This window comes from Lathyrus oleraceus, chromosome 5 (genome assembly GCF_024323335.1).
Source record: "Lathyrus oleraceus cultivar Zhongwan6 chromosome 5, CAAS_Psat_ZW6_1.0, whole genome shotgun sequence".
Classification (NCBI taxonomy): Eukaryota; Viridiplantae; Streptophyta; class Magnoliopsida; order Fabales; family Fabaceae; genus Lathyrus; species Lathyrus oleraceus.
The window spans coordinates 321380557-321436116 of record NC_066583.1 but is presented as its reverse complement, the minus strand read 5'-3'; the positions used below and the strand labels follow the sequence as shown (position 1 = coordinate 321436116).

At 37.0% G+C, this 55560-nt stretch overlaps 3 protein-coding genes across 3 annotated transcripts; 2 read left to right on the top strand and 1 right to left on the bottom strand.

Moving 5' to 3' along the window:
* Nucleotides 1-5126: 5126 nt before the first annotated feature.
* LOC127088309 (exocyst complex component SEC3A) lies at nt 5127-10150 on the top strand. The gene is made up of 10 exons (XM_051029244.1): nt 5127-5307; nt 5489-5659; nt 5746-5822; nt 7808-7889; nt 8194-8291; nt 8414-8522; nt 8619-8690; nt 9566-9631; nt 9704-9793; nt 9973-10150. The coding sequence occupies exons 1-10, from the start codon at nt 5248-5250 to the stop codon at nt 10081-10083; spliced, it is 936 nt and encodes a 311-aa protein (XP_050885201.1). The 5' UTR covers nt 5127-5247; the 3' UTR covers nt 10084-10150.
* Nucleotides 10151-38190: 28040 nt separating this feature from the next.
* On the top strand, nt 38191-40303 carry LOC127084323 (octanoyltransferase LIP2p, chloroplastic). Its single transcript, XM_051024746.1, has 3 exons — nt 38191-38766; nt 38852-39002; nt 39699-40303. Exons 1-3 carry the CDS (start codon nt 38377-38379, stop codon nt 40049-40051), a joined length of 894 nt encoding a protein of 297 aa, XP_050880703.1. The 5' UTR covers nt 38191-38376; the 3' UTR covers nt 40052-40303.
* Nucleotides 40304-41607: 1304 nt separating this feature from the next.
* Nucleotides 41608-44099, bottom strand: LOC127084322 (uncharacterized). Its single transcript, XM_051024745.1, has 4 exons — nt 43828-44099; nt 43396-43737; nt 42137-42477; nt 41608-41986 (listed from the first exon to the last, which is right to left on the bottom strand). The coding sequence occupies exons 1-4, from the start codon at nt 43994-43996 to the stop codon at nt 41768-41770; spliced, it is 1071 nt and encodes a 356-aa protein (XP_050880702.1). The 5' UTR covers nt 43997-44099; the 3' UTR covers nt 41608-41767.
* Nucleotides 44100-55560: the final 11461 nt, after the last annotated feature.

The window sequence follows — 55560 nt, the reverse complement described above, 5'->3', positions numbered from 1 at the left end:
TTTGAAATTACAAGCAAAGAAGATTTTTAAAAAGGGGAAGAGATTTTTAAATTGAAGAAGTGGGAGAAGATGAAAAGACTAATCCTAAGCATAAAATTAAAAGTTAAGAGTTGAAAAGATCTGACCAATGGGATGCAATCCAACAGACAAGAATGTCATATATAAAAACCCTTTCCCTTTGGACTTTGAATCAAGCAATTATCAACAAGCAATTAGCAATATCAGACATCATGAAGATCAATGCATTAAATAAAGATGGCCACATCCAAGCAAGCAAATCTCATAGCTAGCAGTCTTCTTTGTCTTCTCATGTATCAGATAAAATACTCCTTGATCAACTCAGAATAAAGCATTAGACAATGTAGCAGATGAGTTCAAATAAATCCCAAGACTTGCATCAAATGAAGGCTCAGTTCACAATAACTTGGTCTTAGAATGTTGACATTGGCCAAGTCCTTTTTGCGTAGGGAATGTTGCCTAATCCTAAGTCCAAAAGTTCAGATCAAAATCAACAGTCCACCAAATATTTTTTAGGATTTTTGTTGTTTATTAAGTGTTTTAAGGTCCTAAGACCACAAACAAAAATAAAAAATACACAAACAAATATGTACAATCATGAGATATGACTCAAATGAGTAAAGTAAAAATGGCATAAACATAAACAAGTTTAATAAAGTGTAAATGACAATGAATGATAAATGACTAGAAATTAAATTGCATAAAGTAAATGACTTGAAAGTAAAACAATATTAACAAGAGTTAGTCAAATGTTAGTCAAGATTAATTGAATGTTAGTGGTGTTTTGCTTTTCAATTGATTAAGCCATTCTTTGGAGAATACTCAACCATCTATTCACAATCATGGATCCTTGAACCAAGACATTTTCCATAGGAAGGAAAAAATGTCAAGTTTCCACACAATACCATGAAAGATGGGAGACTTACAATCTCATTCACTAGAATGTTATGCCTTTAGGGTCAAATTTAGCTCTATGTTAAGCAATCGTAATTGGACTTATGTAGACGTCACAACTATCTGAGGTCGGGCAATAAAAATTTAGGTGTTAGAGATTTGGTATGATGAACCAAACTCCTAAAATATACCACACATTAAAAGAAAAGATCAAAAGGGATGAACCTATCTCATCCATACTTGTATTGGTTCATCTGACACAAGGTCATTGATGAACCAATTAGCCTTAGGATTTTTGAGATTTCATTGGTCAATGAAAGGAATGGGAAATAATAGGGATGAAGATTAAGGGGGAGGGAATGAGAGAAACACAAATTGGTCATGGGAGGAATTTTGTCAAATTAAAATCATTCATTCATTTTGGGAGATGAAATGTACATTTCATCAATCCCCTAAATACAATGATTTTAATCCAACAAAATTCAAATCAACCTTGACCAAGGCCCAAACAAATAGTCAAACATCACAAGACCATAAAAATGGCTCAACATAATTTTTACACAATCAATCAATTAAAAATCAAAATAAAAATGCATTAAAATACAATTTAATTTGGTCAAAACCTAAAATCACTTCAAAACACCAAATAAATGGCCAAGAGATTTATCCTAGGTCAAACAAGGTCAAAGGATCTTACACAAAAAATTTCATCATTTTTGAAAAGTCAGAAGTATTTTTAAACAATTAAAAATATGCACAAAAACATTTAATTTATGAAAAATATCAAAATTAATCCAAAAAATAATTTTAATTCAGAAAATAAAATAAAAAAATATTTATTTTTTTTTTGATGAAAGTCCCATATTTTTTGGATTAAAAATGAAATTATTATAAATTAAACAAAATAAATGGAATAAACATAAATTGAGAAATTAAAAAGAAAATAAAAAAAACAAGGGTCATCAGATCTCCCTCATTAATTGAGTTGGCAGATCTGATGGCCACACGCGTGCATTCCACCATGCACCTTGTTCAATGCAATGTACGCGTGGTAATCACAATGGGAGGTTGAGATTAAAACGTCTGAACATGATCTGATGGTCAGGAGGCATGCCAATACACCACCTGAGCCCTAACTCCGATCATCTTCTCCGGTGATCACCACCAGACTGGTCCAACCTCAACTTCATGAAAAATGAAAAGCAAGGACACTATTTTAAAGAGAAAATGCTCAGGAAATCGAATCTGACCTCAATTTTCTCCAATTCCAAGTATATAAAAAGATACAGAAATTTGAATTTCGAGGATCATGAACTGAGTTGCTTTCATTTGACCTCAAAGCAACTCAATTTTGTTGCCTACATTGGTAGGACTTCAGCCAACCAAAAATCACAAAGAATAGTGAAGAATTGAGAGAGAATCGAAGGGGTGAAGTTTCTGAAATTTTACCTTTGAGTAGCTTCAAATCAGCTTGATCTTGATCTGGATTTGGTTGATTCTTCCTCCTCTTGCTTGCAGTAATCAATTGAGATGGAAAAGGCAATGAATTCTTGGAGTTTAAACTTCAAAACAGAAAGTGAAATTAAAATTCGATTTCAAAGAAATCATCAAGAAATCCTATGGTGTGAGGATCTAAGTTCTCTTGGCAAAATTTGGGCAAGGTGTTGATGTGATTTCTGAAGCCATGAGCTTGTTTAAATAGGCAAGGGAATTAATCTTTGCACCACTTGAAATTTTGCCAAAATTGGAAACCAAGTTGCATGAATGCATGGGCAATGGTTTGGGCCTAAAGAATGATGTAATCCATCTCCAATTCGTGCACAAAGAGTACTGAAGTCATCACATGGAAGCATGCAAGGAGAAATGATCATTTGAATCCAAATCTTGTCAAAACAAATCCCACAAAGGAGGCATGCGCAATTCCCTCAATTTTGATCCAAATGAAATGATCTTGAACTTTTTGGAAAGGTAAGATCAAGGGGAACAACTTTCATGTTGAATACTTTTCCATTTGAAGCTTGGATCATGAGAATTTAAAGGTGGAAGTTTGGAAAATCAAACATATTTGAAAATTTTCTAAGTACCAAGTCAAATGTTCACTTCTTCCACCTTGAATAACTTTTTCTATGGACTTCAAATGGAAAAAGTTCCTTCATCAACGTTGTAACTCTTTCAAACCTCTTCAATTTGGTCACAAATTTGACCTCATTTGGATTTGGCATGAAGGAGTTATGCATTTTAGAAGTTGAGGAAAATCACTTGTTCAATGGTAATGGCAAAAAATGACCTATAATGGTTCCTCTTGGCACATGCATTTGCAAGTTGAATTTGAACTTCTTCCAGGAATCAAAGTTGGAGAGGACATCTTGGATTTGATCGTGGAACTTGAATGACTTTGATCTCATAAACATTGAGCAAGTTATGGTCTTTGGAAGTTAACCACCTAACTAGGGTTCAGACAAAATGACCTATAATCTTTCACCATAAAAAATGACTTTCCAAGCAAAACTAGCTCTTGACTTCAACATATGAAAGTTGTTTGGAATGTCATAAGGAGTAAGTTTGCTCTTGAAATCATTTTCATATGACAAAAATTGTAGGAGATAGGGTCTAGGGAACCCTAGTTTTGACCAGTTGACTTTCTCTGGTCAACCACCATGAACCAACTTGCAAACTTGACAATCTCTTGATATTTGAGACTCATGGAGGATCATATATGTGTAAGATGATGTAATATGAAATATCCCTTGAAATATTTGATCAAATGATGAATAAACTTGTTGAGGAAGTCACACAAGATACCCAGATGAATTAGGGCTTCCAAGGCAAACAAGATTCAAACTCTTGATGAATTCTTGATCAAAATGATAGATGAAGAACATGGGGATCCATATATGATGTCTAGAGTCAATGTGAACCATCTCTTGATTGATCACCTTGCATTGAGGATTTTAAACCCTAGATATGAGCTTGATGGAGCATGGGTGAACACACACACTACCTACAAAAGTAACAAACTATATACATTGACATATTTTTGGAATTTTGGTTAGTAAATAATAAAAAACAAAGTATGATACAATCAAATGTGTTTGGTGATCTCTCCCAATGCAAACCCAATGAATTAGGGGTAAGGAGGATGCCAATGTGTGATCCCGATGGCAATGCATATGATGAGATAACATGAGGGATCTTAGGGTCAAAATTGGGGTCTTACAATATGATATGAATATTTTGGAAGAAACGGATTTGTGAATGCTAAACCAGCTGAGGCTCCTATGAATCCAAGTGTCAAACTCCTACCCAATCAGGGGAGCCTTTATCTGACTCAGGAAGGTATAAGAAATTGGTTGGAAAATTGAATTATCTCAGAATCACTTGCCCAGACATTTCTTTTGCAGTTAGTGTGGTAAGTCAGTTCTTAAATTCTCCTTGCCAAGAACACATTGATGTTGTCCGGATTCTGAGATACATCAAATGTGTTCCAGGAAAAGGCCTCGTGTATGAAGATAAAGGATATACTCAGATAGTTGGATACTCCGATGCTGATTGGACACGGTCACCCATTAATAGACGATCCACCTCTGGGTATTGTGTATTTGTTGGAGGAAACCTTATACCATGGAAAAGTACGAAACAAAATGTAGTTGCAAGATTCAAGCGCCAAGGCAAAGTATAGAGTCATGACAATAACTAATGTGAACTCATTTGGTTAAAACAGTTGTTCAAAGAACTTCAAATTGAATAAGCAAGACCAATGACACTTGTTTGTGATAATAAAGCTACATTGCACATTGCTTCAAATTCAGTCTTCCATGAGAGGATCAAACGTATTGAGATAGACTGTCATTTGTCAAAGAGAAGATTGAATCAGGCGACGTCGCCATAAGCTTTTTCAACTCTAATGATGAATTGGCATATGTGTTTACAAAATCTCTGCGAAGTTCCGTAACAAATTATATATGTGGCAAACTTAGTGCATTTGACTTATATGCTCAAATTTGAGAGGGAGTGTTGATATTTGTAAATATATAGTGTTAAGAATATTTGTATATAGAGTAGTCCCACATCGTTTATATCATGTAATTATCTGTAATTTCTATATATATATAATATAATCTCCGTAGTATTTTTAAAATAGATTATTTATTCAAATATCTCTTAATCTCTTGTATTTCAACAATAGTGATGATAATTGGAATGTGTATTCTTAAAAGAGTGAAAAAGTAGAATGATTAAGTTGTTGCTTGGTTTGTTTGGAACGGGGGCTGTTTAGCAGTTTAACAGGAGTTGTGATAGTGATCGGCCTTTGTTAAATCTTTGTAACTATGTGTAATGAGAAACTCCCTGGAAGGAGAATCTCCTAGTTGTTACAATACAGACACAAGTTTTTCCGTATTTCTCTTCTCTTCCAATTCATTCTCTCTTCCTCACTTGTTATTATGTTTCCCCTTCATATTATGTTTCAGTGGAACCTAAAAATAAGTTAAAAAGACAGCGTTACTATAAAGCTGCTTTATAATTTATATAGTTTCAAGAAGACTTCTATGCTGCTTTACAATTTATATAATTTCAGGAAGACTTCTATGCTGTTGTGGAGTGGGCATGCAAGATTGATCCTTTATGCTGCATATCAATGCACGGAATAACAGAACGCTATCTCTCTGGTCAAAAAGCTGATGCAGCAAGATTTGTCCGCCTTTTGCTTGGTGACCTTGAGTCTCGGATATCTACGATGTTTGCTCGTGTATGTGACTAGCTTTACATAGAATTTCCCCTTACATTTAAAAGATTGCTATATTAACTCAATTCATCTAATGGGAAATCTTTTAGTTTGTTGATGACGCTTGCCATCAGATTGAAAGAAGTGAACGCAATGTTCGCCAAAGTGTCCTACCCTACATTCCCAGGTAAAATGGCTATTTCCCCCAAAAAATCGACATGTTTTAGAATGATAGCTCAGTGTCCACTTTTTAGTTTTTTCCTGTTATACAAAATTTAGAATGTTGACAAAACTAGAATATCCTGTCTACTACATGCAGTGAAAAATTCTCTGTAACCATTGAATATTGTTAAACAGGAGTCATTATCTTCTGTTGTGAACCTCATTAATTTCAAATTAGGTTATTCTGGGTTAGTCTAAATTAGATGAAACTAAATATGCTATCTAAAGTTGCTGATTTGTCTGGAAAGATACTGACATGGCATACAAATAGATGAAAGAGAAAGGTTGATGATGATGTCGTCTAATTAGCATGTTTGCTTGATTATATGCATATCAAGAATATGTTTAATTGTTTAAATTATCAACTTTATTGAATGCTATCACTTATATTCATGTGAAAACCCAGTGGGTGCTTAATGTTAAAGAAAATAGTAAATTGGATAATGCTTCTAATTAAGCCTTGTCTCTTAATAACCCGTACATTTAAAAAAAATCTAAAAAGAGTTATTAATTATTCATTCTGTCTCATAAAAAGTATCTTATTTAAGCAATACACAATTTTTAAAAAAATGATTAGATGTGTTGATTTTAATGATAAAACTAATATCATTTATCAGAATATCCTTATTAATTATATTTAGTAGAGTAGTTGAATACAATGAAAGTTAAAAAATAGAGGTATAGTAGTGGAAAAATAATAATAAATACTGCATTGTTATTGTAAAAGGATATTTATTTTGAGACAGAAAAAAAATACAAATGAGACGTATTTTATGAGACAGAGAGAGTAATACTAAAATTATTATTTTTTATTCTGTATTTATGATAAAGAAAATATATTAATTGTTAATAAGGATAATTTAAAAAATCATCATTCTTTTTCTTTGAGTTATCACATTTTCTGAGATGGAGAGAGTAATATTTCTTTGATATTATATCAAATCAAAGATTCCCAATTTATGAGTGTACTTTGTTGATTTCCGCATTCATTGTGGTCCGCTCCTAGTAGCCTAATTGCGTCACTGACTTGCCTTTCATTGCAAACTCTAACATCTTCATTTTGTTGGGTTTGAAGGGGTGGATTTAGTCCGACATTGCTTAGAGATATAATATGTGTAGTGTTTATAAAGTTTTGACAACCCTCACTCTACAAGACGGTTTTGTAGGGATCAGTTATCTCCAACCCAAATTTTAAAATAGATTTATTTATTTTTTGAAAACTCGGTATCCGGCATTAGGACCGACTAAACTTGGTGACCAATCTCATGAATCGCTAGCACCTAGTAGAATTCGAAACTGAGACTACACTCTGAGGTCTCGGAGTCTTTACCAATAGGCCAACCTCATTTATAGAGGGCATATCAGCTGAAAACATAAAAGATGTTCATCTTGACCATATATGATTTTGGTCAATATTTGATCCTGTGCTCACTTGATCTATCCCTTATATATGTAGTTATATACGTGTGTATGAAAAGCTTAAAGAGAAATATTTCAAAACTACTGAAATTTCTTGAATGAAAAACTGAAAATCTTTTTAAAAGAATTGTCTTTCAGTCGTTGATCAGTATTTAAATGTTGATCAACTTGCTAAGTGTCCATGAAGTCTTTGTCACATGTCCAAATAATTTAAAAATTATTATTTAGTAGGACATTTGATGAGGAGTGTTTGACACATGTCGTATGAAGGTAGTATTATCTGCGTAGGAAACATCCCAGACACCGCGACACCTCAAGAAGTGTACATGCTTCATCAACCACTATTTTTCAAATTATTACTGGTGTTGACGTGTCAGTGTTGCGTATGGTGTTCGAGTTTGTGTTAGTGCTCCATAGGTTGAAGTTGATAAGCTGCCTCCATATTCAAACCAGCTGCACTGTTTAGTTCCAATTTGTATTTAATGTCTCAAGTTTCCAGCCTTAACTAATGTTTTAATCGTTTTCTTATAGATTTGCAACCCTTGCAACACGGATGGAGCAGTACATTGCTGGCCAGTCCAGGGATTTGGTTGACCAAGCGTACACAAAATTTGTAATTGATTCCTTTTAAGCTTTGCGTTGTTTTGTGCCATCTCAGATTGAACTTACATGATAGGTCTAGTTAATTTTAATGTACTCGCTTTCCTAAAATTAAGAGTATTATAACAATCTAGTTAATCACCCTGCCACTCTTGAATATGTTTATCTACTACCTGTATTTTTCCTTCATAATTGAGGCTGTGGGAGAAGAAATAAAGTTAGGGTGTCGGTCTTTTTTCATGTTTGTAATGCATTTAATTAGAAGTCCCCCCAAGCTTTTTTCATGTTTGTAAGGCATTAGAAGTCCCCCTTGACAGGTTAGCATAATGTTTGTAACTTTGGAAAAACTTGCACAAACAGAGCCAAAGTATGCAGATATTTTTCTTATAGAGAACTATGCTGCTTTTCAGAATAGGTTTGTTACCATTTCCCATGCAAAGAAAAAGCTCAAGGCTGCTTCAATTTTCCCTGTATGTTAAGTTGATTCTGTATAAGAAAACACAGATTTTCACTTGTTACTTTGTTCATTTTGCTCAGTTTGTATGACCTAGCCAATGTGGTGCCTACTTTGGCCAAGTTTTATCATCAAGCTAGTGAAGCGTATGAGCAATCATGCTCGCGCCATATTAGCATGATTATCTATTATGTAAGTATTTATTCTATATTTTGTTTTGGTCGTTGATCATCCTTGAATTTCTACCCTGTTAGAAATATCTCATTATCCATTTTTTGCCTTGGAAAGCAATTTGAACGCCTTTTCCAGTATGCTCGAAGGATTGAGGACTTGATTTTCAATAATCTTTCACCTGAAGAGGTTTGTTGGTTTCAATAATCTTTCATAGATCTTGCTTTACAACATTTGAATATATCAGAATTTTTTCATTAAACATATTTGCAATGTTTCTCCTAAATTATAGAACTAATCATTGTTCTTCAATTCCAAAAATTCTTTTTGGGCATCAAGTATAAAGTATGGAAATGAAAGGTTACACTAATAGTTGGAGTTATCCTTGAAGTATTAGCAATGAAAAGCATACAAACTTCATGCATTCACTTGTCATTAGTTACTCATTTTCATTCAAGTTGGTCTATAAATGGGCTCCTGTCTATTCATTCTTAAAGTGTAAACTGAGAGAGAAGTATCTGCTTCCTTGTCCATACTCATATTGTCTCGTGATTTTTTCATATTGTTTCCTGATTTTGTATTAGAGTATATGTTAGATCTGTTGTTGAGCTTCTTGCATTGTCCAAGCTCATTGGGTTTGGGATTGGAATATTGTTTTAATTGCACTCCACCCCTAACCGCCATAATTGCAAAATTCAGGTTGCTGAATTTCGCTGCTTCCAACAACTTCATTGTATTGGGTGTGAGAATAGGTGTGGGTTTAGCTCCTTATTGCCTAGAGATATGATTTTATTAGGGCGTACTATAAGTTTGGGTAGTCTTCATCTTATAGGTAGTTGTCCGACAATCAAAATCACTCAAACGTTTCTCATTTTCCATAATCTAAATCTCCAAGATTTCTCTTCTCAAATTTGCTATGATCTTCATCTTCAAATGGACATGATCTTCATCTTCAAATTTGCTATGATCTTCATTTTCATTTTGTGTTTATTTTCTTATGTATGAAATATACAGCCGAACTTGACTTGTACATCCTTAAATTTTGTGTTATACATGAATTTCAGATTCCTTTCCAGCTTGGGTTGTCAAAAGTGGATTTTCGGAAGATGCTAAAGGCCAGTTTGTCTGGGGTAAGTCTATCTTTTTTTATAACCCTTTTGCAAGTTGCATAATTTGTGAATTGACTTTGTTTTTCTAAATAGATGGACAGGTCCATTGGTGCAATGTATAAGAAATTGCAGAAGAATTTGACTTCAGAGGAACTGTTACCTTCCTTGTGGGATAAATGCAAGGTATGCATATTCAATTCCAATTATTAGAATAGATCCTATTTTATTGTGTTCCGCTCCATCCTATTTTGAGTAATGTAAAAAACAAGGGAGCCTTATTCTATTCCATTTCATATTCACGTTGGCATGGCTTAATTGGTACATATTGAAGTTCTGATTTTCGTTTCCTCAAACTATGGCAGAAGGATTTTGTTGATAAGTATGACAGTTTCGTCCAACTTGTGGCCAAGATTTACCCTGCCGAGTCAGTACCTACTACACAAGAATTGAAGGATCTTTTAGCTAACATGTAAAGGTTTATCTGTGTATACATTTTCTCATTCTTTTTTTACTAAGATCAAATGTAATTTACTTAATAAAATGCACTCTTTATTTTTACTAAGATGAAATGCATTTTTGTGCTTTAGTTACTTGAAGCAAGCATTTGATTTATAATCGTTTTTATTTTTTTTAAATGGATATAAACAAGCTATTAGGCGGTTATATCCATATCGATTTAGAATTAATTTAAATTTAAATTTTTTAAAAAATAAATTCTTTTAAAGCATTTTTTTTATTTTTAGTTTTTTTCCAAAAAGAAATATTATTTTTCAAAAAATAAAATCTCTGAATATATATATATATATATATATATATATATATATATATATATATATATATATATATATATATATATATATATATATATATATATATATTATAAATCTGTTCTTTCTGAGTTTGTTTTTCAAAATTAAAAATAAAAAACATTTTTTTCAGATATTTTTTTCAAATAATATAAAAAACCTTTTTTTTCAAAAAAGAAAATCTTTTTTTTTAGAAAAATATTTTTTAGTTTCAAAAGAAAAACCTTTTTTTTATTTGAATTTTTTTCAAAAAAATTATAAAAAAGTTTTAAATATTTTTATGAAATAGATAAGTTTGATTTTTATTTTAGATATGAATATTCAAAAAATAAATTTGGTTAAAATCAAAAAATATAAAATATATAGATTTGATTAAAATCATATTAATAAATAATCGGTTTTAATAATCAAATTTAAATATGAATATGAATAATTCGTTAATTTGAGCATGCCTAATTTGAATGTATCATCTTGAGAATGTGATGAGTATATATATCCAACATTTTGATATTAATTATTTAATTTAATTTTTAATTATTATGGTGGGGCATTGAAAGTGGAAACCTCTTCGAATAGCCTGTTTACTTGGAAGTGTTATACGAAAAAGTACTCTATAATGTTTTTTTTAAAGAAAAACAATTAAATGTATTGATTACTTTTTATATCATTTTTTTCATATCATTACTTTTAAGTAACTACTACTTAATATTCTTATTAAAAATTAATCACATTGGAACATTTTCAACTCCATATCTAATTTGAATTTGGGAAAATGTATTGCTTGTATGGTGGACAATTTCTTGATATCTAAGTAAGCACTTTTTGAACTTTAGTATTTATTGAGTTATTGTGATTAACTCATTCAAATTTTTATTAATATAGTAGTCCGTATTTTTTAAAAATGGCAATTGTTTAGTCACGATAATTATTTTGAAATTTGTACTTGTGTGAATTGTATTGATTGAGACGTGTTAATTCAGTAGTAGTAGTAAGAGTTGAAACAGTATTGATAAGTGTAGGGTTACCTAGCGGTGACTATACTATTTTGGTGTAGTAATATAACTTGAGTTTGATTCCTTGTTCTTACATTATTTATATTGTAGAAATTGCTTATTAAATAAAATACTTCATTATTAATATTGTAGAAATTGTTCAAAGATTTTTTTTCTTTTATTAAATGGTATGAACTTTTTTTTATAAATTGAAGATGGTAAGAGAAGAAAGACGCAAATAACTAAACTTCGATAAATCAAATTTCTACATAGTATTTTTTATCATCTTTGTCTTTATATATTTAATTTTATTTACAATTAAATAAAATATATATTTTTTAATTTGTTGTATTTTCATCTATTAAATACCTAATTTTAAAATAGAACAGGGCCTCCAAATTGATTGGGACGGCCCTGCTAGTTCACTGCTAAGATTTTGTTTTATAATTCTAAAACTTTAAAATAGATAACAAATTCTTTTTAAAGGTGGTTGGAAAGTATTATCAATATATTTTATTTAATAAAAATTAATAATTGAATTCGATGTATTGGAAAAATACGCAACACTGACACGTCAACACCCACTCTTGATCTTGCTTTACAGCTTTGATCAAGACTACACCCACTTGATATTGCTTCACAGCTTTGATCAAGCAGACACACACTCTTGCTTTAGAGTGACGAATTTCAGCCACAAATCAGATCTTCAATCAAACACGGATTGCCATTAAGTGTGCAATCACAAAACACCAGACATTCACACTGAATATTCTGTGTACAGGGTGTCATGACATCGGGTCTGACATCCTGGAAAAATCCTGCATAATTCCATAATTCCTTTTGTAACTTCCAGCAGGTACAATCATATTAGATGCCATGACCTTGTGTATGACATTCTGAAACAAATACTGCATGAACATGTTTTTGAACTCCAGCAGGTACATAGGATATCTTATGTTAAGACATCACACATAACATCTTGTGAACACTCTTTGTTTTACCAAAATTGCTCCCCCTTTGGAAAATTTTGGCTGAAACATATATCTTTCCTTTTTGTTCACAAGGTAAACTATCAGCAGTTAAACAACATAACAGTAGTTTAAACAGCAACAGAAACAACACAATTACTAGCTTTCTGGTTACTAGTAATACACACATGCACAAGGGTACTTTTCCTCCCCCTAAATCTGTGCATACATCAAATAACAGTAACTCCAGCACCTGTACCACACAACTGTAACACACAGGCTCATTCTAATATATCATAATGAGACACACCACATCCATATTTCCTTATGACTGTAAGTTTCATAAGGAAATAACAATATTGTCCAAGACAATGTCATGACATCCGGTCAGACATTCTTCTGCTCACTCAGCCTTGACACACGCCACATCATCCCAATAACTAACAAGGTGCCATACCTTGTTATCTGAGAACTCATAGACCACAAGCTTGATGATTACTTGCAGCGCAGAGACACAACTCCCCCTGTCATGAACAACCAACTCTCCTCTTGAAACTTGGAGATCACACATGAACATATCCAACACCCCAAAGTTGGACCTGCACATACTTCCTGATTCAAAGAGAACCCAAACCACTTGATGAATGGAAAACATAAGACGCATCTTCATGTCTTCAAGAGCACACCCTCTGTTCAACCCTCTTGGCTGAACACATCCACACTCTGTGTCAATCTCTCTTCTAACCAGAACAGAAAACCACTTCACAAAATGTTCTAACATAAGTTAGGACATCCTTCACAACATAACAAAGAACACCATCTGATACTCTTCAGATATCACTAAGTCACCAGCTTGATCCAAAAGAAACCAGACACAAATTGGGACATATACATTCTCATCCCATTACAAGAGATAATCTTCCATAGATAGCTCAAAACTCCTACCACAAGCTCCAAGAGATGAATAGAAAACACCTCCTTTTGTCTTCAACTTACTACTTTTCTGCTCAAAAGTAATTTGTCTCAGACTTTCCTCAAGAATAATCAGCTGTCATATGTTGATTATCTTGATTCTTCGAACTCACTTCTGAGATAGACCAAATGCCACTGGTTGATTACCTCCTTCATGAATCCTCATATGAAAAAGTCAAATGCCACTTTTTGACCTCTCCACGTTTATCAGACTTCTCCCAAAGATATTCTGACCGTCCAAGTGAGACTTGAACTTCAAGCTACAAGTTAAACAAAACTTAGATTCTCTAAGACATGAACATGTAACATCCTCTCCATCCAGCAACTCCAAAGAACTGCAATGAGAACGATCTTTTTAAAGTGCCCAATCTACAACTCTGTAGACCCTTCTATCTTAAGTTGATGTGCCACTTCACCAACTAAGATTCTGATGTTGAACCAATTGTCACAACATTATGTTTTAACATCTAGCTGTTGAATTCAGCTCCTTCTTCTGCCACTTGAAAGAACTTCCTCCCTACACAGAACAAGAGTTCAACGCTCTCATAGACTTGATTGTGGAACCAAGTTTGAGTAAACAACCTCCATCCTGCAGGTTTGCAGTTAAGTCATCCAAGCTCACACCTTGATGAATCCCTGCTTCTTCTCCAAAGACATCAGACACTCTGATGCATGAGTCTTCAGAAGGACCAGTTAGAAACTAACCCTTCAGTTATACCAAGGATTCCACTTCCTAAAGCAAGACTGTTTCCATGATGTCAAGAATGCTGCCACTTGTTCTTAACTCCACAGTGTGCATTAGCCAATGCACTTCCTTACCTAAATCAGAAATAAACTGATCCAAGTAACCACCATCAAGACTATGATGTCTTCTTCTTCTTATACACACCAAGGCTGAACATGTTTCTTGCCAGGAAACCTTTTCAGAGATCATATGCTTTTGCTGCCACCAAAGAGATAGATCATAAACCAATGTACTATCCTTCATGTGATTCTGCACAGGGTCTTGAAGAAGAGATGTTCCAACATCTTTAAGAGCATCAGTTATCTGGAGCTCCAAGGATAATCAATTAAATACTTGTACTTGTGACGGTGTATTCGTCGCTATATGATCTATCGAAGCTATGAGATACCTTGAAATTTCGAGTCGCCACCGCACTTTTATTTATCCAAAGGATTGGCTAAAAAGCGAACAAAAGCCTAAGAAGTTTTACACGTAGAAAACTAATAAAAAGATCAGAGATTCTGGGTAAGGGGTAAATTACGCAATGGGAAGGTGTTAGGCACCCACTACGTCCTAGGTACTCCTAGGGAGCCCTTTTCACACTTGTTGTAAAAGATTGTTATTTGTTATGACATAAGTATTGTGCAAACATGATTGGGATGATGAGAAAAGAATACACATTTTTATTGGGTTTGAACGGATAAACCCGCTGCCTACGTACCTTCCATCAAAGGTAAGGATCAAAACGCCGTAGTTCGGCTAAAAGATTTCCAAAAGTGGGTTGGGTTCAATTTTAAACACAAACCCTAGGTCTTACGTTATCCACGGGAGAAAACTCAACCTTATACAAACAACAACGTCCACCATGTGAGAACAGCTTCAACTTGCCAGGGAGGGGTTAACCCTATAATAGGCAAGGAAGGCTTACAATTCAATCACTAAAGACAGAAGGTGAGATTAACATCAACCACTAAGATAAATCAAACCTATAGCTCATGTATGAAAAACATCAATGGACAAAGCCAAAACAAGTGAATGAGTGAAGTTACTGATTATGATTATGAAAATGGAGTCAAAGTATAATTAAGATCAATTCAAATAAGTATTATGAAATGAAGTTTGAAAAAGGTCAAGGACTTGAGTCCAGGTTTTTAGTTAGAAAATATGAAGATGTTTGCACAACACTTATGTCAAATTTGAAAGATAAAGTGTGAAAAGGTTTAGGACATAATGAACGATGAATGGATGAAGATGGAAAGTAAAACTTCTTAGAAGGTTCACTTCTTGAGATCATATAGCAGATGATTCAAGTGTGTCCTTTGGAATAGCAATTAATAATAACAAACAAGCAGAACAAGCAAAAGCGGATATCGGATGCCAATCACTGGTCTTATACCAATCTCCTAAAACAAAACGGGATATCAGATGCCACTCAATGGACTTACACTAATCTCCACAGGCACAGAAATAAAAGCGGATACCGGATACCAATAGATGGATTTACACCAGTCTCCTAAAACAGAAATGGATATCAGATGCCACTCAATGGACTTACACTAATCTCCTCAAAAGAAAACAAAGATGAAACATGGAAGTTAACTGCCAATCTGTCTGGACTTAGGTTAACTCCACAGTATGGTCCTAGGAAATCCAATGCCACATTACAGGGACTTACAATGGATCCTCACATACAGGAACAAAAGCAACAACATGATCACAGGTATGCAAATGCCAACTAGCAGGGACTTACAGTTGCAACCTCACATAAACAAAGAAAGCAAAACATGGATGTCAGATGCCAATCTGTCTGGACTTACTCTAACATACACAGTATGATCCTAGGAAAACAAATGCCAACTTGCAGGGACTTACAGTTGTATCCTCACATACAAACAAACAAAACAACATGTGATCATAGGAGAGCAAATGCCAACTTGCAGGGACTTACAGTTGCTTCCTCACATACAATCAAGTAAATGTATCAGGCAAAGATAAGATGAGTGGCCAAGGTGATGGTCTTATACTCACTTCCATATCATAGGAGCAATGGCCAATGGATGGTCTTACAATTGTCCTCAATGGGCACACAACAAATGACAATATCACAAAGACAAATGAGATGATTATGCATTGATGGCAATTGATGATGATGATAAATGCATAGCATATAAGCAAGCAAGTGCACATGAAGCAATCAATCAATGAATAGCAAACAACACACTCTATAGCCAAACAATGGGGGGCTCACACAAGAGGGTTTGACTATGAAAGTCCACTGTAATAGGTAAATGTCGCTCTTAACCTTGCCATTGAGAGGCTAAGGTGAAGCAGATGAAAAGGAGATGAGGGGTGTGCCTCATTGCTTCTATCTCAGATCAGAGAGAGCATCAAAGAAAGTGTGGGAGTTCAGAAAGATGGAACTCTTTCCCCTTTATTGACTCGATTAGATCTTGGGTTTTTATCTCAGTGCTTCAACCATGTAATGGGAGCAGAGAGAGGACACACTGAATAGTGGGGGATAGATTACTTATCCCTACCTTCCACCAATTGCCTTACTTGAAGGACTTTTCCTGCTTGGGACAAATATAAACAAACACAGGCATTGCCTCTTAAGGAGGACTTCAGACAGTTTGCCCGGTCAAATAACAGACCGGGTCTCCAGACTACATGAAGAAGAAAGGTTTATACCTCAAAGCAAATGCTAAAAAGCAAAGCAAGCAAGCAAGTTCAAAGAACTTAAGCAACTAAAGCACTTGAATTTGAAGCAAAGTGTTGAATGTTGGTTGTTTGGACGATACAGACTGAAACAGCTGCTCCCAATGCTTTGGAATGAGGGGTGATGAAGCTTTTTCAGCTCACAAGTGCACGAGGTAGGTTGAACCAACTTCCACCATTGTTGTGTGCTTAATGAAAACAGAACTTGAAAATGGAGTAAAAGCTGGGATTTAATGATCCAAGTGACTCCTAAATGCTGTCTAGATGAAGAAAACAGTGAGGATTGTTCAAAGGTTTTGGTGTTTTGTGCAGAAAAATCTCAAATGCAAAAATGCAAGAATGAGAGGATGAAGTGTTTTGGTCGAGGGAGGCTGTCAAGCTAGGTTTAGAAATGCTGAAAAAATCCCTTATAAGGGTCTGTTTAGAGTTGGATTAGGGAGTACTAAACTTGATTAGCTTGAATGAGTGTAATTGCAAACTTGCTAATTTTGGACAAAGTGGAAAATGGGGGTATGTTTGCTGCTCGAGTGGGCTGGGCACAGGCTGCTAGCAGACCAAAACTCTGCTGTTTGTTGTTGCTTTTGACTGCTGTACTTGCTTTCACTTATTTGAAGCCAATTGCCAATTTTCAAGTTTTAGCATTTTGGTCCAAAAATGATGGCATAAGGGTGAAATGAACATGGTTTAAGGCTTTAGACAAATCACAAATGATGTATGGAAGCAATCTCAAATGGCAAAATGGTGAAAAAAGTCCTAATTCAAAAAGTCAAAGTTTGGTCAAACTTTGAATTTAAATGAAAAAGGTCCAAAAATGCCATTTTGAATGGTAAGGTTTTAGGTCATGAAATTTATATTTTTGGAAAGAGGATGAAAAATGTGGTTTGTAGGAAAAAACCCCACCAAATTTGGCCTTATGGTTTGAGAGATATGGCTTGTTGAAGTTCAAAAATTGGTGAAAATGATTTGATCATATCTTGACAACCACACATGGGATTTGAGAGTTCTTGGACTTTTTGAAAATGGGAGAACAAGATCTTCAACTTTCATGTTGGGCAAAAATTCATTTGGAGCTTGTATCATGATGTAAGTTTAAGATCAAGAAGTTTCCATTTTGGTATGTGAAATTACAGGTCCACTTTCTATTTCTGGAAAATTTCTGATTTGACTTGATTTTCTTCCATGATGAGGTTTGACATGATACATGAGGCTTATACAAGCATGAATGAACTCCTTCAAATCAATTCTATCCATCAAATCTCTGATTAAATCCACAGTTGACCAAGGTTGACTTTTCTAGGGTTTTGAGTGACTGGACTACTTCTGATGAATTCCAAACCCTAATTCCTTGAGAACTTGACTTCAAATGATGTCATAAGATGTCTGAACTTGTGATTATTGATCATGGTGCCCAAATTCTGCAAGAATGGCCACCATCCATTGCTTTGACTGACTGTTGACCATCTTTGACCTAATTTCTGATGATTACTTCAACTGCAAGCAACAAGGTTAGACTGACAATATTTTTGTACTTTTTGAATGATAAACATATGAAAGGCAAAGATATACAAATGCAAAGTATGCTTGGTGATCAAGAAACAAAACACAAGGCAATCCACCCACTAGGAGGGAAGCTAGGGCATGCAGTGATCCTTGAGGCCATGATATGAATGATATGGGCCATGAGGGATCTTAGGGCCCAAAATTGGGGTCTTACAGATGCCCCTATTTAAGGTCATTCTAGCCGGAGAAGTGAAGTTTAGAAATCTTCATCTCGACGCGGTAGAATGGGCTTAAATAACAGTAATGAGACAAATTTTGGTCCCTAAGAGACCTCATGATGCAAGTGTATGCATGCAAAAGACACAAATTCTGTGGGGAATATGATTCACACAGAAGAAAAGACGATCCATCGGAGTAGTACACTCACCAGGAACAGAGACTCTAACAAGACTCTATGGGGATAATAAAAGAAACGTGTGAACAAGATACGACTCCAAACTGGGGAAAAACAAAACTGACATAACGTGAACAAAACACGACTCTGATTAGAAGAATAGAAAACAGACAGGAGAACTCACTGGGGAGTGAAGGACTCACACTGGGGAAAAGAATTCCAAAGGAAAATAAATCCATTGGAGAGACACAAGCTGACTCCTGAGGAGAAGCAACAAAAAAGTTCCACTGAGGGAAAGTATCAAAGAAAATGAGTTGTTACCAGGCATACGGGTAACAAACTCAGGAAAATCTGACTCCACAGGGGGACCGAGGTCATAATAGGGAGCAGAAAGGAGGGAACACCAAAGATACCGGTTACTGGGCATATAATAGGTGACCGACCAAAGCGTGAATTGGATTTCACTTCCAAAACACTCATCATCCTGAAGAACGTTAGAAAAGCAAACTTGTTTATAGGATGGACATTCAATTCCACAAGGAAAATGAATCTTACTCTGAGGGGAAAACAATCAAAAGATTGACTCAAGAGCGCACGAGATATAATATCCATTACCGTCAGAACGTGGATAGAATACTCAGATGAGACATATTATTCATTACCGGCAGACCGTGAATAATATACTCGAAAGGAAAATTATCCTGAACCGGTTACTGGGTTGTTTATAGGATAAAATCCGAAGACGTGAATTGGTTTTCACTTCCAAAACACTCATCATCCGAAAGGAGGGCTTGAAAAAAGCAAATCGACTTACAGGATGGACATTCGAATCCACAACGGGAAAACGAATCTTACTCAACTGGGGACACAAACCCAAAGAGTGCATGAGATATAATATCCATTACCGGCAGACCGTGGATAAGATACTCGCATGAGATATATTATCTATTACCGTCAGAACGTAGATAATAAACTCGCATGGTAAGAAACACCAGAGATACCGGTTACTGGGTATATAATAGGTGATCTACCGAAAACGTGAATTGGTTTTCACTTCCAAAACACTCATCATCCAAAACACAAATTGGTTAAAGATGGCTATTCGATTCTACAAAGAATACGAATCTTGCTCAGTTGGGGAAAATCAGAACTGGATTCCAACTAAAGAGCGCATGAGATATATTATTCATTACCGGCAGACCGTGAATAATATACTCGCATGGTAAGAAACACCAGAGATACCGGTTACTGGGTATATAATAGGTGATCTACCGAAAACGTGAATTGGATTCCACTTCCAAAACACTCATCATCCAAAACACAAACTGGTTAAAGGATGGGTATTCGATTCTACAAAGAATACGAATCTTGCTCAGTTGGGGAAAATCAACAAAGGATTCCAACTAAAGAGCGCATGAGATATATTATTCATTACCGGCAGACCGTGAATAATACACTCGAAAGGAAAAGACACCAGAGATACCGGTTACTGGGTATATAATAGGTGACTATCCAAAACAGAGAGACGATCGATACCAAGCATCCGGGTAAACGAAAGACAACTCAAAGGATAAATTGCAAGCATCCGGCAATTATCCAACAACAAAGAAATATTCGACTCCGCAAAGGGAAATAACGAATCTTACTCGACTGGGGAAACACAAAAGGCTTCGACTGAAGAGTGCATGAGATATATTATTCATTACCGGCAGACCGTGAATAATATACTCGCATGGAAGATTATCCACAACCGGTTACTGGGTTAATAAAGGATAAATCAACCGAAAAGAAAGGTATCGGGATACCAAATAGGTATATAATGATAACCAATCAAAAGGAGCAACAGACATTACCAACAAAAGGGTAAATGAAAGAAGACTCGCTGAGGATAAATTGCAAGCATCCGGCAATTATCGACAGAAGACTAGCTGGGGATGCATTGGTATACAACCAATGATCCGGGGAACACAATCACTAGCATACGGTGAAAGGACCCACTGGGGATAAAATTGCTAGCATACGGCAATTATCCACAAAAGACTTGCTAGGGATATAAGTGCTGATCTGAGCAACTTATACAAGCAAAGGAAAATCAACATCAAAGACTAGATGAAGATAACCACAAAATTAGGGTTTACATCTACCGAATACGGGATAGAAGACCAACAACTCCGCGTGGGGATAGAATAAATCACAAATCCGCACGGGAAACCAAAAATAGGGTTTATAACAAACCACAAACTGCTGAAGAGCAGGAAAATAGGATTTCCAACTACCGGGTAGTAGGTAGAAAACCAAAAAACTCTGGCTGGAGAAATAAAGGTGTATAACCACAAATTCTGTCAAGAAAGCCAGGAAGGATCGGACTTACAACTGCTGGTTTGTAGGCAGAGGCCCAAAATATTCCGCTGGGGGAACAACCCACTGGGAAGCACAAGATATCTGACAAATAGCCAATTCGGGAACGATCCGAAAAGGCAGACTGAATAAAGACACGTCCTAATGAGGATATAACTCAAGTAGGAAAATCCATCCCAATATATGTGTTGGGGAGGAAACGGAAGAAACCGTCATCCACGAGGGTATATCTCAGTGGGGAACTGCAGAAGGAAAGACAACATTTTCTGCTTATGGGGTTGACTCTATATGGAGAGATTTTATAACACCCGACATCTGCTTGGGGAGATCTGTAAAGAGATCTATATCACCATAGCAGGAGACACGACAAACAAAAGATACATGGCAGGAAATGCAACATGAATATCTGAATGTTTAATGAATATGCATGAATATGCGTGATTTATGTTTGATGAATGCTGACAAAACAGACAATTCTAACACAAACAGGTTCAGGAGCTAAGCGTCCGGTATTATACTTCCAGGGGAAAAACCAACTGGAGAGCCAATCTGCGGAGATCTATATGCTGAGAAGCAAAGATCTGCAGGCACTGCTGAAGAAGCAGAGAATCATAGATATCAGGGAACAACCCAAAACAGGGTACAGAAAGTCACAACGGGCAAGGCAGCCACCAAGACAAATCTGTAGGGGAACAAGAGAAATCCCCAAAGATATCTGCAGGGGATCCCAGGGTTAACTGAGAAACAAAAGTGCATAAGCACGAACTGCTGTAGAAGCAACTCCACACAACTCCACTAGGGAATAATCCACTGAGGGAGAATGATATCATCCAGATAGAATCTAACTGCATAAGCAACTCTACTGGGGAAAACTGTCGGCTACTCTCTTGGGAACAAACCACTGAGGGAGGACCGGTCAAACAAGTAGATTCTGCAACGAACCACTCCACTGGGGAGAATATACATAGCAAACTGATCACAACAAATAGATTCTGCAATATAAGCCACTCTACAGGGGATCACAAACAGTCAGGAAATCAATCCGTTCACTGGAGGCCAAAGCCATCATCCGACCATACTGGGATTGAAGGAGTATTCAACAGGCAAGACTGCCGCAACAAACAATCTGCAGACTAAGCTGAGGAAAAGATGGTTGCAATTGGGATATCGACCCAAATCAAACAACGAGTAGGAAAATAAATCCTGCTCTGCTGAAGAGAAAAAACTCCGATGGAGAGATAGCAACAATTCCGCGGATGACTTCGCCGGGGAAAGGGGTAAAGTACCGGGTATCAAACCACTGACTTACCGAGTCTTAAAAAAAAACGCGATCGTGCTGAGGAAACAGACAAATCCTGCTGGCACACTGCATGGGGAGAAGAGGTAACAACTACACTTGCAACCCTGGTGGGGATATCAATAACAACTCTACTCGCGACTCCGAGGGGAGTAACAATCAATCAGTTATACTCATGACTGTGCTGAGGAGACAAATAAAGTCTGGGGTATACGACCCACTGGAGAAAGTGAACAACCCCAACAACAACTCTGTCTGAGGAACAGCCTCAACAAAGATCTGAAGAAAGAAAATACCACCAAACCAGGAATATGAACAAATGTCTTACCTGTTGGGAATCATGCCACCCTCGGGAGAGCACTGAGATATTCTTGAGTATCCTTTCAATCTTGTGAATGTTCACTTTGTATAAAACAACAAATTTTGAAAAATTTGATTTGTTTAAAACAATGACATTTTATCAATTTAAAACATGCAAAACATTTGTTGAGTTGAAACAAATAAGAGTGCAAATAATTGGATAAAAAGCTCAAATTGATTTGATAGAATGGTAGTCTGCAAATGGCAAGACTCCATAGATCTGTACAAACTTGAAATCAGTGATATATATTGGAAGAGGGCTACATTGAACATAATGATCCTTTCTCTACCAATTTGAATCTCGATGTATCCGAAGCTTCAGTTGACGACGAATCGAGAATCTTCTGACGAAATGACGACTGATGAACCAGAAAGTCTTGTCAGGACGCAGTTACTTGCCAGAATCCCTAATTTTTGCCTAGATTGCCCCAGAGTGAGGTACTCAATCTAGCGGGATGCAAATATATCTCTTTTTTCTAAGTCTCTAATTTTTGCCTGGATTACCCTTGCGGGTTCTCCACCGAGACGCTCATTTTTGCCTAAGCCGCCCTTTCGGGTTTTCAACTTAGCGAGCTATTCTGTTTTTTTCATTCTCTTTTTTTTCATTCTTTTTTCATTTGCATATACTTTTTTCTAGGCAAAGTATCTCTTAACTGCATCTGAATTCATAGGACGAGTGAAATCCTCCCCATCCATTGTTGTAAGCATCAAAGCTCCGCCTGAAAAGGCTCTCTTAACAACATATGGACCCTCGTAGTTTGGAGTCCACTTGCCCCTGGAATCGGGTGCGAAAGACAAAACTTTCTTGAGCACAAGGTCACCTTCTCGGAACACACGAGGCTTGACCTTCTTGTCGAATGCTTTCTTCATTCTCTGTTGATATAACTGACCATGGCACATGGCAGTCAATCGTTTTTCTTCAATTAAATTCAATTGGTCGTAACGACTCTGAATCCATTCAGCATCTGTCAACTTGGCTTCCATCAAGACTCGCATTGATGGGATCTCCACCTCTACTGGGAGAACGGCTTCCATGCCATAAACAAGAGAGAAAGGGGTTGCCCCTGTTGAAGTGCGTACAGACGTACGATATCCATGCAAAGCAAATGGCAGCATCTCATGCCAATCTTTGTACGTGACAGTCATCTTCTGGATAATTCTCTTGATATTCTTGTTAGCAGCTTCAACAGCCCCATTCATCTTAGGTCTGTAAGGAGAGGAATTATGGTGTACAATCTTGAATTCAGCGCACAACTCATCCATCATCTTGTTGTTCAGATTGGATCCATTATCAGTAATGATCCTCTCTGGCACACCATAACGGCAAATCAGCTGGTTCTTGATAAACTTCACAACCACCTGCCTGGTTACATTCGCGTACGAAGCGGCTTCAACCCATTTGGTGAAGTAATCAATTGCTACGAGGATAAACCGATGTCCATTGGACGCTTTCGGCTCAATCATACCGATCATGTCAATTCCCCACATAGAGAAGGGCCATGGTGATGAAATCACATTCAGAAGTGTCGGAGGAATATGAATCTTATCCGCATAAATTTGACACTTGTGACATTTCTTCACATACTTGCAACAGTCAGACTCCATTGTCAGCCAATAGTAGCCTGCTCTCAACATCTTCTTAGCCATGGCATGTCCATTGGAATGAGTACCAAATGAACCCTCATGGACCTCAGTCATCAACAGGTTTGCTTCGTGTCTATCCACGCATCTGAGCAAAACCATATCAAAATTTCTCTTGTACAGCACTTCTCCACTGAGGTAGAAACTGCCTGACAACCTTCTCAAAGTTTTCCTATCTTTCACAGATGCCCCAGGCGGGTAGACCTGGTTCTGGAGGAAATTCTTGATATCAAAATACCAAGGCTTGTCATCTTTCACGTCTTCGATTGCAAATATGTGAGCGGGTCTGTCCAAGCGCATCACAGTAATATTGGGAACATCATTCCACCATCTGACAACAATCATGGAAGCAAGCGTAGCAAGGGCATCTGCCATCCGATTATCCTCTCGAGGAATATGATAAAATTCAACTTCTGTGAAGAAAGTTGAAATTCTCCTTGCATAATCTCTGTACGGAATGAGACCTGGCTGATTTGTCTCCCATTCACCTTTGATCTGATTGACAACCAAAGCTGAATCACCATAGACATCAAGATACTTGATTCTCAAATCAATGCATTCTTCAAGTCCCATAATACAGGCTTCATACTCCGCCATATTATTCGTGCATTTGAAAGTTAACCTTGCTGTAAATGGAATGTGTGATCCCTGGGGATTAACAATTACTGCCCCAATTCCATTTCCATATTGATTAACAGCGCCATCAAACACCATCGTCCATCTGGAACCAGGTTCTGGACCTTCATCAAGTGTAGGCTCATCGCAATCTTTCATCTTCAAATACAGAATTTCCTCGTCAGGGAAGTCAAACTGAACAGACTGATGATCTTCAATTGGCTGGTGCGCTAGATGGTCAGCCAAGATACTACCTTTGATAGCTTTCTGAGCTCGATACTCAATATCATACTCAGACAACAGCATCTGCCAACGGGCAATCCTCCCAGTTAAAGCAGGCTTCTCGAAAATATACTTAATTGGATCCATTCTGGATATCAACCAAGTTGTATGATTAATCATGTACTGGCGCAAACGCTTAGCTGCCCAAGCTAAAGCTTAGCACGTCTTCTCAAGCATAGAGTACCGAGACTCACAATCAGTAAACTTCTTACTGAGGTAGTATATAGCAAACTCCTTCTTCCCTGATTCATCTTGTTGACCGAGTACACAACCCATCGAGTCTTCAAGAACTGTTAAGTACATGATCAGAGGTCTTCCTTCCACTGGCGGAGACAAAATCGGGGGTTCGGACAGATAATCCTTGATACTGTCGAAAGCTTTCTGGCAATCCTCGGTCCAATCATGAGACTGATCTTTCCGGAGAAGCTTGAATATCGACGCACATGTGGCAGTCATGTGGGATATAAATCTGGAAATGTAGTTCAAGCGGCCAAGGAAACCTCGGACTTGCTTCTCAGTTTTGGGTGCGGGCATCTCTTGTATTGCTTTGACCTTTGCAGGATCAACCTCAATACCTCTTTCACTTACCACAAAACCCAACAACTTGCCGGAACGGACTCCAAAAGTACATTTGTTCGGATTCAGGCGAAGTTTGAACTTCCTCAAACGCTGAAAAAGCTTCAACAAATGCTCAATATGCTCAACTTCCGTTCGGGACTTAGCAATCATATCATCAACATAGACTTCTATCTCCTTGTGCATCATATCATGAAACAAGGTAGTCATAGCTCGTTGATACGTGGCTCCGGCGTTCTTCAAACCGAAGGGCATCACTCGATAACAGAATGTTCCCCAAGGTGTGATGAATGTTGTCTTCTCCATATCCTCTGGTGCCATCTTGATTTGATTATATCCGGAAAATCCGTCCATAAAGGAAAAAACTTTGAATTTAGCTGTATTGTCTACCAACATGTCAATGTGTGGTAGAGGAAAATCGTCTTTTGGACTAGCTTTATTCAAATCTCTGTAATCAACGCACATACGGACTTTTCCGTCCTTCTTAGGAACAGGCACAATATTGGCCACCCATTGAGGATATGTCGAAGTCACCAGAAACCCCGCATCAATTTGCTTCTGAACTTCCTCTTTGATCTTCACTGCCATATCTGGATGAGTTCTTCTGAGCTTCTGCTTCACAGGCACGCACTCAGGCTTCAAAGGCAGGAAATGTTGCACAATATCTGTATCTAAACCCGGCATGTCTTCATATGACCAAGCAAAGATATCTGAGTATTCTCGTAGCAAGCTGATCAAATCTTCCTTAACAGACTCTTCAAGAAGTGCCCCAATCTTCACCAGGCGAACACAATCTTCAGATCCCAAGTTAACTGTTTCCAAGTCTTCGAGATGCGGCTGAATGATCTTCTCTTCGTGCTCAAGGAGACGAGTGATCTCATCAGGGATCTCTTCAACGTCATCTTCTTCTGCCTCAAATACAGGGAATTCAAAGTTGGGAGATGGCGTTGGATCATTATGTTCAATGGGTTTTAGGATCAACTCTGATCTATGGATAACTGTAGGAACATCCACAGCGACCCAATTGTGGCAGACACCACCAGGAATGATGAAATTGTTCAGATCTTCTGCATCTTCTTCAATGATAGCAGCAGCTTCTTCTTCAGGTTGATCAGTATGGATGAATCCTCCACTTGTGAACAAACCTTGCTCATTAAATGCCCCAGAACAGTAGCCAATGCCAGCCCGAGATCGGTTAACCAGGAATAAATCCATCAACAGGAATAAATCCATCAACAGGAATAAATCCATCAAAAGCACATAGGCTGGCAAAATCCTCTTCGAGTCCACAACTCTCTTGCTTAGGATGATCCATCAATCTGGCAGAGTTGGCTCTGGTATAGTACCGGCAAAGCGCGTCTTCAAAATAAATAAAGATCGCAGGGTCAGACCACAGGACGGGAGACCGGAACAAAACACCTGTTTATGCAAATGATGCATGAAGTGTTTATGCATATGCTTGTTTTTTTATCAAAGGAACCCGAGGGTTTTATTTGCAAACTTTGAAAGATTTGAGCATTTTGATCATACATGAGAATATCTCATCAGATATATCAGGTGAAAAAATTTTCCCGGTTTTTCATGTTTTTAAAATTTTTTGCAAATAAACTCCTTTGAGTTCCTTGAAAATTTTCTTTTTCTGATGACATGGATGCGGATGAATGCGTGAATGTATGAATGCAACAAACACACTCAAGGATCAAACAAAGCACACCAAACAAAGGTCGTGGGAAAGCTCTATGTATCCCTAATATCAATCATCCATTTTGGTGGATTTAGACTTTCACCTTATCGACACCCAAGTTCCATTGATATTAACGGTACATGAACCGGTTCAGACATTCTTAATATCAACCAGCCGCTTTGGTGGATTTTAGGTTTTACACCTGATCCGGGATCCATTGATATTAACAATGTTTGAACGACTCAACCACGAATCACGGGTTTGTTGAGAGTCACGAGCATGGAATCTCGGTTAAGAACCACCCAAAGGGAGTGTACTAGGGTTTAAACCTGCCAGACATGTTCTATCAGAGGTTCCCATAATCATCGTTCCATCTTTCGAATATTATCGGAGGAACGAATACTCGTATTCCAAGAATATTCTCAAGAGAAACTCTTATGAGTGTAGTATCGCGTAACAATCGTATCAGAACTGACATCTGAACGACCTCCGCACTACGGTCCTAAAAATAGGCCAAGATGGGTTTGGTAAACTAAGGTCCTTGGCTTCTGCGGAACATGATTGAAAGAATAATGTCTAACCACAAATAACTTGTGTGACATTATTAGTTCAACATGACCTCCACCAAGTGAATGGGCTCGCGAGTCAACTGGCTAAGGACTACTCCACACCAGTCAACAAGACTATGCCATTCTCCTATCCTAGAGAGCACTCGAGTTCGGGTATAGAACTCATCTCACAGATCACCAAAGCAAACAGCAATTGTATATCAAGCAAATCACACATTACAATCAATACAGTGATCCCAAATTGTACAAAAATATGTCATATAATAGATAACAATATAGCACAACAAGGGTGAAAAGTAGGCAATACCACCAAGGATTCTGGTGAGATTTCCCCAGCAGAGTCGCCACTTTTCTGTGACGGTGTATTCGTCGCTATATGATCTATCGATTAAATCATAAGCTATGAGATACCTTGAAATTTCGAGTCGCCACCGCACTTTTATTTATCCAAAGGATTGGCTAAAAAGCGAACAAAAGCCTAAGAAGTTTTACACGTAGAAAACTAATAAAAAGATCAGAGATTCTGGGTAAGGGGTAAATTACGCAATGGGAAGGTGTTAGGCACCCACTACGTCCTAGGTACTCCTAGGGAGCCCTTTTCACACTTGTTGTAAAAGATTGTTATTTGTTATGACATAAGTATTGTGCAAACATGATTGGGATGATGAGAAAAGAATACACATTTTTATTGGGTTTGAACGGATAAACCCGCTGCCTACGTACCTTCCATCAAAGGTAAGGATCAAAACGCCGTAGTTCGGCTAAAAGATTTCCAAAAGTGGGTTGGGTTCAATTTTAAACACAAACCCTAGGTCTTACGTTATCCACGGGAGAAAACTCAACCTTATACAAACAACAACGTCCACCATGTGAGAACAGCTTCAACTTGCCAGGGAGGGGTTAACCCTATAATAGGCAAGGAAGGCTTACAATTCAATCACTAAAGACAGAAGGTGAGATTAACATCAACCACTAAGATAAATCAAACCTATAGCTCATGTATGAAAAACATCAATGGACAAAGCCAAAACAAGTGAATGAGTGAAGTTACTGATTATGATTATGAAAATGGAGTCAAAGTATAATTAAGATCAATTCAAATAATTATTATGAAATGAAGTTTGAAAAAGGTCAAGGACTTGAGTCCAGGTTTTTAGTTAGAAAATATGAAGATGTTTGCACAACACTTATGTCAAATTTGAAAGATAAAGTGTGAAAAGGTTTAGGACATAATGAACGATGAATGGATGAAGATGGAAAGTAAAACTTCTTAGAAGGTTCACTTCTTGAGATCATATAGCAGATGATTCAAGTGTGTCCTTTGGAATAGCAATTAATAATAACAAACAAGCAGAACAAGCAAAAGCGGATATCGGATGCCAATCACTGGTCTTATACCAATCTCCTAAAACAAAACGGGATATCAGATGCCACTCAATGGACTTACACTAATCTCCACAGGCACAGAAATAAAAGCGGATACCGGATACCAATAGATGGATTTACACCAGTCTCCTAAAACAGAAATGGATATCAGATGCCACTCAATGGACTTACACTAATCTCCTCAAAAGAAAACAAAGATGAAACATGGAAGTTAACTGCCAATCTGTCTGGACTTAGGTTAACTCCACAGTATGGTCCTAGGAAATCCAATGCCACATTACAGGGACTTACAATGGATCCTCACATACAGGAACAAAAGCAACAACATGATCACAGGTATGCAAATGCCAACTAGCAGGGACTTACAGTTGCAACCTCACATAAACAAAGAAAGCAAAACATGGATGTCAGATGCCAATCTGTCTGGACTTACTCTAACATACACAGTATGATCCTAGGAAAACAAATGCCAACTTGCAGGGACTTACAGTTGTATCCTCACATACAAACAAACAAAACAACATGTGATCATAGGAGAGCAAATGCCAACTTGCAGGGACTTACAGTTGCTTCCTCACATACAATCAAGTAAATGTATCAGGCAAAGATAAGATGAGTGGCCAAGGTGATGGTCTTATACTCACTTCCATATCATAGGAGCAATGGCCAATGGATGGTCTTACAATTGTCCTCAATGGGCACACAACAAATGACAATATCACAAAGACAAATGAGATGATTATGCATTGATGGCAATTGATGATGATGATAAATGCATAGCATATAAGCAAGCAAGTGCACATGAAGCAATCAATCAATGAATAGCAAACAACACACTCTATAGCCAAACAATGGGGGGCTCACACAAGAGGGTTTGACTATGAAAGTCCACTGTAATAGGTAAATGTCGCTCTTAACCTTGCCATTGAGAGGCTAAGGTGAAGCAGATGAAAAGGAGATGAGGGGTGTGCCTCATTGCTTCTATCTCAGATCAGAGAGAGCATCAAAGAAAGTGTGGGAGTTCAGAAAGATGGAACTCTTTCCCCTTTATTGACTCGATTAGATCTTGGGTTTTTATCTCAGTGCTTCAACCATGTAATGGGAGCAGAGAGAGGACACACTGAATAGTGGGGGATAGATTACTTATCCCTACCTTCCACCAATTGCCTTACTTGAAGGACTTTTCCTGCTTGGGACAAATATAAACAAACACAGGCATTGCCTCTTAAGGAGGACTTCAGACAGTTTGCCCGGTCAAATAACAGACCGGGTCTCCAGACTACATGAAGAAGAAAGGTTTATACCTCAAAGCAAATGCTAAAAAGCAAAGCAAGCAAGCAAGTTCAAAGAACTTAAGCAACTAAAGCACTTGAATTTGAAGCAAAGTGTTGAATGTTGGTTGTTTGGACGATACAGACTGAAACAGCTGCTCCCAATGCTTTGGAATGAGGGGTGATGAAGCTTTTTCAGCTCACAAGTGCACGAGGTAGGTTGAACCAACTTCCACCATTGTTGTGTGCTTAATGAAAACAGAACTTGAAAATGGAGTAAAAGCTGGGATTTAATGATCCAAGTGACTCCTAAATGCTGTCTAGATGAAGAAAACAGTGAGGATTGTTCAAAGGTTTTGGTGTTTTGTGCAGAAAAATCTCAAATGCAAAAATGCAAGAATGAGAGGATGAAGTGTTTTGGTCGAGGGAGGCTGTCAAGCTAGGTTTAGAAATGCTGAAAAAATCCCTTATAAGGGTCTGTTTAGAGTTGGATTAGGGAGTACTAAACTTGATTAGCTTGAATGAGTGTAATTGCAAACTTGCTAATTTTGGACAAAGTGGAAAATGGGGGTATGTTTGCTGCTCGAGTGGGCTGGGCACAGGCTGCTAGCAGACCAAAACTCTGCTGTTTGTTGTTGCTTTTGACTGCTGTACTTGCTTTCACTTATTTGAAGCCAATTGCCAATTTTCAAGTTTTAGCATTTTGGTCCAAAAATGATGGCATAAGGGTGAAATGAACATGGTTTAAGGCTTTAGACAAATCACAAATGATGTATGGAAGCAATCTCAAATGGCAAAATGGTGAAAAAAGTCCTAATTCAAAAAGTCAAAGTTTGGTCAAACTTTGAATTTAAATGAAAAAGGTCCAAAAATGCCATTTTGAATGGTAAGGTTTTAGGTCATGAAATTTATATTTTTGGAAAGAGGATGAAAAATGTGGTTTGTAGGAAAAAACCCCACCAAATTTGGCCTTATGGTTTGAGAGATATGGCTTGTTGAAGTTCAAAAATTGGTGAAAATGATTTGATCATATCTTGACAACCACACATGGGATTTGAGAGTTCTTGGACTTTTTGAAAATGGGAGAACAAGATCTTCAACTTTCATGTTGGGCAAAAATTCATTTGGAGCTTGTATCATGATGTAAGTTTAAGATCAAGAAGTTTCCATTTTGGTATGTGAAATTACAGGTCCACTTTCTATTTCTGGAAAATTTCTGATTTGACTTGATTTTCTTCCATGATGAGGTTTGACATGATACATGAGGCTTATACAAGCATGAATGAACTCCTTCAAATCAATTCTATCCATCAAATCTCTGATTAAATCCACAGTTGACCAAGGTTGACTTTTCTAGGGTTTTGAGTGACTGGACTACTTCTGATGAATTCCAAACCCTAATTCCTTGAGAACTTGACTTCAAATGATGTCATAAGATGTCTGAACTTGTGATTATTGATCATGGTGCCCAAATTCTGCAAGAATGGCCACCATCCATTGCTTTGACTGACTGTTGACCATCTTTGACCTAATTTCTGATGATTACTTCAACTGCAAGCAACAAGGTTAGACTGACAATATTTTTGTACTTTTTGAATGATAAACATATGAAAGGCAAAGATATACAAATGCAAAGTATGCTTGGTGATCAAGAAACAAAACACAAGGCAATCCACCCACTAGGAGGGAAGCTAGGGCATGCAGTGATCCTTGAGGCCATGATATGAATGATATGGGCCATGAGGGATCTTAGGGCCCAAAATTGGGGTCTTACAGTACTTGGCACAAGTAGACATTGATTTTAAATCCTTTCCCAATTATCCTTTCAGATACTTCCACCATAAGAATACTTTGAAAATACTCTTCTTGTGTCAACATCTTCTGCTTGCAAGCACCTCAATAGTTTTGAGAATCTTTCCAGATTAGATTCACCCTTAGGAATGAGAGAGATGAATCCTTCCTTGCAAATGTGTCACACAACAACCAGAACCCATGTGACACAGGTCAACAGTCAACCAGACCCTAGGCTGACCAAACGTGAGGAGGTTAACCAAAACTCCCCCTCAAATTAACAATCATGGAAACTCCACACCAATATCCATGCATTGTACACAAATGTCTCAACATGACATACACCATCCCTACTAGTGGCAACTAACTCTATGAGTTATACCTATACATACTCCAATCACACCAATCAGACTCCAGCTGACCATAAGTACTAGTGAAAAAAAACAGCACCAGTCAATAGTAGATATGCATTACCAGAGCATACTACCTCAACCAACCTCTGAATCTTCATATTCTCACTCCTTGAAAGAACTGCCACTTCTGAGCGTGGTGTTTGAATAACAAGATTCATGGTCCCAATCCTCTTAAATGAAATAGCAATCAGGTTACCCCATTATTGACTTCTAACATCCAGGGGACTTGTCTTCCAACACAACATAGTACTTCAGGGAACAACTATCCAACCCTGGTCAATCTACAGGAATAAGACAAACAGCAGGAAATCGCACAATGTCACATCTCAACCAGCTCCACTTCTAGAGATTAGACTTCTAAAAGTGACCTTCTTGAGCACACACATAGTTGACCCTACCCTTGTCACCTTAGCACACACAGATGTCTCCTCTTCCAGGTCAGGAGTAGGTTCCAAACAAAAGTATCCCTTTGTTTGACACCTAAAAACATCTGCTCTTCAACCAGTAGTTGCATACTTGTTGAACAACATGTTCTAACATCACATAGAACATTAGTTCCACCTCCTTGGAACAAACCCTCCTTGAAAGTCTTCAAGGTCTTCATATACACTACCTAAGAGAGTAAAAGAATCAGTGATCAGGTGATTTTTACCATGATGAGTGGACTTGAGGAGACTCAAGTATCTTTGACATCTTCAGTAGATTATGATGAAATCTTGAATACAGCAGCCTTTCATCCACATGAGGGGAAACTACATCAGAGTTTGATTTTTGCCAGGTATTATGCAGCGGAAATCATAATACAACTCAACCCATGAACACACACTTCACCAGATCAGTCTCCAAGAACATACCAAGTTTGAATATGATTCAATACTAGCACAGTTGTCCCACACAAAGGCCAATTCCAACCTCCAGAGACAGGTACACACAGTTCCTGTCATGAATAGTCCATCCACCTACTTCAAGGGACCATTCAGGGAAATCACAGAACCTTCCACAGGTTCCAACATCAGTACTAACATAACTCCTTGCAAGATACCAGAAAGTATCACCCATGGATCTCATCCAGAAACAGAACAGGATGCCTGCTCTGATACCAATTGAAATTCTGGTGTAGTCAGAGTTCAGATGTTCTACTCCAAGTAATGACATATGATCCAACATTGTTACTAATACAGCAAGACAGTTATACAAATTAAAACCCAGTACTGATATGCACACATTCACAGATATCACGACATCTGCTACTATATCACCATAGAATGGAAGAACACCCAGTTCTGTCCATCTGGTACAAAGACACGGCAGAGATCAAACATAGCACTTACTTCTGTTGAGCCTGCACAGTTATCAGCATGATGTCTCAACATTGATTTGAACATCACCTGTTACAGCATTACAGGTTGACCTTATTTTATAACAGACAGAATTATAACGTGCAGAAGGTAAAAACACAAGTAATTGTTAACCCAGTTCGGTGCAACATCACCTACTCTGGGGGCATACCAAGCCAGGAAGAAGATCCACTATCAGCAGTATTAATTCAGAGTTAAACTCCCCAGTTTACAACTCTTCACTTAATCCCTACCCAATGCAATCTATATCTAGGAACTCCTAGATAGAAACCTCCAGTTTCCATTTCTATCACTACAATTACAATGTAATGCTAAACAACTTGAACTTGCTTCACAGCTTCGTTCAAGACCATAACAAACTCTTACCTACAGGCTTTGAGTTACAAATAATCTCATGCCTTCGAGCACTGAGAAACACATGATAACCTTCCCACAGGTTGGGAGGTTTACCTCACACACACCCCTAATTTTTACATTGTTTGAGGCTTGTAAAACCTAGGTTACAATCTGCTATTTATAACCTAAACACCCAACTGGATTTGGGCCTTGTACTTGTATTTCCTAAAATTAAGGTTAGGCAAGTTAACCTAATTTCCACATATTAGGGTGCTAACAAATAGGCTATTTGTTAGGTTCATTAATTGTAGCTTAGTTGTTAGTTTCCTGGATTTTAGCACAGCTGTTAGATTCCTAAAAAACAACCTGAGATAAATACTGAAACAGAAAAACCAACTAACCTACAATTTAGCATATGCTGTCAGGAATGAATGTCACAACATTCAGTTTGACTTCCACATCATAGACCATATGCTAAGTCTGTTTTTCCTGAAAACAGACTGTACAAAATGTTGTACTGTACAGGACCACTCAGTCCATACTTCAGTATCAGCTTACATTAATAAATGTCACAATATCCAATTTGACATTTACACATAAGGCCTTATGCCATGGTCTGTTGTTCTCCTGAAGAACAGACTGAGATACATACTGAAATGTAGCAGAAAACCAACCTGCCTATTATTCAGTATATGCTGTCAATAATGAATGTCATAACATCCAGTTTGACATTCAGACAGCAGGCCTTGTGACAGGTCTGTTATTCCCTTGATAAACAGACTGACAATAAATACTGAGTTATAAAAGAACATCAACTGTTCTATTCCTCAGTATCTGCTTACATGGATGAATGTCATAACATCTAGTTTGACATTCAGTAAGTCCTGTATTAGCTAAACCTGCAGCATACTACTCAAGTATGTCATGACATCAGTCAAGACATTAGAGTACAGTTAGATGATCTAACACACAATGCAGTCAAACAAACATCTCCACAGCATGTCATGACATCAGTCAAGACATTAGAATCCAGCTAGTGTTTTACCATAAAATGCAGCCAATCAAACATCTACAGCTTCCATCTCTCTATGTGTCATAGCATGAGGAGCAGAGACAACAGGGTGTTTGGGAATAGTCTGAGTGTAGCCAAACTTCCGCATGACACGCTCAGGCAGATGAGGAAATGTGAGACGTGAGCCAAACCAACTATCCTAAGTATAACATTATGTCATCAAATGTCTGCATCTCACGGTGATCGACATAGTTGTTGAAATGCATATCCTCGACAACCAAGCAGTCAAGATACAGTCTAAACGGCTATATCGTCTAGTTTCCTCTGAGTGGGCAAAATGCAGAAGCATGCGACATATCCTCTGTGTAAATCGGTACACACACCTAGCCAGAGATGCGCGGGAAGGGCTGGAGGATCCAAGCGTGAAAAGTGCAGAAAGACACGAATCATCAGTAAGGGCGTTGCAAAAATGAAATGAAAATGAAACATTAAAAGATCAATAAATATTATCGTCAGTAGCGTGATGCTGCCTGTGACCTTCTTTGTCTTCCACCTACAGCCCTCTAATAACTTCGAGTACAAGCAGATCAAATAAGCAGTCCCCTAGTTGTACTCATGGATTCGCTTGAAGTCCTCGAAGTAGCGTAGGTAGATGACATCTATATAAGTGGCACTCTTGTCCACCAAAATAGTTATGTCAACCAAATATAGTAGGTATGCTCTCATAGCATACGCTCTATGGAGCCCCACCTGTTCGTCATCTCCTCTAGCCTCATCAGCTTTAAGGATCTCATATGTATATGCTTTTTTAGGAATTCAAACCTAGCATGGCATCCTCTGGTTTTTCCAAACTCCCCCATGGCATCCTGTAGGTCAACTCCTAGATAGTCTACCATCATCTCGAGTCCCTCGTCTTTGTTAATCCTCACATGATTTAGAAGTTTCCCCCTAATCAGAAGATACAGTAAACATAACACATAATAGAGTGTGATAGATATCTCACTAAGTGGGAGATGAAATGACGAGGTCTCAGTGTGTCATCTCTCAACGAATGCATTAAGCATCCCGTGGTTGACCGTAATATAACCGGTCATGCACAAGTCCTTCATCCCAGATAGGGACAAAGTTGTCTGAAACCACTCCTCATTCGGCTGAGGCAAGCCAATAATCTTCCGTTCATTGTTAATAAACTTCAGTGAATCACGGTCCTGCAGAAAAATAAAAATCAAAGTCGGAAACTTGTAATATAATAATAAACGTAAATGAAAAAGAATGAATCCAACTAAAGTTACTTCTTCGTACCAGATATGTCTGGAAGTATGGTATAGTTATAGAGGCAACAATAAAAACTCTACAGGGCCTCATCCAAATGCCTGGGGTGGCTTGGACTTATCGTCCTCAGCAGCCTCACCATCCAGAGGTGGCATTGGCTTAACAGTCTCATCAACTGAAGGTAGCACTGGCTTAGAAGCATCATCAGTCAAAGGTGACACTACCTCAAAAGCATCATCAGTCGGAGGTGGCATTGGTGTCTCAGGTACAACAGATGACTCGGGTATCTTTGGCGCCTGAATAGGTGAAACCTATCGCATGTGGGAGGATGGAGGCAATGAAGCGTCGGTAGGTGAAACTCGTATTCTACGAGAAGAAGAAGATGGAGAAGTATGAATCCCATAAGTAGATGCCTCCACATGGCTAGAGTGAACAGGAGCCTCTGAATCCTGACTTTTCTCCCTCCGCACTGATGCATTCTGTGCAATCCTCTCGTGCCTCAGCCCATCGTCTCTATCAACCATAATGCATGTAAGTAAACCAAACAATTGGTACAAGCAACCATACAATAAATAAAAGCAACACAAAAATTAAAACAGACTCATAATTTACGGAGATGTATATTCGGGTAATGTGAATCAAAACATTGAGAAATTCCAGAGATGAATCTCTGAAAATTTCTACAACTCTTCAGGTCATTTAATGGTGGCAATGCAGACATACAAACCCCCAAAATAATGATTTGATCATTATTTTTAACCAACAAACATGTCTTACAGTGTATAAACTACCATTCATGCAATTTCTACTCATTTCTTACCTAAATCATCAATTTCTACTCATTTACACAAAAACTCAAAAAACTTTTCTAAACATCAAAAATTTATAAATTTAGACTTTACTTTAATGTTGGATAATGTCTCTAATGTACTTGATGTTGATTGAAGAATTTTTGAGCTTGGTTGTTTGATTTTATACTTGGTTGATGAAAAAAATTGAGACTTCGATAAAATTTTATGTTTTTTTAGAAATGAGGAAAAATAATGGTTCTGACGCGAGATATGCTCCAATACCGTCCGAAGATGCATCTCCGAAATACTTTTGAAGATACATCTTCGAAAAATTTAACGTTAAATCATAATTCTATATATTCAGAGTGCGTCCAAAAATACATATTCACATTTTTGTATTTTTGCATGGTATCTTAGTAATATATAGGATAAATTAAGAAATTTCGTAAGAATATCCTGCCTATTTGTGTTGTAGATTCTGGTTTAGTTTAGACCTAACCAGTTATTTTTTGTGGCAACTCAAACAAATCCACCTGAGTCTAAATACGCTAGCATCAGCTTCAAGAGGTAGAACCAATGAAAAAGCGGTTATGTTGTCCGATTCTCAACTGAACCGGTTGGACCGGACAAAATATAGATCCAGTTGTAAAACATAAGAAAAACCAAAATTCCTAGTACTAAGCATGATTTTGTTGGGAGAGTGTTGTTGTTTCACTCTCACCAAACCTCGTTTTCTCCGACCCAACGCCGATTCAGTTTCCAATGTCCACAGAAGAAGAAGAACCAAAAGGGTGCAATGTTTGCGAAAGTGTGAACTCATAGATTTCCATCAAGAATTGATTCCTTACGAAGTGGCATGGTCTTTACAAAAACACATTGTCAAGGAAAAGAAATCACAGATTCAAAATGAAGGAGATTGCGACGACACTCTCATTGTTTTGCAACACCCTTCTGTTTTTACTTTGGGTACCGCTAGTTCCAACAATAACCTCAATTTCGACATTAAAAACCCTCCCTTTCATGTTCATCGTACCGAACGTGGTGGAGAAGTTACATACCATGGTCCTGGTCAGGTATGTTCCTGTTTCAATTTCTTGTTGTTAAGGGTTTTGGAATTTAGTATTGAATTGTAAATGTGTTTTCTGTTTGGGTTTGCAGCTAGTGATGTATCCAATTATCAACCTTAGAAAACATAAGATGGATCTTCATTGGTATCTCAGAAAACTTGAGGAGGTTGTTATTGGTGTTCTGTCTTCAACCTTTTCGATTCATGCTTCTCGGGTGGAAGGTTTAACCGGTGTTTGGGTTGGTAAGTAAGTCTCTGCAACGGAATTACTAAATTATTAGTTTTGATGCAACACTATAGAGTATTCAAGGAAATAATCTGTCTTTCATTGGTTTTGATTGATGTTTTCTAAACAATAATTTGGTAGAGGAACTGAATTGAGCGATGTTCTTCGGAAATTTGGCGATTCACTACTTTAAGTCTATATTATATTTGTTATTGTTGACATCAATAACTCGTATATAGACGGCCTAGTTTTTGTTTTAGTATAATCTCTATAAGTTGTTTTATAAGTTATTCTGACAAGTTTTTATTAGTTCTTTCAAACATTATCAGATGTCTTTATACCAGTAGATAAGCCCAACTAAGTCAATCTAAACAGACCGTTACGTTAATGCTTATAACGTTTACGCTCTTTTTCTATGCCTTCTCCTATAGGGGATGACAATTTCACATTATAGATTTCATGCATCATAGCAAATTAGATCATGATCACTAGTATTATTATCCACTGCAAAATGGGTTGGACAAGATTTTATCATAATTTTGGAATCTTGGTCATAATTGATAATTTAGTATACTGCAACCTATCAAGAGTGTTAGAGCTTATTCAATTTGTGCTTGAATTCATTATGTTTTAACTTTTAAAACAAATGCTGAAATTTTAACTGTCATTAATCTGTGTTTTCCTTATTCTTTGTTACATCTTTTGTATTTCAGGAAATGAGAAAGTGGCAGCTATAGGTATAAGAGTGGATCAATGGATAACCTACCATGGCTTAGCACTCAATGTCACAATGGATTTGAGTCCCTTTAAATGGATTGTCCCGTGTGGAATCCGCGACCGTCAAGTTGGGAGTATCAAAGGGTTGCTGAGAGAAGCTCAGTCATCATGTAATCATGGTTTGGATGATGACAGTCTTGTTCATATTACTCATAAGTCCTTAATTGAAGAGTTCTCAAAAGTGTTTCAGCTTGAGTACCATAATAGAACTATTTCTATACCCATGTTGTGTGATAGTGATGGAAAGGAAATCGCATACCAAAGAAACAGCAAACTTGAATTTTTGTAATGCACATAGGCACATAGCTTATTTAGTTTTTTTCTTTTTATAGATATGGCCAGATTAAAGAAAGATCTTCAATCTTGCAATCGAACACACTTGTTACTCTATCTTGTGTTCTAGGATACCAATTGCTTGTGTTTTAGGGTATGTGATAACATTATAAACAAACTTTCTTATGTAACAATCTTAACAAAAGGAAGAGAAAACAATGAAGTGATATTTTCAAGACAGAAGGAATGGAATCACATGTTGTTTTTACATGAGTAATGTAAGCAGTAGGGACGGAAAAAGGTGCTAAGGGAAATTTCTTCTCTTATTCTTAGGGTGTTGCTCACATATCTGAAAACTCTAAATTGTCTTCGGGTGTTTTAGAAGATGCATCTCCGGACGCATCTTAGATTATCTCACCTTTCGTAAATCAAACAGTCACTTCATTTTAAGCTATTTAAACGATATTATTTCGGATATGTATCTCCGAAAATTTCCCTACATGTATCTTGGGCAGAAACGTTGTTCTAAGTTTGTATTTTTTTTTAAAGTCAAAAACATTTTAATTCGACTAACAATGTTATAATTTGATTCAAACATTAACAAACATGCACATTATAGAACAAAATAATGCATTAATTAAAAAAAATCCTATAATATTACAAACATTGTTATTAAAAGTACGAAAAATAATATTAAAACATCTTAAAAAAACAAAAAAATCAATAATAATAATCTTTTGTGTATGTCTAATTCTTATCCTTGACGCCTTCTCTGCTGTCGATCCAAAGTATTATGCGACTCGGTAAGAATGACATGTGTGAGGGCAACTGAATCATCGTCATCTCTCTCAAACAACTTAGACTCGATGCCCTCATACATAAGCCGCATAATATTTTGATGCTTGAAAAGTGGACTGACAGAATGTTGCTCACGAGCTCCAATAGAATATCTTAAAAGTTTTAGAAAATAAAATAGGAGAAGAGGGGTTTATCTATCGCGCGTTATATATTAATTAAACGCGTTCAAAGATGTATTTTAGAAAAAAATACTTCAATTTGAAAATAAGGATTAATTCGGAGATATATATACGGACAAATCCTAAAACACGTGCGAAAATGCATCTTCAAATTAAATTTTGGTAAGGATTAGGAAGAACTCTAGTGAAAAAAGAAATTCACTAAATAAGTCAGTTTACTTAAAAATTAAAGTTTGAATACTCTTCTATTCATAAATTAACAGGATTTTTGGTCATGTTAATTTCTAAAACATTCTTAATTAGTAGATTCTCCAATGTATTTTGAATTGCAATATTATTTAGTAGGATTGTAATTTCCATCGAATTTTAAATGTTCTATCACTTGCAAATGCGGTTCAGAACTTGAGTTAATATAAACCAAATTGTGAATTGTGATTCAAATTTACATATGCTTAGGCAGCAGGTTATATTTTTCAAAATTTTCTGAAGGGGAAAACTATATTGTTCCATGTGCTACTATGTACTTGATTAGGTGGATATGAAATACATATTAAAGATAATCCCGATCAATTACTTTGTCGGTAAACAAACAAGATAATCGAAAGACGCCATTTTTTTCTTGGTAAATGATGATAGTGAAGTTAAAACAGAAATGAATTACAATGAATGACACAACTTCTTTTATGAAACGCCTTACAAATGTTATACAATTCCGAATATATACAACACTCACTCTTCCACATTTCATACAAAACTCAGTAATTTTCTGCTACTGGCCTAGAAGGGAATAGCCTCAAAAGAAAAGTCATCAATGACCAAAGGCACACAATTCCCAGTAACTGGAAGATCACCATCATTCCAAACAAAGTTCCACTTCGTTCTAGTACTTCAGGTGACGCTGGTAGGTCCTTCATAGAGTACATCAACTTATCAGCGAAGGTAGCGGCTTTTGTAAGCTGATAAAGTCTGTATACCTGGCAAATCGATTCAGAAGGTTATAAAAACTACTCATTCTTGGTAAAAACCGAGTTCTTTTTGTTATTCTTCTTCAAACAATAGACTCGTCAAGCAGGCATTACGATCTTAAATCAATTTGAAAGTAAACAGATAGATCATAGACAAACCTCAAATATAATAGGAACTAGAGGCCAGCACGACGACCCGCGCTTTTCCAAATATCGCTCAAATGCAAATTGAACGAAACAGCCAACTACGAAGGGAGCTATAGCAACAACAGCGGCCATGCGAACCACGGACCAGGTCACGTACAAAAGAAGGAGAGGAACAGTAATCTTCAAACCCATTGTGAGGAAAGCAGATGTTAAGTATCCTTTGAGGCCAGTGATGAGACCCCATGTTTTAGAGCTGTACTGCAAATATGGCCTCTGGACACGATCAGCCACCCCCAAAAATGTTGCAAGTCCGATATAGAACAGTGCCTCGGAAGAGATTGAAGTTACAATATCTGCATTTTATTGATAACAGAAATGTGTATAAGAGATGCTTCTCCCTAGCAATTTACAAGGTTCTTACTTCTTACACATACAAAACAATGACATTTGCATAACCCCGCCTAGACTTCTTTAAAAAAACTGCACTCTATTAAAACAAACAAGCAAGAAACCAATTTAGAAAAATTTGTTAGTCTTTGAGGGGTTGTCTAGGACAAGTATGCTTCTTACTTTCATCATATCATAGGTCTAAAGAAAATTTCTAACTCGAACTAGATTTGTGTCAGCCTGATTCTACACAAAGGTTCATAACAGAGTACAAAAGCACAAGCCTTTCATAATCCCAAAACACGGCTATAGTTGCACAAAGATAACAACAAATAATGTCAGTGGTCATCACAGAACCAGAGATTTACATTGGAACAGATAAAGTTTATCACTTTAAATTAAAGAAATGATTTTGTTTACTCAAGGCTTTGATAAAACTTAACGGAGACGGTCTATTATTAATAGTCTTTGAAGTTTCAATATCATTCTGCCACTCTATCAAGTCAATAGTTAATTTTGCATTAACACCAGCGAAAAATCTTTAAAATGTATTACCATAGTATAGACAAAAAAGTGCAGAAGCAGCCGCCTATGAAACACAGACACCGAAAACACAACACTAACACTGACACATCGACACCAATAATATTTTGAATAAATAAATAAATTAAACATAATCACAAATGTCGGTGTCAGTGTCGGACACTGATACACTGATACGGACACACCTTTTTTAGGTATCGGTGCGAACAACATACAAACACATTTGAAACAACCATATATTCATGTAGTCATTCCATAGTTTTACTTCCTATAACACAAACTATTATCATCCAATTTCAAGCACGAGACAGTAATAGAGTGTAGAGTTCTATCATAAATACCTTTTAAAATAAAACCATTAAAAAAAGCCTCAACAACAGTGCCAATGAAGAACTGTGGCAGAATCAAAGATGATATGAATGCAATAGGACCCCAGACCCAGAAGTAAGAGCTCTCATCTTCTTTGATTGGAGCAGATTCCAATTTCCCTTCTTCAATAGACTGGTGTGTCAACCCATAAAAAGAGACAGAACCTGATTTACCATGAAATGGTTCCACTTCCACCACATTAACAGGAACACTAGAACTTTGAACTGATTCAACTTCCAAAGCACCATTTACAGTGGAATCAGAAGCATGTACAAGAGTCATTTGAAATTTGTTAAATCCCACCCCTTTTAACCCTGAAATCAAAACAAAAAATAAAACTTTGAATGGTTTGTGACATAAACAAAAGCCAAAATGCTAGAACAAAAATGGGACAAAAATCTAACATTTGGATGCTTTTTCAAACGCAAATTTCTGTCTCTGATGTCTGAGTAGAGCGTTTGAAGAATTGAAATGGAATGAGTGAAGTTGATGATTACTCACACGACGATGATGATGTTTGGATAATTGAAGTGGTTGAGAAGGAAGAGCGCAACAAAGAGTTTGAAGTTCCATTGCATGAATTTAGGGTTTTGAGGATATAATTCTTGCTCCTAAAACCCTTTGCAAGGGATTAATAATATTTGTAATATTAAAAGTGATATAGTTCGAATCTATGGTTACAAAGTCTTTATTTATCTTACTCTTATTTATAAGGGTTTAATGTTGATGGTATGACAGCTTAAAAAAAATTTAGATCGTCATCCAATAGGAATATATCATTTCGCCATGTTATATCAGTATTTTAAAATTTTTAGTCTGACTTGGCGGGATGCATGGTCGTCATTGGTTGGCTGTAAAATTATTTTACACTGTCAGAGCATCATCCCTTTTCTCTATTTATAATGGTTAATATGAATTTAACTTTTTTTTTAGTCTTAGATTTTTTTATTTTAATAAAAATGTAATATTTTGTAATATTTTTTTATTTTGTGATGTTATAAGTAGGGTTATAAATGAATCGAGTCGAGTCGATTTCGTTTCAGCTCAACTCAATTCGTTAAGAATTGATTTAGCTCAAATCTCGGTTCGAGTTTGACACGAATTTTTTTTAAGTTCAAATTTAATTTATTATAAGTTCACAAATAATTCGGTTCAACTCGTTAAATTTATTTCGTTAGGTTCAATTCACTTGCTTCAGAGACTTAAAATCTATTTTTTAAGGTTTTTTATATATTTAAAATTTTAAATTAATATTTTTTTAAAGAAAATATTGAAATAAAATAGAAGTTATCTTATTGGAAATTTAACTTTGTCTTAAACAATCTACTAATTCAAAAACTACTCAATTTAAATTTAAATTTGTCTAAAAAATACTCAATTTCTTTTAAATATTTAGAAACCTTACAAATTTAATAAAATAGTACACCAAAAATTAATAGAAATTGATATATTTCCATCACATAATGATTACACCACATGCAACCTTCGTTACAAATGTTATTTTAGCAAATGACATTATGCCTCCAACAATGATGACTTTGAATGCAATTATCGGGTTTACTACCATAACTAGTACGAAATGGAGAATATAAGGTTAAGATTTGGAGTAAATCTTTAAACCTAATCTTAAAAACAATATAATATTTCTCATATATAATCGAGTTGACTCATGAACCTAACGAGTCGAACTATGTATAGTTCAAGTTTAGCGTATTTAGTTAACGAACTTAATTTTACATCCTATCGGCGGTTGATGCGGCTAATTTCGACAGAATCGCTCATGCTGAATCGGCGAATGAGGCATGGAATATTCTTGTCAAGTACTATGAATGAGGCGAGAAAGTCAAGGTTGTCAAGTTGCAAACTTTGCGATGACAATATGAATTGTTGTCGATGGGAGAAGACGAAAAGATTGCAGGCTATGTGTCGAAGGTGTAGAAACCCGTTCATCTCATGTAGGGTTGTGGTGAAACCCTAACTAATAAGATGATAGTTGAGAAGGTAATGCGTATGTTGACCTCTCACTTTGATCACATTATCGTAGCTATTCAAGAATCCGACAATCTTAAAACCCTAAAATTGGAAGATTTGGTTGGTTCGTTGGAGGCGCATGAGATTAGGAATGTAGAAAGGAAAGGAGTTCAAGACTCGATACAAGCACTACATGCTCAATCATGGAAGAAGAATGATGGTTCCAACAAGTTCAAAGGCAAAATCGACAAGACTCAGGGCAAGAAGTCTTGGCTGAATCCTCACAAGAATAAGGTTGATGATAGAGCTTCTGAGTCCTCGAAAAGAGGAGAAGGAAATTCCTATCAAAAAGACAAAGAAGAGAAAAAAAGGTGTTAAGTGTTATAACTGTGAAAAATGGGGTCACTTGGCCAAGCATTGTTGGTACAGGAAATACAAGGGATCAACAAAAGGCAAGGACGAAGGAGCGAATCTTGCATGTCAAGATTCAGATGATTATGATGATATGGTGGTTATGGTTGCAGTTGCAGATGACCATGTCGAATCCAATATCTGGTTCCTCGACTCAGGCTACTCGAATTATATGACTGGTCAAAAAGTATGGTTAGTAGATTTCGACGAGTCAAAGAAGAGCAAGGTCAAACTTGCTGATAATAGCTCATTGCAAGCTGAAGGTACTGGAAACATAGTTATTCAAAGGAGTAATGGAGCGAAATCCTTGATCAAAGTTGTACTTTATATCCCTGGAATGAAGTGCAATCTACTAAGTGTTTGACAAAGGATCGAAAATGGGTTCTCAATGGTTATGAAAGATGAGGCCTTAGAACTTTTTGACATCCAGAATAACTTGGTCTTGAAATTTCCTTTGTCGAAGAATAAAACATATAAGACCATGATCAGTTCGACTGAGGTATAATGTCTGAAAACAATTGTCGACCACAAAACTAGTTATTTGTGGCATCTGAGGTTTGGTCATCTGAATTTTAGGTCGCTCAATCAACTGATCACTCAAGATATGTTAACTGATATACAAAGTCTTGAGATGTCCGACAAACTCTATGAAGGTTGTATAGTCGAAAAATAGTCCAGAAAGTCTTTCGTTTCGACTATGCCAATGAGATCCTCCTGCATACTCGAAGTTGTACATTTAGACGTATGTGGTCCTTTTAAGGAGCATACCATTGATGGAAACAAGTATTTTGTTTCGTTTGTCGATGAGTTTAGTCGAAAGTTGTGGATCTATGTGATCAAGAGAAAGGACGAAGTATTCAAAATCTTTAAGAGATTCAAGATACTTGTCGAAAACCAGAGTGAAAAGAAGATCAAGGTTCTGCGAACTGATAGAGGTGGAAAATACACATCCAAGATATTTGAAGCATTCTGTGCAGAACATGGTGTTGATCATGAGGTAACTGCTTCTTATACTCCTCAACATAATGTAATAGCAAAAATAAGAAACGGGACCATATTGGACATGGCAAGATGCATGCTGAAGTAGAAGAATTTGCCAAAATCCTTATGGGGTGAAGTTGTTTCTACTGTTGTTTATATATTGAACAGATGCCCTACCAAGAAGTTGAAGAACAAGGTTCCTGAAGAAGCGTGGAGTGGCAAACAACCATCAGTGAGTCATCTGAAGGTGTTTGACTATATGTGTTACAAGCATATTCCTGATGCAAGAAGAAGGAATCTTGATGACAAGAGTGAACCTATGATTCTGGTAGGATATCATAAGACTGAAGCATACAAGTTGTTCAATATAATTAATCAAAAGATTATGATTAGTTGACATATTGTGATTGATGAAAGTTCTGCCTAGGATTGGAATTCTAGTAATGCAATTGACAAACCATTGATGAGCTATGATTTCGACGAAGTGAGTAATGATGTCGAAGTCGAAGATATTGTCGATATTCCAGCTCAAGTCGAAGTTAATGTTGACATACCCGACACAGTCGAAGTCGAAGAGGTTATGGCTAGCACAAGTCAAAGACCTCAAAGAACTAGAGTTCGAATCTATGGTTACAAAGTCTTTATTTATCTTACTGTTATTTATAAGGGTTTAATGTTGATGTTATGACAGTTTAAAATTTTTTTACATTGTCATCCAATAGGAATATATCATTTCGCCATGTCATATCAGTATTTTAAAATTTTCAGTCTGACTTGGCGGGATGCATGGTCTTGAAAGATGAAGCCTTAGAACTTTTCGACATCCAGAATAACTTGGTCTTGAAATCTTCTTTGTCGAAGAATAAAACATATAAGACCATGATCAGTTCGACTGAGGTATAATGTCTGAAAACAATTGTCGACCACAAAATTAGTTATTTGTGGCATCTGAGGTTTGGTCATCTGAATTTTAGGTCGCTCAATCAACTGATCACTCAAGATATGTTAACTGATATACAAAGTCTTGAGATGTCCGACAAACTCTATGAAGGTTGTATAGTCAAAAAATAGTCCAGGAAGTCTTCCGTTTCGACTATGCCAATGAGATCCTCCTGCATACTCGAAGTTGTACATTTAGACGTATGTGGTCCTTTTAAGGAGCATACGATTGATGGAAACAGGTATTTTGTTTCGTTTGTCGATGAGTTTAGTCGAAAGTTGTGGATCTATGTGATCAAGAGAAAGGACGAAGTATTCAAAATCTTTAAGAGATTCAAGATGCTTGTCGAAAACCAGAGTGAAAAGAAGATCAAGGTTCTGCGAACTGATAGAGGTGGAAAATACACATCCAAGATATTTGAAGCATTCTGTGCAGAACATGGTGTTGATCATGAGGTAACTGCTTCTTATACTCCTCAACATAATGTAATAGCAAAAATAAGAAACGGGACCATATTGGACATGGCAAGATGCATGATGAAGTAGAAGAATTTGCCAAAATCCTTATGGGGTGAAGTTGTTTCTACTATTGTTTATATATTGAACAGATGCCCTACCAAGAAGTTGAAGAACAAGGTTCCTGAAGAAGTGTGGAGTGGCAAACAACCATCAGTGAGTCATCTGAAGGTGTTTGACTATATGTGTTACAAGCATATTCCTGATGCAAGAAGAAGGAATCTTGATGACAAGAGTGAACCTATGATTCTGGTAGGATATCATAAGACTGAAGCATACAAGTTGTTCAATATAATTAATCAAAAGATTATGATTAGTTGAGATATTGTGATTGATGAAAGTTCTGCCTAGGATTGGAATTCTAGTAATGCAATTGACAAACCATTGATGAGCTATGATTTCGACGAAGTGAGTAATGATGTCGAAGTCGAAGATATTGTCGATATTCCAGCTCAAGTCGAAGTTAATGTTGACATACCCGACAAAGTCGAAGTCGGAGAGGTTATGGCTAGCACAAGTCAAAGACCTCAAAGAACTAGAGTTCGTCCAGCAAGACTTCAAGACTATGAAGTGGTTGGTGATGATGAAGTCATAACAAATGGAGAACTAGTTCATTTGCTCTACTTGCATGTGCTTAACCAATCAACTATAGCGAGGCTTTAAAGAATATGAAGTGGAAGTCTGCTATGTTCGAAGAGTTACAAGCAATCGAAAGAAACAATACATGGAAGTTGGTCGAATTTCCAGCACATACAAAAGCTATTAAAATGAAGTGGGTGTTCAAGTTGAAGCACAATGTTGATGGCTCGATATCAAGATATAAGGCGAGATTCGTAGCTCGAGTATTTATTCAACGACCAGGACTCGACTACTCTGAAGTCTTTGCACCTGTCGCAAGATTGGAAACTGTTCGACTAGTGGTAACCTTGCTATGTAAGCAAGGTTGGTCGACATTTCACTTAGATGTGAAATCCTAATTTTTGAATGGACCTTTAGATGAAGAGGTGTATGTCACACAACCTCCTGGGTTTGTGATTCAGGAGGAAGTAAGGAAAGTATACAAGTTGCACAAACGCTTTATGGTCTCACACAGGTACCTAGGGCATGGAACAAAAAGATCGACTCATACTTGGTCAAATTGGGATTCTGATCGCGACTTTATGAGTTGAATTTGGGGTACAAACTGCAAGTGCACAGTTCTATCGCGTAGTTTTAAAAGATATCGATCCCACAGGGACTTATGAATCGATATACCGTTATCTAAGGTTACTTCGTAAAGCTAAGGCATGTAATACTTTGATTGTTTGGGGGAAAAGCTAAAACTAAAATAAGATCTAAAATAAATATCTAATAAGCGGATATCGGTATGTAGTTCGTCGTAATTAGGGAATCAATTCTTTGTTGGTTTCTTGGTTTTAAAATAAATCTTTTCAGTTGACGCTATTGATTAAAAGTCTTATCTCAAACTCTCGCTCTGTTGAATAAACTATGATTTTATATTAACGTAGTTGTCACTTATAGTTAAGTCAAAAACCACTTTTTGAAAACAATAGGATCCGTAGAAACTCTTTTTAAGAAAACACTAATCGTTTAAACACCCTTATCTCAAACTCTCGCTCTGTTGACTTAGGTTATATAATTAAATTCAAATGCTTAACTCTTGTCCTCACATTCAATCTTTAAAAATACTTTTTGAAAAAGGTTAGAATTTAATTAACTCTAAAAATTGCTCTCGCCCTGATCTAGAATTAATGTCCAATTTACACTGTCCAGTCAAAAACTCAAACTCTCGCTCTATTGCTTTTAACTTCTTTATGTCTTTTACTTTCGTACAAAAACCTTGTTATTAAACCTGTAAATTGAGACCGTAAAAAGAGTGATTTTAATTTTAAACTTAATTAAACCAATTTGGTTTTGATTCCTTCATTCCGCTTACTCTACATACCGATACCTAAGTAAATCAGCCAGACATGCTAAACAGACTTAAATAAATATCATGCATAAACAGATTCATCTCGGGCAAATAATATAAATAAATTGTAAAACAGGGCATATATAAATTCAAACAATAATTAAAGAACCTGAGATATTAAATAGCAGTCTTGAACACTCCACCACAGGCCGGTTGGATTTGTTCTTGAATTCTTCAATCAAACAGAAAAATAAAAGCGAAGGAATAAAAAAACTAGATTCTAACGTAAGGTTAGATCCGGTAAAAGGTACACAATAGTCTTCGGTGTAGAAACTATTGTGCGAAAAAGAATTAACTAAATGCTAAAAAGGAAAATAGAAATTGCAAGGGAAACAATATAAAACTCGTAAAAGCAATGCTGTAAAAAATGTGCTCGTACTGCTGGAAAAGAAAAAAATGCGAAAAAGCGAAAACGGCAAAGAAATCTGGAAAAAGCGTGGACCCGAGAGCTTTCCAAAAAGCTACTATTTATACTGCTACTTGTGTAACTGCTTCCAAGGGTTTTCCGTGTACACGGTCTTTACGTTCCAAGGGTCAAGCGTGGAAGTAGCTTCAACGTGGTCTGTTGCGTTCCTGGTGCCAAAAATATAGGGGAATGGTGTGACGTCCGTCACACCATGTGTGACGCTCGTCACAGGAGTGTGCAAAGCGTGACGCTCGTCACAGGCACAACGCCTGTGCTTTTTGGGCTGGGCTTTGGCTTTTGATATTTGCTTCTTTTCATTCCTTTTTGCACCTCCTTTTCTTCCTTTTTTTACTTGTGCTTCAAATAAACCACCTGAGATAAATAGAAAGAAAATACCGCGTAATATCTAATAAAATGAAATAAATTGAAGTAAATAATAATATAATTTAATTAAATTGAGTCCTAGAATGTGATACTATTTCATGTTATCAAACTCCCCCATACTTAGATCTTTGCTTGTCCTCAAGCAAAATACAGTATAGAACTTGTTTTAAAAATTTTAGCCAGGTGAAATTTCAAAACACACATCAATTCGTACTAGGTTGCCTGTAAACCTTGTTTAGAAGTAACTTGAGTTTAATCTTGACATCAACAACCACCGTCACAACCTCAGATAACCTCACCTTATGCAAACCAGTTCGAGTAATGCCATTATAGCTATCCTAGTTCCTCTACTCTTATTTCACCTGTTTTCATTCTAGCGAAATCACATTAAGCCCTTTATCTTTTCGCGCACATAGTGGAATAACCGGTTAGTGATTCTGATCCCCTTTTAGCTAGAAGTTCTGGTACATAAGTCGGATAACTTCGTTATTCAGTCCATTGCAAATTGCGGGGGATCGGACCGTAGTCCGCCCTACCAAGTTCAGTACCAGATACCTGCTGAACCAACTCATAATGGATCTTTCATATTATGCTTTTGTATGATCTGCAACCTTTAAATTAAATGATCTGGTAAGGATCACCTAACTTAATTAGTGCATTTCCTGATATATATATATATATATATATATATATATATATATATATATATATTTTATGTTACTTTGGGAATCATTCACTTATATTCATCGGCCCTCCACGTAGTTTGCTATTAAGATGGTGCTGACTTCTCGTATAAACTACTCGGGGTTACTATAAGACTAAAAGTTCAAGGGATTGGTATAATAGGTACTTATCCTGATCTAATCATGTTGAGGTTCTTAGAGCGTTGTTATGGTAATAATTTTTGTCTTGATTTCACTCAAGTTTTATAAAATAAGCGACTTTTATACTTATTGAGTGTGTTGAATTTTTGTTATGGCTCATGAAAATTGGGGGGAATAGATAATAGAAAGTTTTCACATTTGGGACTTAACTTAAAATAAATCTATATTATAAGAAATATTATTTTATTATATATATATATATATATATATATTTTATAAGGGAAATAACAATGAAAAGAAAGATACATACTTGAAAAAGAAAAAGGAGGATAGAAAGAACACGGTTTTCCCCCCCATACTTGAATGAAACATTGTCCTCAATGTTTGAAGGGAAAAAATTGAATTACAAAAAGAAAGGAAAAAGGAAAAGAAAAAGAAACTAAAGTTAAGGTTGCCTGCCGCCTCTTGTTCTTGGACCTGGTGATCTTTGATGTACGTCTAAGTTGTCGAACCTGCTAAGCAAATCAGTGAACCGCTGGTCGGTTATGGCATTCCTCTCTTCCCGTTGTTGTTGCATTTGGCGCATCATTTGCATCATTTCGAGATTCTGTGCTTGCATACCATCAATAGCATCCATGATGTCGTCGTTGGTTGCAGGCCTTCTTCGTCGACGACGTCGGGAGGATGGGCCAGCTGTAGTATCGGAAGGGTTGAGCGGGACTGATTGTTGTGCAGGAGCGTTATCACCTTGCTCCATTTCTTCGAACTCGTCTGCAGACGGGTTTCTATGTGAAGGCTCGGTAGCTTCGGGAGAATTCAGATCATAGAGGTGGCGGTTGGGATTGGTGACATCGGTTAAGGCAATGTTGGGTAGAACAACGCTTGGGACTGCCTGGTTATTCACCATAAGGTAATATTTTCCACCTACTCGGTTCTTTATTAGGCGGCTGGACCGACAGTAGCTTATATCCATAAAAAGGGGAGGTAAAGATTCTAAAGTTTGGAGTTGGTCCCCTAGGTTTAAGCCAAGTGCTATGGTGGTGATTAATCCACCAATTACAAAAGGTTGACGGCCTCTAGCACATAAGGTGCGGATATGATGAAATAGGAAGGAGGCGGCGTTTACCTTAGCATTCGGTTCGAAGACGCATTCAAGGAAGAATAGTTCCTTTGCGTTGACCTTGCTGTTGTTCGGTCTTCCAAAAACTGTGTTTTGTAGGATGCGGATAAAGTACCGGATAGTTGGGTTATGTATATGGGAAACAAGGAGCTCTTCCCAGTTGTTGGCATCTACACCAGATATTTTCCTAAAGAGGTCGAAAGCAGCAACTGTGTTCCAGTTTAGGTTTGGAGGGATTCTGGGGTAGACTTGACCTTCTATGGGGAACTGTAGCATGGTACTCAATTGGTTTTGGGATAGGGAGTACTCGGTATTGAACATACGGAAGGTTGCGGTACCGGTTAAGAATTCGTCCTCACCGGTGGGAGTGTTGTACGCATATGAACTTAAGAATTCTAAGGTTAGGGATGGGTAGGTGGGTTGATTATGCGTGCATAGAAAGGTTAGATCGGCAAGGCGGAGCATCCACTCGATACCTTGAAGTAATCCTAATTGTTGTAAACAAGTTGAATCAGGATACCTGGTAGAAGTGACACCTCGTTGTTGAAAGCGCTCGAATTGCTCCCTTTGATAATTATCATCTTCGGATCGGAAGATGATATTTCCAAAATTTTGATTTCCCGCCATACTGATGAATGAGTTGGAAGAAGTAATTAGGAAAGAAAAAGAAAATATATTTGATTGTATAGAATAGTTGTGATGTAGGAAGAAAGGTATGGTGGGTATTTATAGGGAAAAATTTTGAAGTTGGAAAGGGAGTGGTTGAAAAGTGAATAAATGTGAATAAATGGGGAAGGTAAAAAGTTGTAGGGTTGTAACGTTCGTCTCCAACGGTCTTTGTAACGTTAACATGGCGTTACGCTCATTACAGGAGCATGACGGGCGTCACAAGCACTTTGTGTGACGTCCGTGATAGAATGTGTGACGCTCGTCACACAGTCTTTTTGGCATGGTTCTGCTAGCGTTCTTCAGAATAATTTTGGTAATTTAATTTTTTTATTATTTATTTTGTTTTGCTTCAGATTATTTTATTTTGCTATTTAATTTTCCTGCATGCTATTCTACTTTGTATAATAGTGCATAAATGTATTATGTTCTTAATAATTTATGTAGGCAGCAACAGTAGAGAGCATTTTTTTTGATAGATATTGCATAATTCATAATAAAATAGGATAATTCAATAGCTTCATAAAATAATCATAATGTAACAATGGAGAGAAACAAAAAATGCGAAAGAGAAACAAATACGAACATAATTTGAAATAACATTAAATAATAAAACTAACTAGAACTAGATAACTAAGAAAAACGACTTCTATCCATCTGCATGATCTCTGGCCGGAGGAGCAAAGGAGTTAACACGGTATAGCAACTCGTGAAACTGATTTGTCATACTGTTCATGTATCCCAGAAATTCGTGTCTCATGTTAGCAAACTCTTCTCTGAGGGCGTCTTGTTCTGACATCAAAGCTTCAATGACGGTGTTATAATCAGTTCCGGGCATATGATGTCTAAGGTCGGGTATTGCCGATTCTTCGGTCTGAACAGGTTGAGGAGGAGGATCAATATCATAATAACCAGATGGTGTCCGAGGGTCTGATTCAGCATAAGGAATCTGGTCATCACAAATCTCATAGTCCTGGATGGATTCAGTGGATCTAGCAGGAGAGGGGGTTTCGTTCAGATTGTAGAGCCAGTTATTGCGGTTATGAACACTAGTCCTAGGATCGGGCATGGTGAATAGGCAAAGAACTTGGTTATTAATTATAAGCTCAAACTCATCAGATCCTAGGTTTGCTATAAACATAGTGTTGAAGAGGAAGGGTATACTCATAGTAGTAATGCCACAAAAAGGGCTTAAGTCAAGCATAGACTGACGTAATCCGATAGCATTACCGATCATGGTTATCAAACCGCCTATTCGAATTGGTGCTCGTTCATCTTGGATAAGGTGGTCTAAATTTGCCAACATAAAAGTGGCACCGTTTACTGGACGGTTCTGGGAAGCACAAAATATGATGAAGAGTTCATCACGTGAAACTGTGGTACTGTTTGGCTTCTTCCCAAATAAGGTGTGGGTCAGGATCTTATGGAAATAACGGAAGGCCGGGTTATGTATGTTTCCAGAGAGAAACTCATGTTCCTCGGGATCGTCATTTCCAGTCAAGTTACCCCAAAAGTGTTCAAGTTCTCTATATTCAAAAAGTTCTTCTTGGCTCACTGTGAATGTGTCAAAGGATGTAGGGAAACCTAAAAGGTTGGTAAAATCTTGAATATTAAATTGGTACTCCATGTTAAACATTCTGAACTGGATGAAACCTCTGCTTATTCCTTTTCCATGGCTGGGTAGATAGATCAGAGAACTAAGGAATTCTAGAGTCAGTCTCCGGTAAGTGACAAATTGTCTACGGATAGGAGCGGTTTCCCACCCTATCTGACTCAGCAAATACAGGACACTTTGTCTTAGTCCAAGGGCAGTCATTGCCCAGTCATCAGCATACAGACTAGGTAGCATCTCTCTCGTGGCTAGTTCCTCAAACTTTTGTTTCTGAGCTGTTCCTCTGAATTTGATACCCATACGATCAATTTGTCCCATCAGGTTAGTGTTAGCTA

Coding starts and splice junctions, on each gene's coding strand:
- LOC127084322 (XM_051024745.1), bottom strand. CDS start 43,996: ATGGAACTTCAAACTCTTTGTTGCGCTCTTCCTTCTCAACCACTTCAA. Junction 43,738..43,827: donor GTTTGAAAAAGCATCCAAAT/GTTAGATTTTTG, acceptor TTTTGATTTCAG/GGTTAAAAGGGGTGGGATTT. Junction 42,478..43,395: donor TAATGGTTTTATTTTAAAAG/GTATTTATGATA, acceptor AATAAAATGCAG/ATATTGTAACTTCAATCTCT.
- LOC127088309 (XM_051029244.1), top strand. CDS start 5,248: ATGAGAAACTCCCTGGAAGGAGAATCTCCTAGTTGTTACAATACAGAC. Junction 5,308..5,488: donor ATACAGACACAAGTTTTTCC/GTATTTCTCTTC, acceptor ATATAATTTCAG/GAAGACTTCTATGCTGTTGT. Junction 7,890..8,193: donor ACCAAGCGTACACAAAATTT/GTAATTGATTCC, acceptor CCCCCTTGACAG/GTTAGCATAATGTTTGTAAC.
- LOC127084323 (XM_051024746.1), top strand. CDS start 38,377: ATGATTTTGTTGGGAGAGTGTTGTTGTTTCACTCTCACCAAACCTCGT. Junction 38,767..38,851: donor CATACCATGGTCCTGGTCAG/GTATGTTCCTGT, acceptor TTGGGTTTGCAG/CTAGTGATGTATCCAATTAT. Junction 39,003..39,698: donor TTTAACCGGTGTTTGGGTTG/GTAAGTAAGTCT, acceptor TTTGTATTTCAG/GAAATGAGAAAGTGGCAGCT.